This window comes from Coregonus clupeaformis, chromosome 29, assembly GCF_020615455.1.
Source record: "Coregonus clupeaformis isolate EN_2021a chromosome 29, ASM2061545v1, whole genome shotgun sequence".
In the NCBI taxonomy this organism is placed as follows: domain Eukaryota; kingdom Metazoa; phylum Chordata; class Actinopteri; order Salmoniformes; family Salmonidae; genus Coregonus; species Coregonus clupeaformis.
Genome location: NC_059220.1, coordinates 27368892 through 27428861, shown reverse-complemented (window position 1 = coordinate 27428861; position 59970 = coordinate 27368892). Strand labels below are relative to the sequence as shown.

General features: G+C 43.6%; 2 protein-coding genes across 3 annotated transcripts; both read right to left on the bottom strand.

Moving 5' to 3' along the window:
• Positions 1–1251: 1251 nt before the first annotated feature.
• LOC121544968 (serine/threonine-protein kinase PAK 6-like) lies at positions 1252–20385 on the bottom strand. Of its 2 annotated transcripts, XM_041855243.2 has the most exons (9): positions 19930–20385; positions 11501–11748; positions 6853–7491; positions 5370–5903; positions 4685–4818; positions 3489–3615; positions 3256–3381; positions 2796–2930; positions 1252–2655 (listed from the first exon to the last, which is right to left on the bottom strand). In XM_041855243.2, the coding sequence occupies exons 2-9, from the start codon at positions 11702–11704 to the stop codon at positions 2488–2490; spliced, it is 2067 nt and encodes a 688-aa protein (XP_041711177.1). In that variant the 5' UTR covers positions 11705–11748; positions 19930–20385; the 3' UTR covers positions 1252–2487. The 2 variants fall into 2 exon arrangements, with proteins under 2 accessions (XP_041711177.1, XP_041711178.1); XM_041855244.2 differs by lacking the exon at positions 5370–5903.
• A 5538-nt stretch (positions 20386–25923) lies between these two features.
• LOC121544475 (mitotic checkpoint serine/threonine-protein kinase BUB1 beta-like) lies at positions 25924–29566 on the bottom strand. The gene is made up of 6 exons (XM_041854402.1): positions 29372–29566; positions 28186–28245; positions 27932–28007; positions 27458–27748; positions 27252–27349; positions 25924–26985 (listed from the first exon to the last, which is right to left on the bottom strand). The coding sequence occupies exons 1-6, from the start codon at positions 29512–29514 to the stop codon at positions 26715–26717; spliced, it is 939 nt and encodes a 312-aa protein (XP_041710336.1). The 5' UTR covers positions 29515–29566; the 3' UTR covers positions 25924–26714.
• Positions 29567–59970: the final 30404 nt, after the last annotated feature.

The following is a 59970-nucleotide window of genomic DNA, read 5'->3' as shown; positions in this document are numbered from 1 at the left end:
GGGGGTAAAACACTGAGCCATCACCCAGAGCCAAGTCAGCAGAAAGAGAGGAATGAAACAGGAGGTGCCAGATAGTATTCCAGTCTGGGGCAAAGCAAAGTCATTTAACCTGGACCTCCTGAGCAGCAGAAAGCAGTCCTATCATGGTGATGTGCCTATCAGCCAGGACATTAAAGAGAGCCTTGCTGCAGGACGAAAGAGCACTAATAGCCAATGACAAGAGAGCACATGTGAGATGACAACGGCGCTGAAGAAACTGTCTCCACGCCATAAGCACTTTTAAATGGCAAAGGTCAATCTCAGAGAGCGCCCAAGGATTCCACCAGGGCGCCAAAAGATGGAAATAATGACTTCGCACAATCAAGCAGGAGAGGGAGTCAGAAGCATGGCAGCCTCCCGCCGAATGGGCGACTAAACAAACTCCTCTTCCACAGAGCAGAGATAGAGCCAGAGAAGAGTCCTGTCCATCCCCCAGGATTCACCAGGCTGGGGACCAGATTACTGCACTGATTCACCGCCCCTAAGTTCATGAGACTGTAATTAACTGTTCTTCCCGTTCCTCACACGGTAGAGGGAGGATGTCCTGGGATAAAACGTTCCCCTTTTCTCAAAACACCAGAAAGTTAACAGTCAGCCAAGCGGGGACAGCATCAGCAGGGTGAAGTGTGAATTTGAGAGCAGTTACCATGGTGTCTCCCTCGAGTTAAAGGAAAACCGACTGTTCTCAATTTGGAAAATTAGAGGGAGTCGATTTGATAAAGCACTTTAGATTCTACATGTTCAAGCAGTATGGTAACTAATGAATGTATCCCAATGCTTTGTCTGTAGATTCAAATCATCTGCTATATGCACAAATCGTAATAATGGCAGTGTCACTTTTATTTGACAAAATAATAATATATTACACTATTATTGAAATATGTAGTGTGTATTCTATTTATAATGTATAATTATTTATAATGAATCATGTTGTTAATATGCACAGGCTATGCTAAATGAATTGTAATACATTTATACAAATAGTTCCAAATGTGACAGAATTCTAATTTCTGCATTTGATATAATGTTTGTATGTGAGAGAGAGAGAGAGAGAGAGTAGAGAGAGAGAGAGAGAGAGAGAGAGAGAGAGACATAGAAAGAAAAAGATGCACCTGTGTGAAAGGGGACATTAAACAGCAAACTGAATTGGAACAAATTAGCAGTGATTAGTTGATAAATAGCAGTTATTAGTTGATCAAGATCAAGAGTCAATATGCATTATTATTTTATTTTTTTTACAAAATGTCACAAATGTCCTACATAGAAATACAAATACATTAAATATGTTGTATCACTGGTAAGAATACAAAGACAATGTGCAAGGTGTTCTCAGCTGGTGGACGTTCTTCAGCATCACATGCCAAGCCTGTGTGCTTTATCTATGCAAACCAATGCAAATACTGTCACACATACATTTTCTGTAGCAACACACACATCCTGTAGTTTAAAAGGTCGCTCACAACACAGTGGAAGGGATGGTTGAGGCAAACACTAAAACAGTATCCAGGCGTAAACACACACACTTTCAAAATGAAGTTAAATTCATACCATATAAGTACAGTGGCTCTGCAAGTAAGTCCTAATATACAGGATGTATTTACATTATTTGTTCATCTGCTACATTTCAAGTTGATCATCTAAAATGAAAACTTATTTGCAAGTTCACATTACAAACCGTTCACAACACTTTTCAGAAAAAGCAAAATATAATAAATATTAAAAGGAACATGATTCCTTGAGCACAATAAAAACAAACAGCCATCCCCTCATCTACACATTTGTCATGATGATGCTAGAGGCAGGTCTCTCATGTCATCTCTTAGTAGCATGTTTTAAACATTCCGATCAGGCCAAGTCTGCCTTCATTTGGCCATGCAAATTGTTTACTGACAAGGTGCTTTACTTCAGTCAGTGCCCCATATGGTTGTAGAGGTATGTAACATCACGCTTCTCTCCAAGTCATGAGCTACCATAACTTGAGTCTATAGCACAAGCTGAAAATTCACCAGTATCCAAACACTACGATGGGAAGCTGCTCGATTACAGTAAAAGTTCACAATGCAGTTTACAGTTCCCTTGGAGTTCAAGTGTGTATATAATGCACCAATGCTAGATTGGTGTTGTGTCGGGAGGAATCCCATTGGATGTTGTCTATCACAGGTATACCCAGACGTTGTTGAGATGAGTGAGGAGTACTGTTTGTTTGCATGCTGCCGTTTCACTGCGCCAACTCACTGCTAAAGTGCTTCTTACAGTAGGTTTCTACGCCCGTGCTGAGCCACTGTCTACCAAGCCTACAGGCCTGCTGCCATGAGCTCTGTAGCAGCACCAGGCTCTCTGGGTCTGGATCTGCTCCCCCACTGAGCTGGGTGCTGGGTGGGTTGGGCCTGGGCAGATCACACTCAGGGTGGGTACAGTAGTAATCAGGAATCAGGGTCCACCATGGGATCAGCAGCGGGACATGCGCTTGCGGTACTGCTCCACCAGGGGCACCAGGCACTGCGGGGAGCCGCTCTGCAGGAGGAAGGGGTGTTCTAGCAGGTCTGTTGCGCTGGTCCGCTCCACTGGGTCCCGGGTCAACATACGGTTCAGGAAGTCTTTCAACACCGGGGATACCTACACAAAGTGTAAAGTCCAAGCTAATTCATCAGACATGTTGAAATAGAGAAAAGGTGTGAATGTGTTTCTCTGTGTTTCTGTGCGTGTGTAAGAGAGTATCTCTCTATGTACGGTATGTGTTCTGTTTGTTCTCTGACCTGGGTTGCGTTCCGTACGGTGGGAGCTGGCTCATCCCTCAGTCTTCTCATGGCTGCAACGGGGGTCTCACTGAAGTAGGGGGGCTCTCCATCCACCATCTCAACTACCATGATGCCCAGAGACCACACATCCACCTGGCAGACACAATAATAATATAATAATATGCCATTTAGCAGACGCTCTTATCCAAAGCGACTTACAGTCATGCGTGCATACATTTTTGTGTATGGGTGGTCCTGGGGATCGAACCCACTACCTTGGCGTTACAAGCGCCGTGCTCTACCAGTTGAGCTACAGAGGACCACAACAAACCAGTATACTGTATATCAACATCACTATCAGACAGTGTTGACATGCACATGAATACTGGACATCATGAGTATTTGTTTGGATACAATTAGTATGCCATAATATACCAGTGCAGTTAGTAAGGATACAGAGTAGTTTTGAAAATCTCACCTCAGTGCTGTATGGAGATTTAGAGATTACCTCCGGAGCCATCCAGTATGGTGTTCCTACTAAAGACTTCCTCTTGGGAATGTCCTTACTGATCTGGGCACAGAACCCAAAGTCTGACAGCTTGATCTGTACAGGACAGAAACGTTACAATTCAATTATCAACAGTTATGAATACATAAACAGGTGTGTTCTCTCTCAACTGAATTAAAAATACTTATGCGAGAGAGACTTACCCTCCCATCCAGTGTTAGCAGTATGGAGTCACTCTTGATGTCCCTGTGGATGACTCCCTGGGAGTGAAGGTAGGCTAGGGCTTGCAGCACAGCCTCACACACTGTGGCTATCTGCTCCTCGCTCAGCCTACATGGGGGAGTGACACAGATACACACAACACTCAAAACTGCACTGCAAAATGGCTGTTGTTGCATCACCCAGGTGATGCTATACATTAATGGTGGTATAGGTGAGGTTCAGATGGCTTCATGCATTCACAGTATCACGTGTATGCATTTTGAAAATATAGCCTAGTAGATTTTGAACACTGAAGAACTGAAACACACCTGCAATTCAAATAACAAAGCAGGCTCCCCACCATTGTTTTGGTAAATAGCTGTGGGATGGGGCTGGAGCTCTCAAATTAACAGACAGAGCTATGCATGCAAGGACTGACCATCCATGATATATACAATTATGGTTTTAACTATGTTTTGAGGCTATACAATGTTTGTTTAGAAATATATATTTTTTACAAACAATGGAGTAAAACATACTTATATTTTGGGTTCTGATGGGGTACGACAGTTGAACCAGGCTCATTATGCCTTTCTAAGTAATATTCTTAAAGAATCAATGCGTATATATAATCCATTTAAAAGTCAGAAAATTGAAGTAGCAATCGCAGATTGTCCCTTTAAGGCTGATAGTAAAAAAATAAAAAGATATTCATTGTTTTCAAAACTTATTTTAGATTGGATTGTAGTATGAAGGAGGTATATTTTAGCAAAGGGGTCTTATTCCAGACAGTTCAATCAATACAAATACTAACCTTGGGTTCTGACAACCAATGAAAATTACAAACTCCATCTGGACCATTTCAACATGTCAGCTGGCTAGTCAGAAATGCACTCTGTCCCTGTCTCTAGATACCTGGTTTTGTAGTGTGAATGAGACAACTTTCAGTTTGGAATTTAAAATACATTGACAGGTAGAGTTAATATGCACTGACAATTTGTTTATGCATACAGTTTCTGATATATTTAACAGCATGGGAGCATAGATTGAATCGTGTTTTTGGACCAAATTAAATTCACCACGTCATTTCAACATGCACAAATCTAATTATGTTATCAGATTATAGTTTCCCATAGGAGGACACAGTGTTTTGCTCCAGCAGCAGTGAGTAGGTCAGGTCTGTGCTGTGTCTCCATACCTGGTCTCAGACACGATGTTGGTTAGTGCTCCACCCTCTATGTACTCCATGATGACCCAGAGCTCCTCCTCCACCAGGGCACTCTTAAACATCTCCACCACGTTCCTGTGCTGGTAGTCCCTCATGATCACCACCTGGACAAACACATACAGTTGATAACAGTCATGTAATGTACCTGATGATTTTGAGAGGGCACTGATGGGCAAAATAGGGTCTTTGGGTATTATTGTCAGGGACAATAAGTAACTGATGGGCAAAATAAGGACTAGCTGGATCTAAGGGGGCATGTGCCCCCGCAGTTTCAATTGATAACACATGGGCTCTGTTACAGATATAGTATCTTAATTTTACCAGTTTCTCACAGCAGGAAAATTATCCTGCAGCAATTATTATGTGGATTATAATTAATGGACATTTTTGTAGGGGTTATACATTTTTGTAAGGATAAATCAAGTCTGACATTTTAAAGTGTAAATTAGAAACTTTAGAAACGTTTTAAAGCCTTGAATAAACTACAATGTGCATTTCCTGCTGCACAGGAAAATTCTCTGCGACAACAGAGTGATCGAATTAAGATAGGATATATGTATATGATGTATCCCAACGTGATTGATTGCTGATTTTGGGTTTTGTTGTGAGGGTTATGGGGGTCATTGAGGATGGTGTTGGCTGGAGGTTGTCATACCTCGTTGAAAAGCAGCTCTCTTCGCTGTTGTCTCCGCAGGTCCATCATCTTCACAGCCACCTGCCTGCCGCTGTGTTTCTCCCGAGCGATACACACCACCCCCGTCGAACCTTCTCCAATCTTCACGAAGTTCTCCAGGTACGACCGAGGGTCCCCCTTGTCTACCACCATCTGCAGGGCACCCTTAAACTGTTCATGGGTCACCTTGGGGGGGTCTGGTGGCGGCCTCTGGGGGTGCTGAGGGGGTCTGAAAGCAGGGGAGCATGTGCCTGGGGGGCTGGTGTCCAGGGAGCCGGTGGGGGAGGGCCGGGGCTGGGAGGGGCTGTCCTGCCTGGGGAAGGGAGCATTAGGGCAGCCTGAGTGTCTCAAAAAGGGGTCAGGGCCATTAAGTCTCAGGCCCATGTTGGGAGACAGTCCCAGGGTGTAGCTGGCTGAGGAGCGCACCGTCCTGTGGGGTCTGATGCCACTCATGAAGGGACTGCTGGGGGTACTGGGTAGGAAGCCTGACTGGTGGTGCCTCAGAGCCGACTCTGCCTGGATGATGAGAGAGAGAGAGAGTTGGCTGTCTTCCCAAGGTCCCTGGCCTGCTTTATTACTGGATGTAAATCACAGTGCTTTACTCTCACACTATGCATTCACTTCACCTGGTACGCCCCCTGCTAAAACGTTTGCCATACAGATATAGGATCTTAACTTGATCACTCTTTTGTTGCTGAGAATGTGTGCTCTTTTTATGAAGCCTACCTTTGGCCAGCTAATAGCCTAACCACCGATCAAGCAACATTATGGACTTAACGTTCAAATCCTGTTGCTGCAGGATTATTTCGCTGTGATAATATAGGTCAACTTAAGATCCTACACCTGTAGGTACCTCAATGTACCCTTGAGATCTTGCTAAACATAGCATCTCTCAACGTTTACAAGCACATTCAAGCAATAAAGTCACAAATCACATTTTAGCACTTAATTGAGCAATCGACTGTAGAATGCAGGGATGCAGTCTGCTGTAAGATGGAGAGGAGTTATGGGCTCTATAAGTGTTTTACTTAAACATTTCTAGAAATGTTTTCTAGAAATGTTTTACCTAAAAAACTGTCTATGAAGTAGCTCACTGTCCAAATTATGAACAGGGTTTTCAAAGAGTAAAGGTGTTAATTACTGTATATACCACAACACAGGAGGCTGCTGAGGGGAGAACAGCTCATAATAATGGCCGGAACGGAGCAAATGGAATGGCATCAAACATATGGAAACCATGTGTTTGATGTATTTGATACAGTTCCACAGTTCCGCTCCAGCCATTACCACGAGCCCGTTCTCCCCAATTAAGGTGCCACCAACCTCCTGTGTACCACAGTTAACAACTGGCCAATGTGAAATTGGTTGACGTATGTCTGTGAATAATGTATCATAGTTGATTACATCAGCTGACCTATGACAATGTCAATATAGATGAGAGATAATGATGTAGTGACATGCTTACCTTCAGGTCGTAGGAGGAGTATGGTCTGCCAGGGCAGTTGTGGGAGTGGATGTAGAGGTTGGTGCAGTACTCCGGAGGGGGGTGACGCCCATGGTCAGGATGGGGCTGCTGGACAGCCATGGCTGGGTTGTAGAAGCATGAGATGGGCCTCTGGTTGTGTGGCATAACCCTCGGCACCTGGAAGTCTCTCCTCACCATCAGTCTCTCTGTGGGACTGCCCACCTCACAGCTGATATAAGCCCCCTTAATAGGCACCTGCATGGGCTGGGACGGAGCCGGCGGTCCCTCCAGAGAGCTGACACTCACCTCGTAGGTGGACTTGGCCCTGGGAAGATCCCCGTTGGGCTGCAGGGTGATGCTCTTCTTCATGCCCATGTGGGGCATCGCACTCTCACTGTGGATGTTATGAGCCCTGTCCCTCCACTGCTGCTGCTCCAGGTCATCCTCTCCCAGGTCTTCATACTGGTAGGTGTCCCCCTCCTTCACCTCCCCCAGCCTGCCAAGGGACTGGGCCCTCTTCCTGGCTGAAGGGCTGCTCTTCCTTAGGGAGTTGGAGCTGGTCACGGACAGCCTGCTCATGTCAGAGATCATGGCTGAGATGTAGTCTCCATGGCCGATCATACTCCCACGCACGATGGTCTGAAAGGAGAGCAGTTATGATCAACCAACCACATTGACTGGAATGATCATAACATACTGAGAGGCCTGTGCATTTGGGCGTGGAATAAAGAGGGTGACACAACCGTCACTTGAAGATAAGTTATTTTTAGAACTCTGAGTCTGAAAGGGAAGTTTTGGCATTCTTCAAAAATCCAGACTTGACTCGTTTTCCCAGTTGGTTTTGCTGTCAATATGTTGGAAGGACATACAGTGGGGGAAAAAAGGATTTAGTCAGCCACCAATTGTGCAAGTTCTCCCACTTAAAAAGATGAGAGAGGCCTGTAATTTTCATCATAGGTACACGTCAACTATGACAGACAAATTGAGAAAATGTTTTCCAGAAACTCACATTGTAGGATTTTTAATGAATTTATTTGCAAATTATGGTGGAAAATAAGTATTTGGTCACCTGCAAACAAGCAAGATTTCTGGCTCTCACAGACCTGTAACTTCTTCTTTAAGAGGCTCCTCTGTCCTCCACTCGTTACCTGTATTAATGGCACCTGTTTGAACTTGTTATCAGTATAAAAGACACCTGTCCACAACCTCAAACAGTCACACTCCAAACTCCACTATGGCCAAGACCAAAGAGCTGTCAAAGGACACCAGAAACAAAATTGTAAACCTGCACCAGGCTGGGAAGACTGAATCTGCAATAGGTAAGCAGCTTGGTTTGAAGAAATCAACTGTGGGAGCAATTATTAGGAAATGGAAGATATACAAGACCACTGATAATCTCCCTCGATCTGGGGCTCCACGCAAGATCTCACCCCGTGGGGTCAAAATGATCACAAGAACGGTGAGCAAAAATCCCAGAACCACACGGGGGACCTAGTGAATGACCTGCAAGAGCTGGGACCAAAGTAACAAAGCCTACCATCAGTAACACACTACGCCGCCAGGGACTCAAATCCTGCAGTGCCAGACGTGTCCCCCTGCTTAAGCCAGTACATGTCCAGGCCCGTCTGAAGTTTGCTAGAGTGCATTTGGATGATCCAGAAGAGGATTGGGAGAATGTCATATGGTCAGATGAAACCAAAATATAACTTTTTGGTAAAAACTCAACTCGTCGTGTTTGGAGGACAAAGAATGCTGAGTTGCATCCAAAGAACATCATACCTACTGTGAAGCATGGGGGTGGAAACATCATGCTTTGGGGCTGTTTTTCTGCAAAGGGACCAGGACGACTGATCCGTGTAAAGGAAAGAATGAATGGGGCCATGTATCGTGAGATTTTGAGTGAAAACCTCCTTCCATCAGCAAGGGCATTGAAGATGAAACGTGGCTGGGTCTTTCAGCATGACAATGATCCCAAACACACCGCAACGAAGGAGTGGCTTCGTAAGAAGCATTTCAAGGTCCTGGAGTGGCCTAGCCAGTCTCCAGATCTCAACCCCATAGAAAATCTTTGGAGGGAGTTGAAAGTCCGTGTTGCCCAGCGACAGCCCCAAAACATCACTGCTCTAGAGGAGATCTGCATGGAGGAATGGGCCAAAATACCAGCAACAGTGTGTGAAAACCTTGTGAAGACTTACAGAAAACATTTGACCTGTGTCATTGCCAACAAAGGGTATATAACAAAGTATTGAGAAACTTTTGTTATTGACCAAATACTTATTTTCCACCATAATTTGCAAATAAATTCATAAAAAATCCTACAATGTGATTTTCTGGATTTTTTTTCTTCTCATTTTGTCTGTCATAGTTGACGTGTACCTATGATGAAAATTACAGGCCTCTCTCATCTTTTTAAGTGGGAGAACTTGCACAATTGGTGGCTGACTAAATACTTTTTTTCCCCACTGTATCTACATATTGCATATTTATTTTGTAGCATAGATGGTAATTTTGTATTTTGGCCTGTATGCAGGCACTTATTTTTCGTAATGTGGGTTGTATAAAAACTGTAAAAACGAACAGACTCTTTCTGATAAGTAAAATCTCAAGCAGCACCCATCACAGTAGCGTAGAGAAAGAGCATTAACTTGCCCTGACAGAACAAGATGACACAGACTTAAAAATGCGTTGGCAGGAGGCCCTTCCAGTTTAACATATCAGAGAATAGGCCCATTGGCTGATTACTCAATCTCTGGGTAAAGTAAAGTCATGTTCACTGTCACGAGAGTCTTCCATGCTTCTGTCTTTGGTATGGTGCTCTAGTCTGCTCTCACAGCTGCACAGGTGGCTTAAGGGCTATTTATACCCTACGGAGACGGACCCTACGGAGCGTAGCCCAGTGTTGCAATGTCGTATTTTAGTCACAAAAGGGGCAGCTCCTTGTAGTGCGCTCCGACATTCTACGTACTCTCCTGCCACACCACATGAAAATTGTAAAGCACTATATCATTCCTTGCGTAGCCATGGGGGCAGTGTTGAAGCTCGCTTGGTTCCTTGATCTGATCTATAGGCTATGTATCAAAGTAACCTATTTTGCATTGACCAAAACATGATGACGTTATATTTTTAGCTGATATGGGAGTGAATACATTGAAGTAGCATATCAAATTGGGATAATGTTGTAGGTTACACTGGCAAGAATAAGAATATTTGGCAGGGCATATTATTTCATTAGAAATCAGATTATTTCACATGGCGATTTGGGAAGCTAATCAACTTCAAAATCACTTAAACTTAAAGATTGCTGTCTCGGTTTAGCTTGGCATTAAGTAAGCAGCCTATTTTGCAATGCATTGATAACCAAATATCATCTCAGTGACTGTTCAAACAATAAACCAAACAACATTGTAGCCTTATTAGAATCCCCAAAAAATGTATTTAGTTTAGAAGTGAAAATGTTATTCTAGGCTATTTGGAAATGTAAAAGCAGCACAAGTATGACATTTTATTTTTTAGATGATATGGGAGTGAATATGTTGAAGCAGCATATCAAATTGGAATAATGTTGTAGGTTACACTGGCAAGTATAAGAATATTTGCCAGGGCATATTATTTAATTATAAATCAGGTTATTTCACATGGAGATGTGGGAAACTAATGGCTAGTTGCTTGCAGTGTTTAACCAACTTGCTAGCAAGGGAAGACAAGACAAGACAGACACTTCTTTTGCTTTCACAAGAAATGAGAAGACAACAAGAAAACCTCTGTCGCCCCTTGGTGAATGTTGCTATTTGGGATGGGTGAGGTATCATGTTACCAAAAGGTGCACATTGCTCTAAAATATCTGACTCCACCCAGCGCACTCATGCGCGTAGATCTATGTACGTGAAGACTAATTCACATCCCACTGCATACCCTTTACAAAGGACAGAATGCATCATTATTGTTCAAATGTATCAAATGTAATCATGTTTCATGTAACCTCTCCAACCTTTGCCTCTGCCATACAGGCTATTTACAGAACACAAGTCTCCTCTGTACTACCAATCCAATCCTGATGATCCCATTAAAACCATGACTCTGCTTCAGAAGCTGACAAGGAGATTCTGAAACGCAAAGCTCAAACTTATCCACTGGTGGTAATGAAAATGTGTTATGTTTTTCCAAGGGGCATATCGGCATGAGCATTCAGCCTAGTGCAGAAATCCTTAGATTTGCAGGCTTTATCGCTCACTGGCATTTCCACTGCTGTACCTGGACTCTCTATCCCTCAGCCTGACATCTGTGGGAAGGCACCATGGATCGTTATCAATTGCCTGCATTGAGTAATAAATCTTGGAGCCCTCCAAGGATTCACATTGTACAGTCAGTGTACACAACAGGGTCATTAGCTGAGCCTCGTGATAGATAAGAAAGCAATATGACAGGCAGAACACTGCTGTGCTGCAGCTCTAAAGGACTCTGTACTGTGGTAAGAAATCCTCTGCTAAAAAACACTTTTGATGGAGGGCTTTGAGGCTCACTAAAACTGGAATATTCTCAGAAATAAAATCCTATCAATTCTCAACTCTTTTAATCTGTTGGAAAATACATCCAGAGAAAAAGACCCCCAGTGCACACATCCAGTTGGGCTGAGAATAAGGCCCAGTACCTTCTTTGGATTGAGCTCCACTGGGGTGATCCGGGAGGGGTCCACCATAGGCTTGGGCCTGCGGAGGTTCTCTATCAAACTGTGCCATTGGGTCGGCAGGCCCACGAAGCAGCCCCGCTTCACGTCAAAAGAGGTGTGCACCCGGTGCTCAAAGTTCTTTGGTGCTGAGATCTCTGGCCTCTTCTTTTTCTTCTTACGAAACATCGTCAGGTCCAGAAGAGTGACAGCTTGCCAAATTCAAGATGGCCCTGGATAGACAAGAGATATATATACCATTTTTCAAAATCAGCAGTACACTTAACATCTACTGTACTGTTAATAACATTGATAAAGTCACTTACAGCTCCTTTAATCTATGAACAGTTTATTATCCATCAATGTGTACGCCGAAGTGACTAAGTCATCATCAGATACAGTACTTTTCCATCAGATATCAAAATACAACTGAATAAACTCAAATCTATCTGTCTAAAAACACATTCTCTATGTGATATGTCCTTCTTCCAGACTGGCTTTCTGTCTGTCACTGGCCTTTGTGCCTTAGAACTTGTCTTTTGGGGACAGAGTGCATTGGGTTTGTAAGCCTGTGTGTAATGAAGGATATCTGGTCAATTAAGGCTTATTCATTCTCTGTGCCCTTTTACTGACGAGCCTCGGCAGAGCCCACAGGCTTTCAGAGCATTAGAGGGAGGAAAACACACTAAGAGTCTACCCACTATGCTACAGTCTACCCACTATAACCCCATCCCCATTCCTATGCTAATGAAGGAGCATGAATTTCTCTGGCTTCTAGGGAAAGTGACCACTCAAGCTTTAGATATAAAGCCCTCTGCACTGACAGTGGAGTGGTATAGTGTAAGCTAAGGACACTGCTTTTATGTCGCTCATATGTATCTACCACAAATACAGTAATCAATTACATTACATCTAATATCCTTAGCTGTACTAGGATATAATTCACCCACATTTAAGTGTGCGTATTTTCTTGAAAATATAATAGTGCATATGAGCTTCTCTTTGATAAAGTGCTGTTGGAGAACATGTTTTGTTGAGAGCTGATGGATGTTTGTAAGGACATCAAATTGGAACATGGCCGGTGGCCCACTGTAACAAGCTGGCATGACACGCTAATGACGTTATCACAATGTGCCTTCAGTTGAATATGCCACATCTCCCATGATGCATTGTGTACAGTGGGAGTTGAAGAAATCACTACTACGGCATTCTCTAACTCAGCAGGCAATCACACTGCCAGCCACCCCTCCAAGGATAATTCAATCAGAAGGCTAATATGCTAAGTGTTGCATAAGTGTATAATTCTGTGCTCTCCCTATGTACATAATGTGGAGCTGGGAAGGAATTTAATTCTGACAGGGACACTATAGCGTGAGGGAGGCTGTCGGGAGGGGGGGGTGGGTGGGAGAGAGGATGGAGCGGGGACCACAGAGCATGGTAGGCCTGACTGTGGTTTCGGACGGGGACCTTGTTTTTCACTCTAAAACATAAAAAGGCTTTTAAGGACTGTTTGTCTTTTGAGTTTGATTAACGAAAGGTTCGAAATAGCCAGAAAGTACACTACTGTTTTTTCACTCCATACGCCTGGTTCTCTGGTTCTGTGTCTGTTCATCACTGTGCATGTGCAGATGTTGGCACTACTGAGCCAAATATTTACACATGGCTCTTGTGTTTCCTGTACAGTCAGATCAATCAATATTTATTCATGAGTGAACTGCCAGCTACTACAGTCATCCGGTGCCAGTGATAATGGGATGATACCATCCCAAACAGAATGGCTCCTCTCAGTACTCTGTGCTGTGTGCTGCTACACTATCAGGCATCATCTCTTTGCAGAACTGCAGATAACAAACACAACATTATACATCACTATATCTCTTCTATGCGGTTCCATTCAGAATAAATGGGAGTTACAAAGTAAAGAACCAAGTAATTGGACCCAAATAAAAACACAGTATCTTGATTCATGCTCAACAAAATGAATTTTTAAAATAGATGATTTACAAGTTGTGATCTCATTTATCTGCCCTTATATCGACCTCTCGGAATCCACTAAGCTTATGACTGTTCAGATAACAATATCTTTAATTTCAGCCCATAGGAAAATACTGTATACATGCATGCAGAGCGGAACTTGCACTTGCTATAATAATGGTTTCTGGTCACATACGTCTGAACTACAGGGACTTGACCCCATGCCTCAGCAGCTTGCCTTGAATCTATCAAAGTGCTGAAGCAAAACTTGGGCACATGCTGTCAAGGATATCAAAAGCCAAAGAGGATGAGGTCATTCTAAATTGCGCTGCAATTGTTGATTTCTTTCTAACTCCATGAACACACATGCAAACATAGCATAGGTCCAAATATCTGCCATGAACACAGAACCAAGCAGGTGTCCCTTTGACAATTTATTTTAAAATATTGATGGTTCATAACCATAAATTGTTTAAAATCACTTTTCAGGGCCTCCCGAGTGGCGCAGCGGTCTAAGGCACTGCATCGCAGTGCTAGAGGTGTCACTACAGACCTGGGTTCGATCCCGGGCTGTATCACAACCGGCCGTGATCGGGCGGCACACAATTGGCCAACGTTGTCCGGGTTAGGGGAGGGTTTGTCCGGGGGGGGGGCTTTACTTAGCTCATTGCGCTCTAGCGACTCCTTGTGGCAGGCCGGGCGCCTGCTGGCTAACCTCGGTCGTCAGTTGAACGGTGTTTCCTCTGACACATTGGTGCGGGTGGGTTTTAAGACATATGGGGGATTGGAAGTGATGCAGACAATTACATTGATGGAAGTTACAATCTATCTGCAATATTAAAGCTGATCTACCCCCAAAAAAGAAAAGAAAAAAGAAGCACGGTTTGGCGGTCACGTTTCGGAGGACACATGACTCGACCTTCGCCACCCGAACCCGTTGGGGAGTTGCAGCAATGAGACAAGATCAAAAAGGGGGTAAAAGAAAAAATATATATAATCACTTTTCAAAGGGACACATGCTAAAATCTTTACCAGTCATATTGGCCTACTTAATGTTAGAAAGCGTACTTACTCTAGTAGTACAGTCTGATCAATAGTCACTCCTCTAATTTGTATGAATTGCAACCCTAGTTTTTCAAACAGACAGCCTATTATTCCAGTATGTGTCAGTGCCCCTGTAAACAACATACCTCAGAGTCCAAACATGCCTTCACACACTATGCTCATCTCCAGATCTAAAAACAGCAATACCACCATGTGAGCAGCTTTAACAGGCAGACAAGCCTCTCAGTTACCCCATCAATCCAGACCCATGGAGGACAGAACTGGTGATGGAGGGCGTATGCATCCCCTACTGTATTCTTAGAAGGGGATAGAGAGATACAGAAAGATAAGAGAGGTGGATGTGAGTCCTCTAAGCTCAAGTTAATGTTTTCCCTATTTTGCCCTGGTTCACGTTCTATATTTTTTGGCAGGCTTGCACTGATGTAGGAAGGATGAAGGTTACTATGCTCGTAGGATCATTAGCGTGTTCAGCCATCCTGTGATCCAATTTTAGGACACAGTTTCTGTGTGCTGACGCATGTTTGTTGTTCACAAAATTTGTGTCAAATTGTGAGGTGTGGGTGGGAGATGAGACAGAAGGCTATCCTCTTTTTGTGTTTGTCAATGCACAAATAATCCAGGGCTGAATTACACAGCTAGATATGTGCCGTGGCATAGATACCATCAAGGTCTTAACTGCTGTTTTGGACTCTGCAGTGCGGTGGTGTGGGCTCAGAGATTTCTCTTCTGTCAGCTTCGTTATGATGCCCGTTTTGCCCTTTGTGTGTAATGAGACTGCGTTGCCTCTCAAGGGGGTGGGGGTGGAGGTGGAGGGGTATGTGTTTTCAGTACACAGACACACACACGCACACACACACACACACACACACACACTCTGACACACACACACACACACACTCTGAGTGCAGGAGAAAGGTACACAAGAACTGGACGTGACTGGATGGCACAATTGCAGTGTTTATGATTGTGGTTGATGTTGACCTTTCATTCAGTAGCCGTGCTTATCTAAAGAGTCACTTCTAGTGGCAATAACAGAGATGAGTCAACATGCAATAGGGTGATGATTATTGTGTTAATTTAAATGTTTAAAAGATGTAATGAAACTTGATTCTTATGACACATAAAGACATACTCCCACCATGTATATTTCATTAGTAAGTGGTCTGGTATATCATGCAAGTCGTGTGCAAGCAAATGAAAGGGGAGACACGCTATAGAACCTGCACTAAGTTACTCGTTGCCAGAGTGTGACTGTGTGACTATAGCTTGCTCCCACCAGCCATGCTACAGCACGCTAGACAGTAGAGTCACTGGGAGCAGACCTTCCTCATAGAGGGAAATGGGTTTTCTTTGCTGATAACCTCAATCATCTTGTTACCATTACTCAGTATAACATGAGCTATTACAGGAGAGGGTACAGTACATCATATAAAAGGAGATCAATTATACACATCCACATGTGGTTTAGGATCTAGACGATAACATAGCAATGAAAAGAAAGAAAGTACATTTGTGCTTAATGCTTGCTCCTCCCAAGTGTGGTCTTTATTTGAGCTAGTGGTACAACAACAGCATTTGGAAACCAATTGTTGTATCGCTAGCTCAAATAAATCAAATCAAATCAAATCAAATCAAATTTTATTGGTCACATGCGCCGAATACAACAGGTGCAGACATTACAGTGAAATGCTTACTTACAGCCCTTAACCAACAGTGCATTTATTTTAAACAAAAAAGTAAGAATAAAACAACAACAAAAAAGTGTTGAGAAAAAAAGAGCAGAAGTTAAATAAAGATCCCACTTGGGAGCAGCAAGCTATGTACAGTATACCCTGGGGCTAGATCGGCCTATCTCACGAACCAGATTCATTAGACACTGTAGTTTATTAAATAAATCTCTAAAACAGACAAATATTCTGGAAAAGTGAGTATGCAAAACTCACTGAACTACGTCATCTGTCCTTGCAAGCTCCAAACTCCTGTTAAGTAAGCAAGACAGAACTGCATCAATCACTGAAATTATGGTTTTAAAGAAAACTGAAAGCTTTTCCATCATGGGGTTATTTAGCGAGGGCTGTCAGTATTGTCGCCTGCCACTGACAACATTTCACTTGTTTTGATGTCTCACTTTATCTCGCTTTGTGTTGTAATCTCGCCGCATGTTGTCATCCCTCCTCAACACCAAGAGACTCAATGTCTTTTACACGTCAACCTTGACTTGCTTCGCTGGCTGTAAACAAGCCGTAATAAGAGGGATTTGAGAAGAGGACAGGGAGCTTGACAGAGAACATACATCATTCTGCCTGAATTAGATTGCCACAGATTCTCCAGGCCCAGTAAGTGTGAGAGAAAATGGCTTAGTTCTCCACTAGGCCAGAGTCGATGGAACACTAACAGAGTAATGTACAGTAAAAGCTAGCTCTTATCTACCCCAAGCACCTTGACATAATGACACTGTAAATACAGCACATCTCAAGTCGTAAGCCCTGATGTGCTTTTCCCCCTGCATAACTCCAGTGATGCTGCTGACACATGCCTGTACCAAATGAGTGCTCTAAAAAGTCCTAGCCTCCAAACCGCCCAGCCATATAGAGTACTTCTAACTGTACCACAGGCCTATAGGCAGTAGGGAAGTGAAGTACAGTACTGACCCGCACTCTGTTTAATTAAAGATGCTACTGGCTTCCACCAGTCCTTTAAACAATCTGACTCTTAGCAGATAAAGACGCATCATCTGGTTAGTCCAATGAGACAGGCCAAATGGCCTCTCAGGGGTGTAATTTATTGATGTAGAATGCTGCCCTAGATCTTTACTGTATACCCTTCTTCCTATGAAAGCCATGATTCATCTTTCCCCGCTCCATCCTCAGCGTGTCTCTCCCAGGGACAAAATTACTATATATATATATATATATATTTTTTTTTATGTTATCAATTTGCAGCAGCTCAGTTCCTCTTCCGTCACCCAGTATGGGCGCTGTCTCATCACACAGTGTGCTGGGCATACTGTCCTAATTTTACTTGGTCGCATTTGACATGGCCAGTGGCCACAGTAAACTCTTAATGACCACTCTCCTCTCCTCTCCTCTCCTCTCCTCTCCTCTCCTCTCCTCTCCTCTCCTCTCCTCTCCTCTCCTCTCCTCTCCTCTCCTCTCCTCTCCTCTCCTCTCCTCTCCTCTCCTCTCCTCTCCTCTCCTCTCTTGGCAGACACGAATTTAAGTTGAGCAATCCTCTGGCCTCCAGCAGGCCCACATGTGCACAGTGCTGGGTTGTATGGTAAGGGTACAGTATGGGAACTCTGTCTCGGCAGCACCTGTGTGCTTCTCCATGGGGTCCGTCTGTCACCATCCCAGCTGTACCTGAGACAGGCCAGCTCGTTTGTCATCACCCTGACAGCAATGTAAGGTAGTGCTAGACCGTGAACATTTAGAAAAATGGGGGACAGAAAAAAAGGGCTCCAAAAACAGTAATGACGTGAGAAGAGGACCCACAAGTGTGCATGACACATCACTCACCCTCAGCTAGCTTATGTCCACCTGGCTCTGTTCGTTCCATAAAACTCTCCTCTCACATACTCTTTCTCTCCCTCCATACCTGGCCTTCTTGAATATCAATGAGAAACCTGAGAAACAAACACATGGTGTGTCCGTTTCCGCTGGCTGTGGTATAAAGAGTGTCCAAAGCGTAGTCTTTACTAGACGCTGTAGATTCCCCCCCCCCCCACCAACTAATTAAACACACTTACAAAACATAGAACAGGGTTAACTAATGACCGATCAAGTTATCTGAGTGCTGATTATTGATTAACCTGAATTAATCCTCCAGCACCTATGAGTGGAGCCTCTGCCGCTCTTAACCATACCATGTCTGGGGAAGCTGAGCTCTATAGATCAGGATGTCCTAGAGCAGAGCTTTCCTGTCTGATGGTTCTAACTGGTCATTAGTCTGCTAGTTAACAAAGGCATCCCTGTGCAGTGCAGCAGGTGCAAAGGGGCCTTTCAGCTGAGTCAAACGGGGTCAACTACTCACAACTAATTTACTGGTGTGAGAGGTAAGTGCTGCATGTCATACTAGCTGGTAGAGCACGGCGCTTGTAACGCCAAGGTAGTGGGTTCGATCCCCGGGACCACCCATATACAAAAATGTATGCACGCATGACTGTAAGTCGCTTTGGATAAAAGCGTCAGCTAAATGGCATATTATTATTTATTATATACTACTGCAGTCAGACATGTATGATTAAGGCATAATTGGCAGTGTCACTCCAGGACATGTAGTTAGAGTTTCAGCCTGCGGCAGTTATAAACCAGAGCAGAGATAGACCTTACCACTGTTCAAGGGAAAGAGAAATCCATCAAGTTATTGATCGTACCAGCAATCCCATGAAAACTATATCCCATTATATTCTCTCCTTGATGTAAATACTTAGAAAAAGACTAGTATGGTGTAGACTATTACAGTAATGTAATCTACAGTATAAAACCTTGTAAAATGGCATGAGTGATGAAGTCTGCCACTTGGTCTTTGCCATTCCCAGAACAATTATTCTCTATATCCTCACTTCCACAGAGTAAAAACATGTAGCAGTACATTACAACCATCCTGGCTCACTAAAAGAACACATTTTGTTCATGCTGTCACAGAGCAGAAGAAGAAAGCTAATGTTTATCTAACAAATCCCACCCTCGTCAGTTTGTTCCCCTCCCTCGGAATCCACGTAAGCATAACTATACATACAGCAGCTGGATTCCTCTGGCACTAATTCAACTCAGTGTTCTACTGATATAAAGCTATAGAGCTGACCTGAGCAGTCAGTTCACAGTCCCAGATAAGGACAGATGCATAGTGACAACAATAAGTACCTTTATTCTCAGTGCATGCATGCAATGAGCATGAAATGCTATAGCTTTGTCTGTATTATCTTAACATGATTCATTATCAGTCAAAACACAGAAGTGTCTGCTTGCTCACCAGCCACTCTGGGGTTAGATCCTTTCAACAGAAGCTGAGGACAGAGAGAGAGAGAGAGAGAGAGAGAGTGCGGTGGACGAGCAGGTGAAAGCAGCCTTTCAGTCAGTCTTTTCTTCTCTCCTTTATTACCACCTGGGCTTACTGCATCCTGCTCTCTCTCTCTCTCGCTCTCGCTCTCTCTCTCCATCTCTCTCCATCTCCTCCACCACCGCTGTTGCCTGCCGACACCGCACACACACAAACATACACACACACACACTACCCCGCTCATTATCAATGGAGCTAAGGCTCTTTTCCTTGTATCTGCCCCATGCCCCCATGCCCCCATCCCCACTACCCAGAGGGAATACACAGGGTGTGTGTAGGGATTAATTAGTGCTATAAAAAAACGTCAGTCTCCTTACCTTGCCGATCGCTGAAGAGGAGAGCCTCTCCTCCAGGAAGGGAAGAGGCTTGCGAGCAAGAGTGAGCACACACACACATATACACACACACACACTCGTTATACACACTCCCTCACACGCACCCCCACACACTTGCACATACACACACACACACACACACAGCGTCGAGGAGGGCTGGCTCTCAAGCAGGCGCATACTGCAGGCTGCTGCTTGTTTGAGAAAGCCTGATGCATTCCTCCCTCCAGGCAGACACACACACTGCCATCTCAAAAGCTCTTTGTCAGGGATGATTCATCCCCAGCTCCCTCTGTGGCTAACAACTGGTCCGTGCGCCGTTACACCGCTGCCTGCTCCTGGGGACACATGGTGGCCAGTGACAAAACCAGAGGAAAAGCACCATCCAGGATGAGAGAATATCATAGCCATTCAGAGAGCTCCTTCCCTCCCCCCTCTCTCTCTCGCTCTCTCTCTCGCACACACACATCCCCTCCTACTCTCTCTCTCTCTTTATTACCTCCCTCCTCCCACCCTCTCATTGAGCTGTCTTTGCAGTGGCTCTAAGTTGATACCAGTGTGCTGTGTGTGTCTGTTTAGGCTTGTTTCCAATGACTGAAAGGCCCCCCTTCCCTTCTGCCCAACGTGAGGGGGTGATATTAGAACATTGGCAGTAAGCCAAGGTGCCTGGTCAACAGATGCATTATCCATGTTAATGACAGGGTCGGGGATGACAGAGTGGTTTTTCTCTAACAAAACATATCCGGAATAAAGTTGAAAGATTATAGCAAAAATAAATAAATAGAATGATAATAATAAATGAAATACATAGCAGAAATAGCCTGCAAGACTAACAAGATTTAGGACACTGTAATACATGGTCTTTTGATTCAAAAATACTTGTGAATGAACTCTATAACAACCAAAAATAAAGTTATTTTACACCACATCAAATAAACCCAAGCAAAAGGTTTGACTCCATACATTTGCATAACAATTATACAGATTTGGCCACTCGGGGGCTTGGCAGATGTGACCCCCCTCCCTCTGCTGTCTTTGTTGTCATCACTGTTATTACTGATATTGATTGGCCTGCCTACCGGGTCTGTCCTGTTAGTACTGTCTGCAGTGCAGTGCAGTGCTTTCGTGCTATTGGGTGGGCAGCCTTATCCAGCGCACAGGTCTCATAGCACACAATAACACAAATAAATGCCTCTGTTTGCTCAGACTATCTGATGGTGTCTGGTCCATTTGCTGCTTGTTTACAGACAACCGTTTGTTTGCTTGCCACTCATATCCTTCTGTGCTACAGCTTGCATATGATGTGAGAGACCTATATGGCTTAATTGGGTTCAAAAAGTCAGAGATCCTCCCTTTATTTATGACAATATGCATTCTGTCTATGGCCTCTGTTATTTATCTGTCTAGGATCGTAATATCATTCAAATCCAACACGAGGCAATACAAACCTCAAAATGTTACTTATGTCCAAGAAACTGACACATTGCATGTAAGAAATAGTGATAGTAAACTGCACCCACCTATTGTTGTTTGTTAAGCATTGTCACACTTGATGAGGCTGCTACTGCTTCTGATTAAACATTGAGTCACCAGATAAACTGGGGGTAATGACACGCATTGCAAAGTAGGCCTAAATTGACAATGCCTTTTGAACCTTTTGTAGCTATAGTCATTAAATGAAAGCCCTTTCTCTTCACGAGAGACAATTTAAATTGCCTGCATTTAAATTTCAATGCCATTTAGTAGGGCTTCTCGGGATTATGCCTGGGCAACATTCAGGCAGGGGGTGGAGTGCCTCCAGGCTTTAATGTTGACCATGGTTGTGGTTGACTCAGTGAGTGGTCATCAGTGAGTGGTCAAAGCCCACATCATTCTATGACCTGAGGATCTCAGAGTGGGTTGCAGCCTCTGAGCCCACATCCTAACATGTAATTGTTAAGCATGACATGACATTATTCTCAATTGATTAGCTGTCATACGCCTGTCCCTTCCCTATGACTAATTCAGTATAACCCTGCAGTTAACTAAGCCATGTCTTGCAAGGACTTCTACTAAGTAAGGTATTGGCCTGGGCAGGAACCTTGCTGTTAACTAGTGAATGTAAATAAAACAAGACATAGCATAAAAGCACCAGTTGTGAACAAGGCTAACAGCGCCTGAGTATGTTTGTCAATCAAAATATCCTTCTCCCAGGGCCTTGCAAAACCCAATTAGGCATAGGTACTAGTAGCCTCTCCAAATCTAGCTCTAAAGAGAGAGAGAGGTATGGATTTTCTCAAGAACTATCTGGATCAGTAGTCCTGCAGCAAACATACCAGTGATAATACAAATGATTCAGGTAAGATATAGAATTGCAACAGCACTAATACTGTGTAGTGTCTTCAAAGTGGGATTAAAATGGATTTGTCTTTTTTTTTCAATGGCCTACACAAAATACTGTCAAAGTGGAAGACATTTTTTATCATTTGTTAAATAATTATGAAAAATAAAACACTAATATACAGTATCTTGATTAGATAAGTATTCAACCCCATGAGTCAATACATGTCAGAATCACCTTTGGCAGCGATAACAGCTGTGAGTCTTTCTGGGTAAAGTCTCTAAGAGCTTTCCAAACCTGGATTGTGCAACATTTGCCCATTCAAAATCATTCAAGCTCTGTCAAGTTGGTTGTTGATCATTGCTAGACAACCATTTTCAGGTCTTGCCATAGATGTTCAAGCAGCTTTCAAGCACACTGTAACTCAACTAATGAGGAACATTCACTGGCTTCTTGGAGCAACTCCAGTGTAGATTTGGCCTTGTGTTTGTTATTGTCCTGCTGAAAGGTGAATTCATCTCACAGTGTCTGGTGGAAAGCAGGCTGAACAAGGTTTTCCTATAGAATTTTGTCCTGTGCTTTGCTGCATTCAATTTCTTTTTTATCCTGAAAAACTCCCCAGTCCTTAACAATTACAAGCATACCCATAACATGATGCAGCCACCACTATGCTTGAAAATATGGAGAGTGGTACTCAGTAATGTGTTGTATTGGATTTGCCCCAAACAAAACACTTTGTATTCAGGACCAAAAGTCAATTGCTTTGCCAATTGTTTTGCAGTATTACTTTAGTGCCTTGTTGCAAACATGATGCATGTTTTGGAATATTTGTATTCTGTACTGGCTTACTTCTTTTCACTCTGTCAATTAGGTTAGTATTCTGGAGTAACTACAATGTTGTTGATCCATCCTCAGTTTTCTCCTATCACAGCCATTAAACTCTGTCACCATTGGCATCACGGTGAAATCCCTGAGTGGTTTCCTTCCTCTCCGGCAACTGAGTTAGGAAGGACGCCTGTATCTTTGTAGTGACTGGGTGTATTGATTATTTATGCTTGCCATAACAAAGGGGGTGAATACTTTCTGAAGGCACTTCATGTATTCTCATAAAACATTTATTTCACTTAGGGGGACTCACCATTTGAGAGGCACTCAGATCCACTCAACATGGAGGGTGAGGTCCATATAGTAGTTTGAGGGTGGGTTTCTATGTGAATTCCTCCAGCAGTTAAAGTGAATGTGATTTAGGCTGTCTTTCCCTCCAGCTCCTTGGTGCAGCAGCAGCATTCTGGTGGTAGGGGTCTCAGGGGAGTCACTAAGCCAGCTCTGCTGCTCACACAACCCAACTAAGGAGGCTGGATTTAACTTGCTAATGAGTCACCTATCTCCCACCCATTCATCAAATCTACCCTCAGAGCAGCCCAGTGTATCCCATCACAGTGGGTTACTCCTTAACTGGGTAGTTTGGCTCCTGGATGCTGATTGGCTGAAAGCAGTCGTATGTCAGACAATATACCACGGGTATGACGCAAAACTAATTGTTTACTGTTCTAATTATGTTGGTAATCTGTATATACAGTGCATTCGGAAAGTATTCAGACCCCATGACTTTATCCATATTTTGTTACGTTACAACATTATTCTAAAATTGATTAAAAAAATATATATATATTCAGCAATCTACACAAAATAACCCATAATGACTAAGCAAAAACTGGTTTGCACATTTATTCCCCCCCCCCCAAAATGGAAATATTACATTTACATAAGTATTCAGACCCTTTACGCAGTACTTTGTTGAAGCACCTTTGGCAGTGATTACAGCCTCGAGTCTTCTTGGGTATGATGCTACAAGCTTGGCACACCTGTATTTGGGGAGTTTCTCCCATTCTTCTCTGCAGATCCTCTCAAGCTGTGTCAGGTTGGATGGGGAGCGTCGCTGCACAGCTATTTTCAGGTCTCTCCAGAGATGTTCGATCGGGTTCAGGTCCGGGCTCTGGCTGGACTGCTCAAGGACATTCAGAGACTTGTCCCGAAGCCAGTCCTGCATTGTCTTGGCTGTGTGCTTAGGGTCGTTGTCCTGTTGGAAGGTCAACCTTCACCCCAGTCTGAGGTCCTGAGTGCTCTGGAGCAGGTTTTCATCAAGTATCTCTCTGTACATTGCTCCACTCATCTTTCCCTCGAACCTGACTAGTCTCCCAGTCCCTGAAAAACATCCCCACTAAATGATTCTGCCACCACCATGCTACACCATAGGGATGGTGCCAGGTTTCCTCCAGACGCGGCGCTTGGCATTCAGGCCAAAGAGTACAATCTTGGTTTTCATCAGACCAGAGAATCTTGTTTCTCATGGTCTGAGAGTCCTTTAGGTGCCTTTTGGCAAACTCCAAGCGGGCTGTCATGCGCCTTTTACTGAGGAGTGGCTTCCGTCTAGGCACTCTACCATAAAGGCCTGATTGGTGGAGTGCTGCAGAGATGGTTGTCCTTCTGGAAGGTTCTCCAATCTCCACAGAGGAACTCTGGAGCTCTGTCAGAGTGACCATCGGGTTCTTGGTCACCTCCCTGACCAAGGCCCTTCTCCCCCGATTGCTCAGTTTGGCCAGGCGGCCAGCTCTAGGAAGAGTCTTGGTGGTTCCAAACTTCTTCCATTTTTAGAATGATGGAGCCCTGTGTTCTTGGGGACCTTCAATGCTGCAGAAATGTTTTCGTACTCTTCCCCAGATCTGTGCCTCGACACTATCCTGTCTCGGATCTCTATGGACAATACCTTCGACTTCATGGCTTGTTTTGTAATCTGACATGCACTGTCAACTATGGAACCTTATATAGACAGGTGTGTGCCATTCCAAATCATGTCCAATCAATTGAATTTACCACAGGTAGACTCCAATCAAGTTGTAGAAACATCTCAAGAATGATCAATGGAAACAGGATGCACCTGAGCTCAATTTCGAGTCTCATAGCAAAGGGTCTGAATACTTATGTAAATAAGGTATTTCTGTTTTGTATTTTTAACAAATTTGCAAACATTTATAAAAACCTGTTTTTGTACATGTCCAATATATCACAGCTAAGTGCTGTACCCAGGCACTCCGCGTTGCGTCATATATTGGCCATCTACCACACCCCCTCGGGCCTTATTACTTAACTATATCAGTGGGGACCAACTGAACCTCCTTGGACAACAATTAAGAAAATCTGGTCCGGTTTCCCAAAAGTTCATCGTTAGAACCATTGAGCTCCTTTAGAAACATTGTTCGAACCTTTCAGCTTAATGGTTCTAACGATTAACTTAGCCTTAAGATGCTTTTGGGAAACCGGGTCTAGCACAGTTAACGATAAGGATTCTGGCTGTAATACAACATGTCAAGTAGCTATATCATTGTGGGTAGATTGAATAACAGAAAAATACAACATAACACCCTCCCGTTAGAGAATGGAATAATTACATTAGAATAATTAAGATATCCATGTGGCTGCATTAAATATGGTGAACTGAGCTAGTTTATGGTGCAGCTCGTTTCTTGTTTTGACAAGCTGCCAGTGTTTACTACTTTAGCTTTCAGCAAACGCATGTGTAGAGCAGTATACCCTCTGCTCTCATATTCATTGAGGTTCAAATAACATCATCAGATGAAAAGCATGCAAAGTAACCCATATTTAAACTCTGTGGTCTGCAGTGCCTCTCCCATCCAGAGCTCCTCTTGCATGCCCTCTACTGACAGTGACTTATACGACAGGCTCCAGTTCATCAGGCAACAATTATCACAGGAGTCATCACCATTATTTCACATTTAACACTATCACCACATGGCCTTGGGTGGACATTTTTACCAATATATACAGCAGTGACAGCTATAATGTGAATTGACTCCTTGTCTGGATTTCTCCCTGTCATTCTCATACCCTGCCTTCACCACATGGTCTACTGAAAGTTGAATTCCACTGAGAGGTAACGTGAAGGTAAATAAATAATTGAGAGAGGAACCAGACGGAACATGGCATGTTGTTAAAAGCCTTTTCCCAAACACAATGGATTAGTGGAATGAATGTAAAATGTAGAATACAGCTTTGTAGTGAATTTCCATGAATTAAAAAAAATAACAGAACAGTCTCAACAGCCAATTGTTGCAGGATATCCAGGGACATGCAGTAACAACAACCACCAGTATTTCAGTACTCAAATCATAGCACCATTTTCACCTACAACTCTTTTCAATCCAATTACATTAGATGATTTTTCCCTCTGGGATATTGTGTGGCCCAGAGCCTAGATAGTGACTTATGTCATTCCAACTGCAGTTTATATATACACAAATCACAAACAGTAAAATACATACATGATGAAAGACAACAAAGACATAACTGATGATACTGACAGTCTGCTACCTTCTAAACATAAAACAATCTGAACATGGAAATGTCACGTCAATGTCCAGGCGGAAAGGTGTCAGTTTGGAAGACCAGAGCCCACTTGCTCTTCCTTGACACTGCCCCCTGACTCCAAGGACATCTTCTGGCGGTAGCGCTCTGCCCGCAGTTCCTCAAAGCAGAACTCAGAGGCAACACTGAGTAACAGGTCCTTGCAGTACATGCTCTGCTCCTGAGCTTTCCCCTCTTCCTGCTGATGTTGCTGCAGTCTCTTCAGAGGAGTCTCATCCCTGCAGGGCTTCCGTGCAGACAACACTGAATTCACCACTGGATTGATCTTCCATGGTGTCCTAGAGGAAGGTGCCAGAACAAATAACTAAAACCTTAAGAACACAGCTGGAGTAGACACAAACGATGCCACATGAATACAGCTTGGGGTTACTGCTGGGTTTTAGTCACCTTGTTTTGAAATAATTTATTGCTAGATCTACATTTCTTTAAATAGAAAAACAGATATTTGTTTTGGGAACAGCCACAGGAGATAATTCAGTTAGTTATGAGAGAAAAGTGAAATGAATTAGGGCAGCCGATTGAGATGATCTCAGTGAACACTTACATGGCTGGAGGCTGATCCGACTCCTCCACAAAGGGCTGGAAGTTTGGCTTGCTTGGCGGAGCCACGACACTGTGACCAAACCTGGACTTCATAGGCATCTACAATTGAGCACACACAAATGATGTCAAATACATTAGCTTACAAATGGTCACATCACCGTGTCATCACATAATAAGCCTTACGTCCCATTACTATGTGTCTCATACCTTTTCGTTGCTCCATTTCTCAGGCCTCTGCTCATTCTCCTTGGATCTCGATGGTGGTGGGGCAATCCAAGATTCCAACTTTGGTTCAGAGGGCCCAGCACTGGTAGCCTTGTTCTCATCAAAGATCACAAGGCGACTGTTTAGACCACTGTTGGCGGGGGCTGGTGGGCCTTGTAACTGTAGCCTTAGTGAATTACCTGTGAACAAACAGCCAATCACAACAGATTCAAATCTATTGAACGTTAAAACCTTCTTTATGACTGTTACGGATACAGGTATCCTGTGTCTTTTTGTGTTTTACCTCTCCTTCTGCCCTAATCACAGGTGTCCTGTATGTTCCTGATTGGTGGTCGTTGGGGTGTCTGCTGATTGCTGAGGTGGACCAATCAGTGGACATTCCTCTGCATTGCACCACCTGTTTCTGGTTTTTCAATCACACATCCCATTGTTTAAAAACTCTGTGAAGCGCATCACTGCTCTCTCCAAAAGCACAGAGAGGTTACTCTCCTTTCCTCCCTGTGGGTAGGTCTGCTCTGTCCATTTAACGTACCTGTTAAAAAGGGAACCATGTTATCAGACTACAATAATGACAATTTTGACATTCACACTAATATTCCTTTAGGTATGATTACATTTACATTACATTTTAGTCATTTAGCAGACGCTCTTATCCAGAGTGACTTACATGAGTTATAAAGTCTTGGCCAAAGTAATCATTTTCATCTTACCGATCCCAAACATCAAGGGGGTCATCGCCATCATACACTCTCAGCTCGGACTCAAAAGCCCTAAAGACACAACATAAACACATAGGTTAAACACAAATAATAGGACTATTTGCATATTTGTCAACACTGTAATTTCACCCCATTCAGTCAAACCCGGAAACCAGATTGGGTACATGTACATAAAAATACGATTATTATGAATAGTCAGACTAATATAATAGTTCGATTAAAACGTTGACATACTTTGCAAGAATAACGATTTCCCAAATAATCCTGTTTACATGACACATCTGAAATCAGGCTACCTGATGAGACTTTGATAAATGCAGAAAATCAGCAATCAAAATAAACACAGTGTCAGCGAACGTGTTATTTTTGGGAAGCCTGTTTGAGTTCGGACATATAAGGTTTGTATATCAGTGATGAAGTGGTAAAAAAACAAAGAAAGGCTGGTAAACTCTGATCGCCGGTCACGGCAACAACAACAAAAAATAACGCTCCCTATACCTTCAATGCAAAAAAAGGTTGGTAAACTGCGTTTACAATAGTGAAAACTATATCTAAGATGAATACTTTCAGTTTTTCCGAACTCACTTCACTCGCGCTGCTGGTGCTACCACATCAAATACACCTCTGGAAATCCGATTACAGCGTTTACATCACAGGAGGTTGGTGGCACCTTAATTGGGGAGGACGGGCACATGGTTTGATGCCATTCCATTCGCTCCATTCCAGCCATTATTATGAGCTGTCCTCCCCTCAGCAGCCTCCACTGGTTTACATGTCCTAATAATTTGAAAGATTCCTGCTGATATTATGAAAGACGTTCCATGTTTCGAATACCGTATCGCAAGCAATGATTATTGACTTTTCTAAACGTTAAAGCAGAGTGTCTGGAATGTAGTTCACATGGTCCCACCGGTAAGTGGTGCTTATAGCTGAGAACCCTTGGGATAAGGCAGAATGGGTTCTCTAGAGCAAGTAAACGTACTGACTTGTGGAACTGCCCCAAAACTGGTTATCTAACGTTCGGTAGCTAGCTAGCATGCCACGGTCCCACTTTATGCTGACCCGCCCATCCCATTAGCTGTAAATGGAGAGTTTAAATGTTCTCAGCTAGCTACCTAAATAAGCAAGGGACTCAAATCTCTGTTCTAGTAGCGAAGTGTTTTAAAGGTATCCTTACTGTTTGTGTTGGTTGGTGGCAGAGGTCAATCCCTCTTGCTGTTGACTGAGTGCCTGGTGTAAAGCTGATATGGCCCGACCTTTCTTCAGGGGCTGGATGTTCTCTTTGCAAAGTTCCCACTCCGCCTCCCCTCCTTCTGCCATTCTTGGTTCTGTACAGTAACAGCAGACCCAAACATAGCCTCTTTTAGAATCCGAGAGTGAACTACTTCCACTTTAGTCTCTAACATGCAGGCGAACAGTCCCATTACAAGTCAGAATGTTGAACAAACCTATTTTTGTTTTTTCGTTTTGTTTTCTTTCTTTCTTTCTTTTTTTTTGGGGGGGATAGATCAGCTTTAATATTGCCGATAGATTGTAACTTCCATCAATGTAATTGCCTGCATCACTTCCAATCCCCTATATGTTTTTTCTCTTGCAAATATATATACATACAAATACATATACATACAGTGGGGAGAACAAGTATTTGATACACTGCCGATTTTGCAGGTTTTCCTACTTACAAAGCATGTAGAGGTCTGTAATTTTTTATCATAGGTACACTTCAACGGCGAGAGACGGAATCTAAAACAAAAATCCAGAAAATCACATTGTATGATTTTTTAGTAATTAATTTGCATTTTATTGCATGACATAAGTATTTGATACATCAGAAAAGCATAACTTAATATTTGGTACAGAAACCTTTGTTTGCAATTACAGAGATCATACGTTTCCTGTAGGTCTTGACCAGGTTTGCACACACTGCAGCAGGGATTATGGCCCACTCTTCCATACAGACCTTCTCCAGATCCTTCAGGTTTCGGGGCTGTCGCTGGGCAATACGGACTTTCAGCTCCCTCCAAAGATTTTCTATTGGGTTCAGGTCTGGAGACTGGCTAGGCCACTCCAGGACCTTGAGATGCTTCTTACGGAGCCACTTCTTAGTTGCCCTGGCTGTGTGTTTCGGGTCGTTGTTATGCTGGAAGACCCAGCCACGACCCATCTTCAATGCTCTTACTGAGGGAAGGAGGTTGTTGGCCAAGATCTCGCGATACATGGCCTCATCCATCCTCCCCTCAATACGGTGCAGTCGTCCTGTCCCCTTTGCAGAAAAGCATCCCCAAAGAATGATGTTTCCACCGCCATGCTTCACGGTTGGGATGGTGTTCTTGGGGTTGTACTCATCCTTCTTCTTCCTCCAAACACGGCGAGTGGAGTTTAGACCAAAAAGATCAGACCACATGACCTTCTCCCATTCCTCCTCTGGATCATCCAGATGGTCATTGGCAAACTTCAGACGGGCCTGGAAATGCCCTGGCTTGAGCAGGGGGACCTTGCGTGCGCTGCAGGATTTTAATCCATGACGGCGTAGTGTTACTAATGATTTTCTTTGAGACTGGGGTCCCAGCTCTCTTCAGGTCATTGACCAGGTCCTGCCGTGTAGTTCTGGGCTGATCCCTCACCTTCCTCATGATCATTGATGCCCCACGAGGTGAGATCTTGCATGGAGCCCCAGACCGAGGGTGATTGACCGTCATCTTGAACTTCTTCCATTTTCTAATAATTACGCCAACAGTTGTTGCCTTCTCACCAAGCTGTTTGCCTATTGTCCTGTAGCCCATCCCAGCCTTGTGCAGGTCTACAATTTTATCCCTGATGTCCTTACACAGCTCTCTGGTCTTGGCCATTGTGGAGAGGTTGGAGTCTGTTTGATTGAGTGTGTGGACAGGTGTCTTTTATACAGGTAACGAGTTCAAACAGGTGCAGTTAATACAGGTAATGAGTGGAGAACAGGAGGGCTTCTTAAAGAAAAACTAACAGGTCTGTGAGAGCCGGAATTCTTACTGGTTGGTAGGTGATCAAATACTTATGTCATGCAATAAAATGCAAATGAATTACTTAAAAATCATACAATGTGATATTCTGAATTACAGACCTCTACATGCTTTGTAAGTAGGAAAACCTGCAAAATCGGCAGTGTATCAAATACTTATTCTCCCCACTGTATATATATATACATATCCTCTTTTAAAAATTTCCCTTTATTACTTTCCAACCCCACCACCCCTTCCCTAATTGGAGTAAACTAGTGAACAACAATGCTTAGGCCTCTACTTCCAGCTTATACTATATACATTTTATGGACACAGTCAATTTTACAATGATTATATTTTGTTTGTTTTTACTCCTGAACTTCCTCTACCCTCAACCTCTCCGATCATTTTCATGATGTCCATCCGGTTTGCTTCTATATGCCATATCTTTCTAACTGTGCTCTTTCACAAAAGCTCTCAACCTATAACCTATATATTTATTATGGACACAGTATGCTTTACATTAGTTATCTTGTTGTTATTAGTTGTTGTTAGTTGTTATTAGTCCCATCCTTCAGCTCCATTCAACACCACCCATCTATCTCTTAACACCATCCATATTGGATTTCTATTTGCCATATATTTTTCAACTGTACTGTGATGTTTCACAAAAGGTCTGAACCATTCTATCCTCATTGTTTCTACAGATTGTAAATTTAAAATAAATGTTTTTGCTAAAAGTATTATAATATTATTGATCGATTGACTATGACTTTTCAGATCACGCAGTAGTGCTATCTGCAGGGTTAGCTCCAGGTAAATATTGCAATCCTTCAGACATTCCTGGACCTGTGACCAAAAACATGCTACAAATGGACAGTACCAAAACAAATGATCTAATGATTCTGTCTCTTCGCAGCAAAATCTGCAGAGCTGGGAAGATTGTATCCCCCATATAAATAACATTCTATGTTGAACAAACTTAATTTCAAATTACTTTACCTTTTGTCTGCCGATTTTCTCCATATGTCGGAGGTAATCTGAGACAAATGATCCACAGGGAAGTGTTATCAACCCCACCTTCAGTAGGCTGGTCTGTATATAGGTTTTTCACATGCAACAAACACTTGCAAAATATAGCTGAACCAAACCACAGACCGAACGTTGTCCCATGCAATCAGCTGGCAAATTTCACAAACACTTCCAGCTGATTGCGAGGAAAGGTGCTTCAGTCAACTATGTTTGGTTACATTCAGCTATGGTTTTCATATTGTGCATCACGTGCAATGCGTCAGGAGATTGAAAATACAAGCGACAGAACCTACTGGCACTTTCCTGTCGATACTCTTTTTTAGGCAGACTTCTTTCAGACTGAATATCAAATAAAATGTTATGTGTCACATGCTTCGTAGACAACAGTGAAAAGCTTTTTTTTTTTTTTTTTTTTGTGGGGGGTGTGGTTCAGCTTAATATTGCAGATAGATTGTATCTTCTATCAATGTAATTGTCTGCATCACTTCCAATCCCCCATGTTTTTTATATATATACTCCCCTTTATTACTTTTCAACCCCGCCATCCTTTCCCTACTTGGAGTAAATTAGTGAACAACAATGCCCAGGCCTCTACTTCCGATCTATACTTACTATCTACACCTTATGGACAGAGTTAATTTTACAATAATTATATTATATATATTTTTTTTTTTTTTTTTTTTTGCTCCTGAACTTCTTCTACTCTCAACCTCTCCGATCATTTTCATGATGTCCATCCGGTTTGCTTCTATATGACATATCTTTCTAACTGTGCTCTTTCCCAAAAGCTCCCAACATACAACCTATATACTTATTATGGACACAGTATGCTTACATTATTAGCTATCTTTGTTATTATTTGTTGTTATTTGTTATTAGTCCCATCCTTCAACTCTATTCAATACCTCCCATCTATCTCTTAACACCATCCATATAGGATTTCTATTTGCCATATATATTTCAATCGTACTGTGATGTTTTACAAAAGTTCTGAACCTTTCTATTCTCATTGCTTCTACAGATTGTGAATTAAAAATAAACATTTTTGCTAAAAGTATTATTATATTATTGATCGATTGACTGTGACTTTTCAGATCACCCAGTAATGCTATCTGCAAGGTTAGCTCCAGGTAAATATTGCAATCCTTTAGCCATTCCTGGACCTGTGTCCAAAAACAAGCTACAAATGGACAGAACCAAAACAAATGATCTAATGATTCTGTCTCTTCACAGCAAAATCTGCAGAGCTGGGAAGATTGTATCCCCCATATAAATAACATTCTATTGGTAGCAAGAATTTTATATAATAATTTAAATTGAAAGATTCTAATTTTTGAATCCGGTGTCGTTTTGCGTGTCAGTTCATAAACACTATGCCATGGGATCGGTACGTCAAAAATCTCTTCCCAACTATTTTGCAATCTATATGGGACGGCTGTCAATCCTTTGGTCCTTAAGTGAAACTGATATACTTTTTTATTTATCACAGTTTTCCTTAACCAATTATGTTCTATAATGCAAGGCCGACAGACAATTTCCTTACTTTCTCCCCCTTCCACTTTCCTCTTCCACTTTTGCGGTAAGGCTGCAATTATTTGGTTGTAATTTTGGGGTTTTGTTAGCTGCATGTGCGACATAACTCCACCAGTCCTACCGATGATATCATTTACAAAGATTATACCTTTTTTAAACTTTCTGTCAAAAAATAAAGGTTTTTTGTCAATTAGTATATTTGAATTTAACCACAATATTTGTTGCATTATTTGTTCTGTCGTTTCTGGAGGATTAAATTGAAATTGCAACCAACTTTCTATGGCTTGTTTTAGAAATAGTGATATTTGGGAGATTATTTCCTTTTCAAATAACTGCAAATGAGTTGTTGTAATCTGAATAAAGGGAAAAAGGCCTTTCTTGAACATTGGGTGAGACAATCTTACTAATTTGCTTGAGAACCAGTTCGGATTTAAGTATAACTTTTGTATGACTGAAGCTTTTAGTGATAGGTCTAATGCTTTAATATTTAATAATTTCTGTCCTCTGAATTCATATTCATTATATAAATATGCCCTTTTAATTTTGTCTGGCTTGCCGTTCCAAATAAAAGTGAATATTTTTTCTCATATAATTTAATAAACTGTTCGCTAGGCGTAGGCAAGACCATAAGCAAATAGGTAAACTGGGATAATGCTAAAGTGTTAATCAGGGTGATTTTTCCACAAATTGACAGGTATTTTCCTTTCCATGGTAGTAAGATCTTATCTATTTTTGCTAACTTTCTATTAAAATGTATTGAAGTGAGATCATTTATTTCCTTTGGGATATGTATTCCGAGTATATCCACATCACCATCAGACCATTTTATTGGTAAACTACATGGTAATGTAAAAATTGTATATTTTAGTGATCCAATACATAATATAGTACCTTTGTCATAATTTGGTTGTAATCCAGAGAGGTTAGAAAATGTATCTAGATCCTCTATGAGGCTGTGGAGGGATTCTAGTTGTGGATTTAAAAGAAAACATGAATCATCAGCGTACAATGACACCTTTGTTTTTAAGCCCTGGATTTCTAATCCTCTGATATTATTATTGGATCTGATTTTAATAGCTAACATCTCAATGGCCACAATAAATAGATATGCCGATAGTGGACAACCTTGTTTCACTCCTCTTGACAGTTTAAAACTTTCTGAGAAATAGCCATTATTTACTATTTTACACCAAGGGTTAATATACATGATTTTGACCCATTTTATAAGAGATTCTCCAAAATTGAAATGCTCCAGGCATTTATATATAAACCCCAGTCAAACTTTATCAAATGCCTTTTCGAAGTCTGCTATGAATAGCAGGCCTCGAAAAGCAGGCCTTATATTATCTCCAATGTATCTTCCATGTAAAAAAAAACCTGTCTGATTAGAATAAATAATATCCGACAATACCTTTTTAATTCTATGCGCTATACATTTTGCTAGAATTTTTGCATCACAACACTGAAGTGTAAGGGGCCTCCAATTTTGTAAATGGACTGGATCTTTATATTTTCCACTTGTATCCTGTTTCAGTAATAATGAGATCAGACCTTCTTCTTGATTGTCAGATAATCTACCATTTACATAGGAGTGGTTAAAACATGCTAATAACGGTCCTCTTAGTATATCAAAAAAGGTTTGGTATACCTCGACTGGTATGCCATCCAACCCTGGAGTTTTCCCAGACTTAAAGTCTTTAATTGCATCCAGAAGTTCCTCCTCTGTAATTTTACCTTCACATGAGTCTTTCTGTGTGGCTGTTAATTTGACATTATCAATAGAAAAAAAATATCTACAATTAGCTTCAGTTAGAGGAGATGGAGGCGACTGAAAAGAAAACATATGCTTAAAGTACTTTGTTTCTTCCTTCAAAATATCATTTGGTGAATTATGGGTGACTCCATCAATTGTAACCAGTTTCATTAAGTTCTTTTTGGTAGCATTCCTATGTTGAAGATTAAAAAAGAATTTTGTGCATTTTTCCCCATATTCCATCCAGTTTGCTTTATTTTTATAATATATTACACTTGATCTTTCTTGATTAAGTTCCTCCATTTCTTTTTGTTTTTCCTCTAATTTATTCTGAGCCTCTATGTTACAGTTTGTATTGCCATCTATCTGTTCTGTTAGACTTTCTATTTCCTTTCTTAGAATAAACTCTTTTGACCTAAATTGCTTTTGTTTTCGAGATGAGTACTGAATTGCATGGCCTCTAAAGGCACATTTAAAGGTGTCCCATACAATATGGGAATTCGCTGTACCTATGTTATGTTGGAAAAAGTCAGTTATAAATTCCTTTGTTCTAATTATAAATAAATTATCATCCAATAGGCTTTGATTACATTTCCAATATCCTCGCCCACGTGGAAATTCAGTAAGAGTAATGTATATGCCTATTATATGATGGTCCGACCGCATTCTGTCCCCTATCAACACTTTTTTTAAAACTTTTGGTGCCAACGAGAATGAGATAAGAAAGAAGTCAAGACGACTAGCTTGATTCAGTCTCCGCCATGTATATCTCACTAGATCAGTATATTTAAGCCTCCATATATCTACTAGTTCTAATGTATCCATGACATTCACAATTTCCTTAAGAGCATGTGGGTGATTGTTTGTGGTGTGATTTCCTTTACGGTCCATAGAGCTATTTAAAACAGTATTATATATAATCCACCACCATAATAATATTGTCTTGAATTGCTTGCAGGGTTGATAATGTATTATATATATTGTCAAAGAATTGTGGATCATCATTATTTGGTCCATAAAGGTTAATGAGCCATATCTGTTTATGGTCCAATAACATATTTAAAATAATCCATCTACCTTGCGTATCTATTTGGACAATTTGCACATTCGGATCGAAATTACTATTAATTAATATCATCACCCCTTTTGAATTTCTTTGCCCATGGGAGAAGTATATTCCCCCCATTCTTTTTTTCCACGCTACTTCATCTCGAATTGTTGAATGAGTTTCCTGTATACAATAGATATTATATTCCTTCTCTTTGAGCCATGTAAATGTTGTTCTTCTTTTGTTAATATCAGCTAAGCCATTACAATTATAACTGGCTATACTTATTTCACCATACACCATAATGAGATACAAGTTTCAAGTCTATTTATCATTATCATGTTTGTAAATGTACCAATAAAAAATAGCGTGTCCATATAGCTGTACCGTGATATTTGCATTGCTACGGAGTAACCCTTCAATTGTTCTCCACTAATTCCCCTGCTAAAGCCCCTCCCCATCCCAAGTTGAGCCGTCATCCCAGTGATCAGCATCCCACCCACGTCCCTCCGGATACCTAAGGCCCCGAGAGGCCAGGACCCATCCATCGAAAACAGCACACAGTGCCACCCACAAAACAGAAGCAGATTAACCGCCAAAAGCATTTCCAATGCTTTCACCTCTATATATATATATCTATATAACTATTGAAAAAAAATTATGCATATCCTATTTTCCATCATTATCAATTAATATGCGTAATGATGTCGGCAGTTCACGCGTAGGATTCTAACATATAACCCGGATTGCCATTGTATTACATTTAATTCATTGACAAGCAATTATTATCCTAGCAAATAATTCCTGTGGTCCATCCCATACCCCCCCCCCCCCCCCACCCCTTCTCTCCCAACATCCCCACCCCCCCCACAACAGATGCCAGACAAGCACACACGCACATACTCACATACTCCAACACACTCAACCCCCCTCCTCCACAATCCACCATAAAATCAGATACTCAACGGCTGTTATATCCCAGAGCCCAACTCCAGAAATAACCTGATTTACGAGTGCACATACAGTTAAAGCTGATTGAGAAAGCATGCAGATTGAGCAGAAATTGATAACAATGTGAGATTTGATTAATCTACTTAATCTATGTAACCATTTTCCCAAGCATCTCCGTGCGGTCAGACCTTTGATTATTTTGTGCCACCTGGGCCACAATGATAAACAGTGAAATGCTTACTTACGGGTCCTTTTCCAACAATGCAGAGTTAAAGATACAATAAAAAATAAAATAATACATTGAAATAGTGACATAGTGAATAACAAATAAAAAGAAAATAGTAAAAATAACACGAAGAGACAGAATCATTAGATCATTTGTTTTGGTTCTGTCCATTTGTAGCTTGTTTTTGGACACAGGTCCAGGAATGGCTAAAGGATTGCAATATTTACTTGGAGCTAACCTTGCAGATAGCATTACTGGGTGATCTGAAAAGTCATAGTCAATCGATCAATAATATAATAATACTTTTAGCAATTTTTTTTATTTTTAATTCACAATCTGTAGAAGCAATGAGAATAGAAAGGTTCAGAACTTTTGTAAAACATCACAGTACGGTTGAAATATATATGGCAAATAGAAATCCTATATGGATAGTGTTAAGAGATAGATGGGAGGGGTTGAATGGAGTTGAAGGATGGGACTAATAACAAATAACAACAAATAATAACAAGATAACTAATTATGTAAGCATACTGTGTCCATAATAAGTATATAGGTTGTATGTTGGGAGCTTTTGGGAAAGAGCACAGTTAGAAAGATATGGCATACAGAAGCAAACCGGATGGACATCATGAAAATGATCGGAGAGGTTGAGAGTAGAAGAAGTTCAGGAGCAAAAACAAATAAAATAGAATTATTGTAAAATTGACTGTGTCCATAAAATGTAGATAGTAAGTATAAGCTGGAAGTAGAGGCCTAAGCATTGTTGTTCACTAATTTACCCCAAGTAGGGAAAGGATGGCTGGGTTGAAAAGTAATATAGGGGAGTATATACAGTGGGGAGAACAAGTATTTGATACACTGCCGATTTAGCAGGTTTTCCTACTTACAAAGCATGTTAGAGGTCTGTCATTTTTATCATAGGTACACTTTAACTGTGAGAGACGGAATCTAAAACAAAAATCCAGAAAATCACATTGTATGATTTTTAAGTAATTCATTTGCATTTTATTGCATGACATAAGTATTTGATCACCTACCAACCAGTAAGAATTCCGGCTCTCACAGACCTGTTAGTTTTTCTTTAAGAAGCCCTCCTGTTCTCCACTCATTACCTGTATTAACTGCACCTGTTTCTCACCACTGTATATAAAAAACATGGGGGATTGGAAGTGATGCAGACAATTACATTGATGGAAGTTACAATCTATCTGCAATATTAAGCTGATCTACCCCCCCAAAAAAATAAAAAATCAAAATAAATAACATGGCTATATACAGGAAGTACCAATACCGAGTCGATGTGCAGGGGTACGAGGTAATTGAGGTAGCTATGTACTGTACATATACGTAGGGGTAAAGTGACTGGCAGCAGCATATGTGGTGAGTGAGTGTGTGTGTGGCGTCAATATACATGTCTGTGCATTAGGGCTCCGGTAAAACATTTTTGACACCATTAACACATTTTCTTAGTTTGACCCCCCTGAACCATCCATAGTTCAAATTCAAGCCCTGGCAGCCGATGCGCTAGTTTGACAACCATTTACTAGGTAGCTACTTGTATGACTGAATGATGGAGAATGCTAGCAAGGGGCTTTAAAATGGCAAATTCAATTTCAAATCACTCCCAGATGGCTATCTGGATAAAACCAAAGTAATTTGCATCTACTGCAAGGCTGAATTTGTTTATCACCGAAGTACATAGAGTCTTCATTATAATTTACAAGCGAAACATACTGTTGACGCCCTCAATAAAAGTAATGTTACTAGTAGCAATGGAAGAGTGTGCGCGCGGTAGGCCTATGGACAACGAGCAGCAAGCTAACACAAGCAATAGCCAAATGGACAGCTACGGGCCTCCCAAGTGGCGCAGCGGTCTAAGGCACTGCATCGCAGTGCTTGAGGCGTCACTACAGACCCGGGTTCGATCCCAGGCTGTGTCACAGCCGGCCGTGACTGGGAGACCCATGAGGCAGCGCACAATTGGCACAGCGTCGTTAGGGTAGGGTTTGGCCGGCCGGGATTTCCTTGTCCCATCGCGCTCTAGCGACTCCTTGTGGCGGGCCGGGCGTCTGCAAGCTGACTTCGGTTGCCAGCTGGACGTTGTTTCCTCTGACCCGTTGGTGCGGCTGGCTTCCGGGTTAAGCGAGCAGTGTGTCACGAACAGTGCGGCTTGGCTGTTTCGTAGGTCACATGGCTCTCGACCTTCGCATCTCCCGAGTCCGTAGGGGAGTTGCAGCCATGGGACAAGACTGTAACTACCAATTGGATATTGGGGAGAAAAGGGGGTAAAAAATACCAACAAAATAAATGATTGGATAGATACAGCTTGCAGGCCAATCCACATTGTGGCGGACAAAGGCTTGAGGGATATCATTCGGATAGCATCGAACGACTCAATGTATGAGTTACCCTTGAGTGCCACCGTCGTTACAAGAATACACGAGCTGTATGAAAGTGGAGGAGTTGAAACATGCAACGGCTGTTGCTCTCACGGGAGAGCAACTGACTTCGGTCAGTAACCACAACTGCTTTGGGGTTACTGCGCACCACATCGATGGAAACTGCATTCACACGCTTTGGCCATAATGAAAACAGAAGAGAGGCACTATGCTGAAGTGTGTGCCGAGCATTTCATGGATCTAGTAAAGCAGTGGAACATTGAAAACACAGTTTGCACGGAACATGACTGCAGCTGCGAGACATCTGCCTTTTTATCACCTGCCCTGCACCGTGCACAATCTCCAAAGGTCCATTACAGTGTCCCTACAGAACAACGGGTTCGACAATGCCCTAGCCAAATGCTGAAAAAGAATGGGGCATTTCAAACACAGCCCACCAAACGCTGCAGAGCTAGGACAACAGCAAGTTGCAAATGGGCTAAAGAAGGAGTCACTCGCACAAATGTCACAACAAGATGGAATTTCACTCTGGAAATGGTCAAGTGTGTCCACAGAAACCAACAACCACTGAGAGATGCTCTGGGCCTACAGAAAACGAACATCACCATGCCAACCACAGCTGAGCTGGAGAAACTGCAGAAACTGGAGGCACTACTGGAGCCCTGCAGGTAATACTCTTTATCTATTAGTGTTAGAATAAGATGTTGTTTGTGTGTGTGTATGTGTGAGAGAGCAAGTGTGTAAAGTGTGTGTGTGTGAGAGAGACAGAGAGAGAGACAGAGAGACAGAGACAGACAGAGAGAGAGAGAGAGAGAGAGAGAGAGAGAGAGAGAGAGAGAGAGAGAGAGTATGTGTTTAACAAGTCTCTCACAATTGACTGAAGTGATTTTGAATTATCTTTCACTGCAGGTACTTGACTGAACCTCTGGGAGGAGAGAAGTACATTTCCTGCTCTGTGGTGTTGCCTGCTTTGTGTAATCTCCTTTGGGGGATGGAGAGCTCAGATGATGACCCTGCCTACATGGTAAGATTCAAGCTGACATTCACAACAGACCTGGAGAAACGCAAGGAAAAAACCAACCTCACATGGCTGAAGATCGCCACAGCACTCGACCCAAGGTTTAAGGACCAGAAGTGCCTTCCCAGACCTGAGAGGGCTTTGGTCAGAAACTTGCTGAAGGAAGAGAGGCCTGCACAGCAACCTGATAAAGCAACAGAGTCAGAGCCACCAAAGAAGAAAGCTGCCCTCTTGTTGAGTTCCTCTGAGTCTGATTCTGATGAAGAGGAGGAGTCCATTAAGAAATGTGTTGAGTGTTACAATGCAGAGCCCAGCATCAACATGGAGGACTGTCCACTACAGTGGTGGTCACAGCATGCAGGGGCACACACCGGGCTGGCCTGCATTGCACGAAGTTACCTGGCAACGCCTGCCACATCAGTACCTTGTGAGAGGTTGTTTTCACTCTCTGTGCATATCGTACAAAGAAGAGAGCAGCTTTATCATCTGAAAATGTCAACAGGCTTGTTTGTCTTTGCAACTGGCTCAGTGAAAAGAAATAGGAGGAGGACTGAAGTGCATGGTTACAGGTTTATGTTCTGTGGAATTCATGACATTGTTGGACAGGTTTATGCTCTTTGTATCCATAGAGACACATTTTTTTCTTATAGCCAACCCTCCAATCAGTAATTGGGAAAACAATCATTTGGAATGGCTGAAGCTTTAACTGTGTGTGTGTGTGTGTGTGTGTGTGTGTGTGTGTGTGTGTGTGTGTGTGTGTGTGTGTGTGTGTGTGTGTGTGTGTGTGTGTGTGTGTGTGTGTGTGTGTGTGAGAGAGAGAGAGAGAATGTATGAGAGAGCATTAGTAGGCCTACTGGGAGCATTAGTAAGTTCCAGGACTTTTGTATTGTCTTAACTTGTTCATGATGAATATGCCATTAAAAGCATTCTGTTGCCATAAAAACATTTCAGTCCCTACATGCCTATAACTTAATACACTGGTTTTTTTTTATAATGGAAAAATCTTATTTAGCACCAAATTTGAGCAAATAAGAAATTAGCGATTAATCGTGATTAACTAGAGAATTTAATGCGATTAATCACAATGAATTATTTTAAACGTTTGACAGCCCTAGTGTGCATGTTATGTGTTTATAGGCTTATGTAGTGTGTGTGTTGGGGTGTCAGTGTAAGTATATGTGAGTGTGCAGGTATTGTCCAGTGTGTGTGCATAGTCAGTGCAAGAGAGTTAATGCTAAAAAAGGGTCAATGCAGGTAGTCCTGGTAGCCATTTGATTAGCTATTTAGCAGTCTTGTTTGGAAGTCTTACGGCTTGGGGGTAGAAGCTGTTCAGGGTCCTGTTGGTACTTGCCGTGCAGTAGCAGAGAGAACAGTCTGCGGCTTGGGTGGTACTGGGCCATACGCACTACCCTCTGTAGCGCCTTGCGGTCAGATGCCAAGCAGTTGCAATACCAAGCGGTGATGCTGCCAGTCAAGATGCTTTCAATTGTGCAGCTGTATAACTTTTTGAGGGCCCATGACAAATCTTTTCAGCCTACTGAGGGGAAAGAGGCGTTGTCGTACCCTCTTCACGACTGTGTTGGTGTGTTTGGACCATGATAGATCCTTAGTGATGTGGACACCGGGGAACTTAAGGCTTTCGATCCGCTCCACTACAGCCCCATTGATGTGAATGGGGGCGTGCTCGGTCCTCCGTTTCCTATAGTCTACAATCAGCTCCTTTGTCTTACTGACGTTGAGGGAGAGGTTGTTGTCCTGGCACCACACTGCTAGGTCTCTGACCTACCCCCTATAGGCTGTTTCATCGTCGTCAGAGATCAGGCCTACCACCGGCGTGTCGTCTGCGAACTTTATGATGGTGTTGGAGTCGTGTGCGGTCACACAGTCGTGGGTGAACAGGGAGTACAGGAGGGGACTAAGCACGCAACACTGAGGGGCCCTCGAGTTGAGGGTCAGCGTGGTGGATGTGTTGTTGCCTACCCTCACCACCTGGGGGTGGCCCGTCAGGAAGTCCAGGATCCAGTTGCAGGGGGAGGTGTTCAGTCCCAGGGACCTTAGCTTAGCTTTAGCTTTGAGGGCACTATGGTGTTGAATGCTGAGCTGTAGTCAATGAACAGCATTCTCACGTAGATGTTCCTTTTTTCCAAGTGGGAAAGGGCAGTGTTGAGTGCAATAGAGATTGCGTCATCTGTGGATCTGTTGGGGCGGAATGCGAATTGGAGTGGGTCTAGGGTGTCTGGTGTTGATGTGTGCCATGACCAGCCTTTCAAAGCATTTAATGGCTACAGATGTGAGTGCTACGGGGCGAAAGTCATTTAGACAGGTTACCTTGGCATTCTTGGGCACAGGGACAATGGTGGTCTGATTGAAACATGTAGGTATTACAAACTGGGTCAGGAACATGGTAACCATGTTAACAGTCTGATGTTTAGACAAAACAAACAATGAAAAGCCACACAAGGACATCTTGGCCAACTTGTAATGCTTTACAAAGCAAGTAGCAAGCAAGGTATCACGCATTATACAATGGGTGGGTCTAATTTTGAATGCTGATTGGTTAAAACCGCGTTCCAGTCGGTGTCTATTCCACAAGGTACCACCAGCTAAGGCTATGACACAGACAGAAGGGGTAACCCAGACAAGTCACATGGGCTATAAAGCTGAAGCGTTAGAACGTTCTCACCACCAAGTATGGTAGTGAGAGGAAGTCCAGTCGGGGGTAGTGGGAGAGGATGGAACTAGGTGAAACTGGGCCGAAACTTCTGCTAATTTTCTCATTAATGAAACATCTGATCTCAATACATTTTTCTGTTCCCAAAACTAGCATCTGTTACGGACACAGTACACAAAGTTTTATTGACTTGAAGCTTTGCCAAAGTTTTAAAAAATGGCGTTGTTTAGAAGGAGTGCAAGGTCGAATTGAGTTTGTGCACACAGTAAACTTATGCAAATGTTTGCTACAACACGCCAATAGGATCTCACTAGCCCGTGCTTCACTTTGCCCACCATGCTTCATTTGTTCCCACTGTAAACAACATCAATTAACTATATTGGGTTAGTTATATATAGATCTTCGATTTGAACCGTCATCCAACTCAGAATTCGAACTCGGGCAGAAGGATTACTTTATCCTATCCCAGGTATTCCTTAAAGAGGTGGGGTTTCAAATGTCTCCGGAAGGTGGTGAGTGACTCCGCTGTCCTGGCGTCGTGAGGGAGCTTGTTCCACCATTGGGGTGCCAGAGCAGCGAACAGTTTTGACTGGGCTGAGCGGGAACTATGCTTCCGCAGAGGTAGGGGAGCCAGCAGGCCAGAGGTGGATGAACGCAGTGCCCTCGTTTGGGTGTAGGGACTGATCAGAGCCTGAAGGTACGGAGGTGCCGTTCCCCTCACAGCTCCGTAGGCAAGCACCATGGCCTTGTAGCAGATGTGAGCTTCAACTGGAAGCCAGTGGAGTGTGCGGAGGAGCGGGGTGACGTGAGAGAACTTGGGAAGGTTGAACACCAGACGGGCTGCGGCAATCTGGATGAGTTGTAGGGGTTTAATGGCACAGGCAGGGAGCCCAGCCAACAGCGAGTTGCAGTAATCCAGACGGGAGATGACAAGTGCCTGGATTAGGACCTGTGCCGCTTCCTGTGTAAGGCAGGGTCGTACTCTCCGAATGTTGTAGAGCATGAACCTACAGGATCGGGTCACCGCCTTGATGTTAGCGGAGAACGACAGGGTGTTGTCCAGGGTCACGCCAAGGCTCTTCGCACTCTGGGAGGAGGACACAACGGAGTTGTCAACCGTGATGGCGAGATCATGGAACGGGCAGTCCTTCCCCGGGAGGAAGAGCAGCTCCGTCTTGCCGAGGTTCAGCTTGAGGTGGTGATCCGTCATCCATACTGATATGTCTGCCGGACATGCAGAGATGCGATTCGCCACCTGGTTATCAGAAGGGGGAAAGGAGAAGATTAGTTGTGTGTCGTCAGCGTAGCAATGATAGGAGAGGCCATGTGAGGATATGACAGAGCCAAGTGACTTGGTGTATAGCGAGAATAGGAGAGGGCCTAGAACTGAGCCCTGGGGGACACCAGTGGTGAGAGCACGTGGTGCGGAGACAGCTTCTCGCCACGCACTTGGTAGGAGCGACCGGTCAGGTAGGACGCAATCCAAGAGTGAGCCGCGCCGGAGATGCCCAGCTCGGAGAGGGTGGAGAGGAGGATCTGATGGTTCACAGTATCAAAGGCAGCAGACAGGTCTAGAAGGACAAGAGCAGAGGAGAGAGAGTTAGCTTTAGCAGTGCGGAGAGCCTCTGTGACACAGAGAAGAGCGGTCTCAGTTGAATGACCAGTCTTGAAACCTGACTGGTTTGGATCAAGAAGGTCATTCTGAGAGAGATAGCAAGAGAGTTGGCTAAAGACGGCACGCTCAATAGTTTTGGAGAGAAAAGAAAGAAGGGATACTGGTCTGTAGTTGTTGACATCGGAGGGATCGAGTGTTGGTTTTTTGAGAAGGGGTGCAACTCTCGCTCTCTTGAAGACGGAAGGGACATAGCCAGCGGTCAAGGATGAGTTGATCAGCGAGGTGAGGTAAGGGAGAAGGTCACCGGAGATGGTCTGGAGAAGAGAGGAGGGGATAGGGTCAAGCGGGCAGGTTGTTGGGCGGCCTGCCGTTACAAGTCGCAAGATTTTATCTGGAGAGAGAGGGGAGAAAGAAGTCAAAGCATAGGGTAGGGCAGTGTGAGCAGGACCAGCAGTGTCATTTGACTTAACAAATGAGGATCGGATGTCGTCAACCTTCTTTTCAAAATGGTTGACGAAGTCATCCACAGAGAGGGAGGAGGGGGATTCAGCAGGGAGGAGAATGTGGCAAAGAGCTTCCTAGGGTTAGAGGCGGATGCTTGGAATTTAGAGTGGTAGAAAGTGGCCTTAGCAGCAGAAACAGATGAAGAAAATGTAGAGAGGAGGGAGTGAAAAGATGCCAGGTCTGCAGGGAGTCTAGTTTTCTTCCATTTCCGCTCAGCTGCCCGGAGCTCTGTTCTGTGAGCTCGCAATGAGTCATCAAGCCACGGAGCTGGAGGGGGAGGACCGAGCCGGCCGGGAGGATAGGGGACATAGAGAGTCAAATGATGCAGAAAGGGGAGGAGAGGAGGGTTGAGGGAGGCAGAATCAGGAGATTGGAGGGAGAAGAATTGAGCAGAGGGAAGAGATGATAGGATGGAAGAGGAGAGAGTAGCGGGAGAGAGAGAGCGAAGGTTGCGACGGCGCATTACCATCTGTGTAGGGGCAGAGTGAGTAGTGTTGGAGGAGAGGGAGAGAGAAAAGGATACAAAGTAGTGGTCGGAGACTTGGAGGGGAGTTGCAGTGAGATTAGTAGAAGAACAGCATCTAGTAAAGATGAGGTCAAGCGTATTGCCTGCCTTGTGAGTAGGGGGACGGTGAGAGGGTGAGGTCAAAAGAGGAGAGGAGTGGAAAGAAGGAGGCAGAGAGAAATGAGTCAAATGTAGACGTAGGGAGGTTAAAATCCCCCAGAACTGTGAGGGGTGAGCCATCCTCAGGAAAGGAACTTATCAAGGCGTCAAGCTCATTGATGAACTCTCCAAGGGAACCTGGAGGGCGATAGATGACAAGGATATTAAGCTTAAATGGGCTAGTGACTGTGACAGCATGGAATTCAAATGAGGAGATAGACAGATGGGTCAGGGGAAAAAGAGAGAATGTCCACTTGGGAGAGATGAGGATTCCTGTGCCACCACCCCGCTGACCAGATGCTCTCGGGGTATGCGAGAAGACGAGGAGAGAGCAGCAGGAGTAGCAGTGTTTTCAGTGGTAATCCATGTTTCCGTCAGCGCCAAGAAGTCGAGGGACTGGAGGTAGCATAGGCTGGGATGAAGTCTGCCTTGTTGGCAGCAGAACGGCAGTTCCAGAGGCTGCCTGAGACCTGGAACTCCACGTGGGTCGTGCGTGCAGGGACCACCAGGTTAGAGAGGCAGCAGCCATGCGGTGTGAGGCATTTGTGTAGCCTGTGCGGAGAGGAGAGAACAGGGATAGGCAGAGGCATAGTTGACAGGCTGCAGCAGATGGCTACAATAATGCAGAGGAGATCGGAATAAAATGAACTAAACATCTGGGAAAGGAGAGAGCGGGCCTCCCTCACCACAACTCCCAAATATAACTCTCCCAACTTCCACCTCAGAAACTATAATTGTTGTAAACTACAGCGGTTCAATGTTTTCTAGGAATAGACTAACCTAGTTTATTCAGCTAGCTAACTAGGTGCAGTATTATTCCGTGAAAAACGTCCGGGCACCTCGTCATAAGACGCCACAGCCAGCTAGCATGCCGGTCTCCAGCAGCAGGGTTTAGCACCAATACTCAGCCACAACAACCACCAGTGTATCAACACACAAGCAGATCGTTCGTGTCCGTGTCTAACGTTGTGGGTTAGTCCCGACAGCTTGAGCGAGTCCGTCGTCAACTTATTCAGCCAGTTAGTTAGCTAGAATAGTTAGCAAACTAGCTAGCCATTGCTTTCAGACAAAGAAGAACCCCTCCTTTCACGGCACGAACACACAGAGAGAGCCAAACTAACGTTAACTAGTCACCCATGTCCCAATTTCCTTGAGCGACTCGGGCTATCAATATGTAAAAAACTAAACACAAGTGTAGGTTATGACTTACCCCTAGCAGCTACTGTTAGCTAGCCAAGTGCAAAGCTAGCCACTGAATTGACTCAGCCAGTTCGCGTCTGTTCGCTCGGTCGTTCCAGCTATTGTTTACAAGTAGCTATCCAGGTTGCAACAAGCTTGCTAATTTTCAAGCACAGTAGCCACTTGCTACCTAACGTTAACGGTTCAGACAATGAGGTTAGAAAACAGCTGAATGGTAGGCAGTTATTGTATGTAACCATTGTAGGCAGCCAGCTGGCGTAATTACAGGCACTCTCAGGCGTGAAACAACTATACCGTTGCTAATAGCTACTTGCCAGCTAGTCCAGGTGGTGAGTTAGCTAGCTAGCTAACCGTGCTACACCGGCACCGCCGAATACAATACTAACCTACAATAATTACATACAACAACTACCTACAACAACCCACGATACCTACCTACAATACCTAACTACAATCTAAATACATAGTTTAAGCCTTACTCGACAAAGCCCAAGCTATGTATAAAGCCAAACTTACCCGACGACCTCCTCCCACACTGAACTGGGAGGAGTTCTATTTTTATTTGTAAAATGGCACTTTACTATACTGTGATGGCAAGGCGATACCAGTAGTGACCGTTCAACCAGGTTGCATTGCTTTCTAAATGCGGCGAAATGGACAACCGTTGTTATTGTTGTGCATCAAAGTTCACTCTCTTCAGGTCAAAGTTCACTCTCTTCAGGAAGTTGGTTTGCTTGTGCCCCCTACCCTACTCCTTTTAAGTTTTTGTAGTTGGAGATTTTACCTCATGCCATTGTCAAATTATCTGGTACAGGTTCAAACGTCTTGTTTTATGTTTTGATTGTCATCCTTTACAGTTGGGCTGTGAGAACTGCAGGCGTTCCTTTTGCTCGGGTTTGTGCCTAGCTGTGGCAACACCCAGCAGAAGGTCTGCAAGCAATCGTCATGGGAATCTCACAAGGTGGAGTTATGATGTAGCTTTGCACCAAAGCATTAGGACTATGCAATATCATGATATTTGATGGACTGGTCTTGCTTGCTCACTGAATAATATTTTGTCAGTGGAGAAAACCAAAATAATACGGCAAGATGCTCCCAGCCTGAAAACTACAAAAAGTGAGTACAGATGGGTTGTTAAGTTGACTGTTTGCTACATATTGTTTATCGGTAGATATCATAACGCCTTTTATATTGTGTTTGCTCAGGCGTGTTGCTGCACTTGAGGCCAAACAAGGACGACTGATACCATCCCATGGACCAGAGGGCAGCAGAAATGCCAAACTAGGCCTCATTCCAACCAAAGGTCTGAGTTAAGAGGACCTGGCCATCGCTGAGAGGCAGCAAAAGCTGAAAGAGGACACTAAATGAAGTGAGCACTCAGCACCACTGAGTACTGTCTAACACACTATGTTCCAATAGGCTATATCTTTACTGATACCTGAACTTATACCTTATGCCTTTTGTTTAGAGTCCTGTCAGAAAAATAGATTTAATCTCGTCTGGCTGCCCTGAAGCCTCCTATCCAGCCTGTGCCCTCTGCATGGGAGATGGAGGACCGCCTGGCAGCCTTACAGGGAAGACCTCCTCCCTCCCAAGCCCCTCCACCTGTGAGTCCCAGCATTAGACTACACATATTAGACTAAAACTTGCTGTGTTGCTGCTGTTTGACCTCATATTCATGCTGTATCCAAATCCTTCAGGTCTTAGTGAAGCCCCATTGTTGCAGTAAGTTCGTTTTGTGGCTCTGTGCAGGTACACCAGCCCCTTGATGTTCGGACCCAGACAGAAGAAGCCAATGATCTGATCACTCAGTTGTTAGAGGAAATTGACATAGACACCCAACAACCAAATCCCGAAGGTATTTGGATTCTTCCCCCCTGTAACTGTACCAACTTCAATTAAAAAGTGGTATGTGTGAGGTATTACTGATTTGGTCAGTAGTTTAATCTTTATTCAAAGAGAACAATTCAATGGCTTCCTACTCTATCAAGCTGCTAAGTTCTGTTGTAAATGCTAAATCTATTTCCCAACCATCACCTTGTTTCTATTCCAGGTGTGGACGGCCCCATGAATGACCTGAACAAACAGGAGGGGGACCGGCTGGAGGAGAACCTGGATAATGGGGGTGGGCTGCAGGATGCAGCCAGGCAGCTGGAGGATGAGAAGAACCGCCTGCTGGCAGACTCCATGGAGGATCTGAGACAGGACCGCTGCTCCCAGGAACAGGTCCTATAGATGTCCAAAAGGCTTGCCCAGCTCAAGGGACAGGACCCTGACAAGGGTAAATTACTAATTGTAGATTGTTTCCCATATAAATACTTAATATAGCATCACACCTTAGCTATGAGAGAAATGGAGGAGAGGAAACCCTATTTCAACATTCACTGGGTGCTATGTGTGAATGCCTCAGTGTGGTCACGTGTTTACTTGTTTAGGTGATGTCATATGTTTTGTGTTATGTTCTAATGTTGTGCTGTAACAGTGTTCTGTCATGTTGTGTTTCAGTCACCATGGAGGACTTCCAACACCCTGACAGCAAGGACAAGACTGAGGAAGAGGCCATAACGAAGATACTGAAAAAGGTCCGCAACTAAAAGGAGAACCTACTTTAAATATGCACTCTCAAAGGATACTTTGTTCTTTTACATTACTACCCATGGTGGGGATCAGAGTATGTGAGCGAGGAGCGGAGTGTGCCCAATTTGACTGGAGCGAGATTCCCAAAGGCTGGAGCGTCGGCCTTCTCGCCCGCTCCAATTTCGCTCCAGTAGCGCTCACTTCACGAGCTCAGGGCATGCCCGGCCCAGCATGCATTTGTAGTCTACTTGTGTGCTACTATAGCCCCTTGCTTTAGCTACTGTCATTTACTCCATATTTTCATAAAGAAACTGATAAAACACACAGGTGCTAAATCAAGGTGACATACAAAGATGAGGACCAAGAGCAAGAGAGGGAGTGTGGTGATGTAGTGTCCACAACTAAAGAATTATCATGGAATCTGAAAAGACACATCCCAAAAGAATGATGGTGTACTTACTACGTGCACATGCTAAAGGAATGAGGTGGGTAGATAACTAAGTGTGTCATTGTAGCAAAGTATTTATAAACTAAAAATAAGATCTCTTAAAAGTTTTGTTCATTTTTGTTCTATTATCTATATATTAGGCCATACTTTTGGCCCAAAAGGCCTGGTGTATTCCCACATTCAAGGAGCTTTCTGTTTTGATTGGGTTATTTTGCCTAAAAACCTTTAGGCCTACCTATAGAAAAATAAAAACAACAACTCTGCATCTCTGCCCAGCCTGGCAAGAGAGGCCAAAAGGCTCTGCAAGTGTTGAGAGGATATTCTCCGCTGCTGGCCGGCTTGCCAGGCACCATCGCATGAGCCTGAAGCCACAGACTGGCCACACTCGTGTTTCTAAAAATGAATTCAAAGGCACTAATAAGTCATTTTTTGTTTAATTTGTATTTAATTCTAATTAACTCACAGCCTATATGTGCAATTTATAGACTATAATGATTTAATACAACGAAATGTTGTTTAAATGCTGCGCACTTTATGTCCCTACCAGCCTATTGTGTCGCACTCGCAAATGCTTCACAATGTATTTCTTTGTAGGCTATAGCCTTGAAATAATATAAATAATATAGCCTAAATAATTCGTTTTCGTTCTTAGGCTCCCTGTCTGGCTCCTGACCTATTTAGAGTGTTTTTATATGCCGTTTAATGACATCTAGCCTATTTAAAATGATGTTCGCTTCATACATTCACCTTTTCATGTTTATTCAAATACTTTTCATTGAAATCCATATGGTTTGGTTTCAATACTTAAAAAAACAATTGGTAGGTCCAGGTAGTCACAGAAATAGATGGGTGTGGGTTAAATTGTGATTTTTTTTCCTGTGAGCGTGGAGCGGTTTTTAGTGGAGCGGAAGGAGAGGACATGGAGTGCTGGAGCGGTGAGCAAGCACTGCTCCATGAGCGATGAGCAGGATTTCCAACCGCTCAACTCCGCTCACTTACTCTGGTGGGATGCATACCAACCAAATTTTAGATAGTGCTACTTTTCATAACCACAAGAGGCTGCTGCTTTGTCATTTTACTTATAAATATCATAATTGAAAGAGACAATTGAACCTATGATCTGGTAACAATGTGAATAGGAATGATAAAGCATATTGTGGCAATTATTAACTCATTCCCAGCTCATGGAAGAAGCTGCATTGGATGAGGCCAGTGGCTACAACATACCTCCTGAGCACAGTGGCCCAAGGAACACAGAAAAGACAGCCGCCCACAAGAAACAGGTAATAATCCTGCAGTCCTCTTTGAACACATATAATTCGAAGGCTGCATTTACACAGGAAGCCCAATTCGTATCTTTAGACAATTATTTGCATATCTGATACCTATCAGATTTTTCCCCTAATGTGTAAACGGCAAAGAAACACATGGAATCTGATATTTGGACTTCCAATTCATACCACCTCCTTTTGTGGACCTCAATCCTGAAACAAACTCGATCCTCCATATGCAACCTTTGTCTGGACTCTCAGATCAGATATTGTTTTGCTCCTAAGTGTTTTTTAGTTTTTTACATAACCTGCCATTACCATGAAAACCACTCCAAAATGTAACGAAACAGTGACAGTAAATGAGCAATGCATCTGTGCTACTTCAGAGGCTACATCAGTGTGAATGCGCTAATCGGATATGGGTCACATGTAAATCTGAGTGAGGACAGAGAAAAAGAGATCAGATATAGAAATAATATCAGATTTGGGTTCTTAGGGTAGCTGTGTAAACACAGCCAAAGAATCCCACAAATAAAACAGACGGTAAAAGTACAAAATTAAGTATATATTTGTTTGATCTATGTTTAAGACACCAGTTGTGTCGTCTTCATCGTCGAGGACCCCAGCAGCTGCCCTGGCCAGTCAGGCTTCAGACAGTGATGAGGATGAGCTTCCCTGGTGCTGCATCTGTAACCAGGACGCCTCCATCCTCTGTCACACCTGTGATGGGGATCATTACTGCAACCGCTGTTTCAGGTACTGCACAATACTACTACTACTACGGCCACATAACTCGAGCAAATCATTACATTGACATCTATGCAATGATTTACAAGAAAGTGAAGTTGCACGCAATTCGTCCCTGTTTGCTTCTCATGTTTTTTTCAAACATGACCTAGATAAATCTTGTATAAACTTCTGTCATTCTGCAGAGCAGTACATGTATGAAGTATTCAGTATGTTAAATGATCAATCTGCTCTCCGTTTCCCCAAGGAGGGCCATGATACGTTTGACAGGAAAGAGGGCCGCACAGCTAGTTACACAGCACCTATGATAAACAAGAAGAAGAAGAAGAAGAAGACTACGTGAGACTGCAGGCGCTGGCATCAATATTTCCTGGAGTCACTCTAAAAGATGTGTACTATACCTTTTTAAGAGGCTTTACAGTATTTTTGGAATTCTGAAGGATCACAAAGCGAAGGCTTATCCAAACACTACTACCTGTCTTTAGGGTTGCAAAATTCTGTTAACTTTCCCAAAGTGCCCTGGTTTTCCAGAAATCCTGGTTGGAAGATTGCTGGAATTACGAGGGAATAAGCAGTGGTGTAAAGTACTTACTAAAGAAAATAATGTACTTTTTACTCCATTTTCCCTGACACCCAAAAGTACTCGTTACGTTTTGAATGCTTAGCAGGACAGAAAAATTGTCTAATTCACGCACTTATCAAGAGAACATCCATGGTCATCCCTACTGCCTCTGATCTGGCAGACTCACTAAACACACTTGCTTCGTTTGTAAATTATGTCTGAGTGTTGGAGTGTGCTCCTGGCTATCCGTAAATTAAAAAAAGAAGACAATGGTGCCGTCTGGTTTGCTTAATACAAGGAATTTGAAATGATTTCTACTTTTACTTTCGGTACTTAAGTATATTTTAGCAATTACATTTACTTTTGATACTTAAGTGTATTTAAAAACAAATAATTTTAGACTTTTACTCAAGTAGTATTTTACTGGGTGACTTTGACTTTTACTTGAGTTATTTTCTATTAAGGTATCTTTACTTTTAATCAAGTATGACAATTGGGTACTTTTACCACCACTGGGAATAAGCATTAAATCCGGTAATCCTCGAACCAGGATTTCTGGAAAACCAGGGAATTTTTGGAAATTTACAAGAATTTTGCAACCCTACAGTACCTGTTTTACAAAGAGACTATGAAGAAACCCTGATTATGTTGCTAATCTAGTGTAATACAAATCAAATCAAATCAAATTGTATTGGTCACATGCGCTGAATACAACAGGTGCAGACATTACAGTGAAATGCTTACTTACAGCCCTTAACCAACAGTGCATTTATTTTTAACAAAAAAAGTAAAAATAAAAGAACAACAAAAAAAAGTGTTGAGAAAAAAAAAAAAGAGCAGAAGTAAAATAAAATGACAGTAGGGAGGCTATATATACAGGGGGGTACCGTTGCAGAATCAATGTGCGGGGGCACCGGCTAGTTGAGGTAGTTGAGGTAATATGTACATGTGGGTAGAGTTAAAGTGACTATGCATAAATAATTAACAGAGTAGCAGCAGCGTAAAAAGGATGGGGTGGGGGGGCAGTGCAAATAGTCCGGGTAGCCATGATTAGCTGTTCAGGAGTCTTATGGCTTGGGGGTAGAAGCTGTTGAGAAGTCTTTTGGACCTAGAATTGGCACTCTGGTACCGCTTGCCGTGCGGTAGCAGAGAGAACAGTCTATGACTAGGGTGGCTGGAGTCTTTGACAATTTTGAGGACCTTCCTCTGACACCGCCTGGTATAGAGGTCCTGGATGGCAGGAAGCTTGGCCCCAGTGATGTACTGGGCCGTACGCACTACCCTCTGTAGTGCCTTGCGGTCGGAGGCCAAGCAGTTGCCATACCAGGCGGTGATGCAACCAGTCAGGATGCTCTCGATGGTGCAGCTATAGAATTTTTTGAGGATCTGAGGACCCATGCCAAATCTTTTCAGTCTCCTGAGGGGAATAGGCTTTGTCGTGCCCTCTTCACGACTGTCTTAGTGTGTTTGGACCATGATAGTTCGTTGGTGATGTGGACACCAAGGAACTTGAAGCTCTCAACCTGTTCCACTACAGCCCCGTCGATGAGAATGGGGGCGTGCTCAGTCCTCTTTTTTTTCCTGTAGTCCACAATCATCTCCTTTGTCTTGGTCACGTTGAGGGAGAGGTTGTTGTCCTGGCACCACACGGCCAGGTCTCTGACCTCCTCCATATAGGCTGTCTCATCGTTGTCGGTGATCAGGCCTACCACTGTTGTGTCGTCTGCAAACTTAATGATGGTGTTGGAGTCGTGCCTGGCCATGCAGTCATGGGTGAACAGAGATTACAGGAGGGGACTGAGCACGCACCCCTGAGGGGCCCCCGTGTTGAGGATCAGTGTGGCAGATGTGTTGTTACCTACCCTTACCACCTGGGGGCGGCCCGTCAGGAAGTCCAGGATCCAGTTGCAGAGGGAGGTGTTTAGTCCCAGGATCCTTAGCTTAGTGATGAGCTTAGAGGGCACTATGGTGTTGAATGCTGAGCTGTAGTCAATGAATAGCATTCTCACGTAGGTGTTCCTCTTGTCCAGGTGGAGGGCAGTGTGGAGTGCAATAGAGATTGCATCATCTGTGGATCTGTTGGGGCGGTATGCAAATTGGAGTGGGTCTAGGGTTTCTGGGATAATGCTGTTGATGTGAGCCATGACCAGCCTTTCAAAGCACTTCATGGCTACAGACGTCAGTGCTACGGGTCGGTAGTCATTTAGGCAGGTTATCTTAGAGTCCTTGGGCACGGGGACTATGGTGGTCTGCTTGAAACATGTTGGTATTACAGACTCAGTCAGGGACATGTTGAAAATGTCAGTGAAGACACTTGCCAGTTGGTCAGCACATGCTCGGAGTACACGTCCTGGTAATCCGTCTGGCCCTGCGGCCTTGTGAATGTTGACCTGCTTAAAAGTCTTACTCACATCGGCTACGGAGAGCGTGATCACATAGTCATCCGGAACAGCTGGTGCTCTCATGCATGCTTCAGTGTTGCTAATACACAGTAATATGTCAAGTGTAATTATAGATTCCTTCAAAATGGCTATACTATAAGTAACATTATGGGGTTGCATTAGCATAATTTAATGCTTGCGATAGCTACATAATAACTGTATTGTAGATTCACATGACGTTCACATATAATCCAGTAATCCAATCAATATCAGTCAATTACTTGTGGACTATGCATTGCCAATAATATGTAATATCTGTTTAATATCGACTTACATGTCACGATCGTCATATATAGAGGAGGACCAAGGCGCAGCGTTGAAGGCGAACATGTTTATTTATAGACTGATCACACGATCAAAACAACAAAACGATGACGTGACAGTCAATGGTAATACACAAACCAAATACGAACAAGAAACCACACCAAATGAATGCCTAACGGCTACCTAAGTATGACTCCCAATCAGAGACAACGAGCTACAGCCGTCTCTGATTGGGAGCCACCCTGGCCAACATAGAATTACAAAACCAGAAAGTGAAACCTAGAACACACATAGACTATACACACCCTGGCTCAACATATTAGAGTCCCCAGAGCCAGGGGCGTGACAGTACCCCCCCACTAAAGGCGCGGACTCCGACCGCGCCCACCAAACTACCACAGGGGGTGACCGGGTGGGCACTCCGCTTAGGCGGCGGATCCGGCTCCGGCCCTGATCCCCGCTCCCTCTCTAACCCCCAAAGTACCCCTGGTCGGTCTGGCCCCGCTGGCCGGAGCTGGACTGCACACTGGTGGAGCGGATTGCTCTAGCTCCGGCGTGAAGCATCTGACGGTGCCGGACCAGCCGCCGGTGGAACAGGCACGGGCTGTGCCGGACTGACGACGCACACCACTGGCTTGGTGTGGGGAGCAGGAGCGGGCCGAGCCGGGCTGTCGAATCGCACCACTGACTTGGTGCGGGGAGCAGGAACGGGCCGAGCCGGCTGACGGCGCACCACTGACTTGGTGCGCGGGGAGCAGAAACGGCCGAGCCGGGCTGACGAGCGCACCACTGACGGTGCGGGGAGCAGGAACGGGCCGAGCCGGGCTGACGAGCGCACCACTGACTTGGTGCGGGAGCAGGAACGGGCCGAGCCGGGCTGACGAAGCGCACCACTGACTTGGTGCGGGGAGCAGGAACGGGCCGAGCCGGACTGGCGAGCGCACCACCGACTTGGTGCGCGGGAGCAGGAACGGGCCGAGCCGGGCTGACGAGCGCACCACTGACTTGGTGCGGGGAGCAGGAACAGGCCGGACCGTACTGGGGACACACACCACTGGTCCTACGAGGGATCTGGAATGGGCCGGACCGGACTGGTAACACACCCCAGTACCTCTCGCCGTGCCTCTACACCTTCCACCCCCTCTTCGACCAGTGGCCCCCGTAACCTGGCGGCCTCCTCTGCCAATCCGCTGGGCCGCTCTGCCGCGGTCTCCTGCTGGCCCCGTCGTCCACGGCGTTAGCCCCCCTAAAAAATGTCTGGGCGTCTCTCCTACCCGTGGACCAGGTCTCCATGTCCCTCGCCAGCCTTTCGCCCCTTCTGCCTCAATGTCAAGCCCTTCTCTTCCTCACTCGGCTTGACCCAGTCGAGGAGGCGAAGGAGATCTGCTAGAGATCTCCCTGGCGATGGCTCCTGGACACGCTGCTTGGTCAAGTCTTGGTGGTTTCTTCTGTCACGATCGTCATATATAGAGGAGGACCAAGGCGCAGCGTTGAAGGCGAACATGTTTATTTATAGACTGATCACACGATCAAAACAACAAAACGATGACGTGACAGTCAATGGTAATACACAAACCAAATACGAACAAGAAACCACACCAAATGAATGCCTAACGGCTACCTAAGTATGACTCCCAATCAGAGACAACGAGCTACAGCCGTCTCTGATTGGGAGCCACCCTGGCCAACATAGAATTACAAAACCAGAAAGTGAAACCTAGAACACACATAGACTATACACACCCTGGCTCAACATATTAGAGTCCCCAGAGCCAGGGCGTGACATTACATTTAATTTGTGAGGTTAGTCTAACTTACTATCACAAAATGTTTAACATTATTGTCTTTTAGCATTACCCACCCTAACCCTTTGGATTTTGGTCCAATTAAATAAAGTTATCTGGGCAATTTGATGTGCTACCTCAATTGTAGTGCACTTGAATTGGCTTGCAGATTTCTTATTTGTTGTCATGATACTGAGATGTTGAGTTGGTAACAACACACTCATGCACGTCGCACAAACACAAGTTGCTCATTTGGGATGATGTACGGTCCCAGATAAATGTCAGCTTCTCACTAGAGGCTCACAGAGGAGCCAGTATAAAAGGATTAGTGAAGGCTTAGTTGTCTTTTGGCAGGCCGCATAGTCTGTGTTGTGATCTGTCTTTGGCTGGCACTCTGACATTATTGTTGCTTTTCCTGTAGCTGTGTGTAATGTAGATCTAAGGGATGTAAATAATGTCTGTATGAGAGATTTAAAAAAGTGATTCCCTGATAGCTTTTTTGCTATGTGCCCTACTTCACACACCACTAATATAATAACCATGAAAGACTCACTATTTTGGCATACCCCTCTAGGGGTCCTCCACTCATACACTAGGACAGCCACAGTTTCAGAAAGGCTGGAGAGAGGATTTATTTTAGGAGAGTTTCTGTAATGAAGACCTTTACCAGATTACCGTCAGTGTATGACAGAGAGAGCGGGGCAGAGTGCAGTTTCATCAGGGCGCATTACCGTATGGCTCACTCTGGAGAGACATAATGAATCTCACCTCCAGGGGTTTAGTCCATTAAGAGCCAGATGGAGGCCACTCTGTGTTTGCCTACCTTGGTTATCCCACACAGTGACCACAGGCAGGACATGGACAGGTATAATGGATGCAGATAGAGATAATGGGCCACCTTTTTGCTACAGTTGTTACCTATGTTGCTGATATATTGTCATTTTCAATCAAGTCCCTTGTTTCAACTAGACACTACCTCCGATCAGAAAGAGGACATTTAGACTCACAAGTGAGAATGAAAATCTCAAATACAATTTTATTGGTCTCATACACATTTAGCAGATGTCATTGCGGGTGTAGCGAAATGCTTGTAAAGCGAAATGTACAGTATGTATATGTACAGTGAGGGAAAAAAAGTATATGATCCCCTGCTGATTTTGTACGTTTGCCCACTGACAAAGACATGATCAGTCTATAATTTTAATGGTAGGTTTATTTGAACAGTGAGAGACAGAATGACAACAAAAAAATCCAGAAAAACGCATGTCAAAAATGTTATAAATTGATTAGCATTTTAATGAGGGAAATAAGTATTTGACCCCTCTGCAAAACATGACTTAGTACTTGGTGGCAAAACCCTTGTTGGCAATTTTTTTTTTTTTTTTTTTTTGTAGTCATTTAGCAGACGCTCTTATCCAGAGCGACTTACAGGAGCAATTAGGGTTAAGTGCCTTGCTCAAGGGCATATCGACAGATTTTTCACCTAGTCGGCTCGGGCATTAGAACCAGCGACCTTTCGGTTATTGGCACAACACTCTTAACCACTAAGCTACCTGCCGCCCTACCTACTGGCAATCACAGAGGTCAGATGATTATTGTAGTTGGTCACCAGGTTTGCACACATCTCAGGAGGGATTTTGTTCCACTCCTCTTTGCAGATCTTCTCCAAGTCATAAAGGTTTCGAGGCTGACGTTTGGCAACTCGAACCTTCAGCTCCCTCCACAGATTTTCTATGTGATTTAGGTCTGGAGACTGGCTAGGCCACTCCAGGACCTTAATGTGCTTCTTCTTGAGCCACTCCTTTGTTGCCTTGGCCGTGTGTTTTGGGTCATTGTCATGCTGGAATATCCATCCACGACCCATTTTCAATGCCCTGGCTGAGGGAAGGAGGTTCTCACCCAAGATTTGACGGTACATGGCCCCGTCCATCGTCCCTTTGATGCGGTGAAGTTGTCCTGTCCCCAAAGCATAATGTTTCCACCTCCATGTTTGACGGTGGGGATGGTGTTCTTGGGGTCATAGGCAGCATTCCTCCTCCTCCAAACACGGTGAGTTGAGTTGATGCCAAAGAGTTCCATTTTGGTCTCATCTG

Bases quoted from the DNA above. Each gene is read 5' to 3' on its own strand.
- LOC121544968 (XM_041855243.2), bottom strand. From the start codon at position 11,704: ATGTTTCGTAAGAAGAAAAAGAAGAGGCCAGAGATCTCAGCACCAAAG. The intron at 3,382-3,488 runs GTAAGTCTCTCT...TGTCCTGTACAG, and splicing joins TGCTAACACTGGATGGGAGG to ATCAAGCTGTCAGACTTTGG. The intron at 2,656-2,795 runs GTCAGAGAACAA...CACTTTGTGTAG, and splicing joins CCGTACGGAACGCAACCCAG to GTATCCCCGGTGTTGAAAGA.
- LOC121544475 (XM_041854402.1), bottom strand. From the start codon at position 29,514: ATGGCAGAAGGAGGGGAGGCGGAGTGGGAACTTTGCAAAGAGAACATC. The intron at 28,246-29,371 runs GTAAGGATACCT...TTGTGTCTTTAG, and splicing joins GCCACCAACCAACACAAACA to GGCTTTTGAGTCCGAGCTGA. The intron at 28,008-28,185 runs GTAAGATGAAAA...CCTTTTTAACAG, and splicing joins CCCCTTGATGTTTGGGATCG to GTACGTTAAATGGACAGAGC.